This window comes from Rattus rattus, chromosome 1, assembly GCF_011064425.1.
Source record: "Rattus rattus isolate New Zealand chromosome 1, Rrattus_CSIRO_v1, whole genome shotgun sequence".
NCBI lineage: Eukaryota > Metazoa > Chordata > Mammalia > Rodentia > Muridae > Rattus > Rattus rattus.
In genome coordinates, this window is record NC_046154.1 from 144270071 (window position 1) to 144338958 (window position 68888).

General features: G+C 44.0%; 2 protein-coding genes across 2 annotated transcripts; both read left to right on the forward strand.

Annotated features, from left to right (window-relative positions):
* Positions 1–20910: 20910 nt before the first annotated feature.
* On the forward strand, positions 20911–22788 carry Rrs1 (ribosome biogenesis regulator 1 homolog). The gene has a single exon (XM_032906516.1). It carries the CDS (start codon positions 21021–21023, stop codon positions 22116–22118), a length of 1098 nt encoding a protein of 365 aa, XP_032762407.1. The 5' UTR covers positions 20911–21020; the 3' UTR covers positions 22119–22788.
* Positions 22789–23311: 523 nt separating this feature from the next.
* Positions 23312–49617, forward strand: Adhfe1 (alcohol dehydrogenase iron containing 1). The gene is made up of 14 exons (XM_032906528.1): positions 23312–23440; positions 25289–25326; positions 27343–27389; positions 28587–28640; positions 28991–29145; positions 29299–29495; positions 31192–31269; positions 32858–32963; positions 33967–34119; positions 35896–35994; positions 38964–39042; positions 39246–39342; positions 41786–41943; positions 49093–49617. Exons 1-14 carry the CDS (start codon positions 23382–23384, stop codon positions 49174–49176), a joined length of 1404 nt encoding a protein of 467 aa, XP_032762419.1. The 5' UTR covers positions 23312–23381; the 3' UTR covers positions 49177–49617.
* The last annotated feature ends 19271 nt before the right edge of the window (positions 49618–68888 follow it).

Sequence of the window (68888 nt, forward strand, 5' to 3'; positions counted from 1 at the left end):
GCCTTTAATCCTAGCACTTGGGAGGCAGAGGCAAGTGCATCTATGTGAGTTCAAGCCCCGTCTGGTCTACAAAGCAAGTTCCAGGACAGCCAGGGCTGTTATACGGAGAAACCCTGTCTCAAAAAAATTAAAGATGAACAAACAGACAAGCAAAAATCTCTACTGCTAAAAACCCAATAGTAACTATAACCAGTGAACTAAACAGGACCCATAAGATCAAAGAGAGAGAAGCTACCACAGGAAGAAACCCAAACAAAGAGGCACCACAAGAAAGAGATAAGGAAACCATTCTGTGGAACACACATACAAACAAAAGTAAGGTTTTCCAAAGAGAAGAAAAGACAAGACGCCACTGTAAAAGTAGATTTTCTTCTTTTCTAAGCTAAAAGTTGCAGGAGGCCAGGCAGGACTAATGAAAACTTTAGGCACTTTCCATTGAAATGTTTGAGCTTCAAAGATGGGACAGGGAGGGGCAAACAAACATATAAACTTTTAGAAATGGATCAATTATCTTAAAGGAAAAGCAAGGACTAAGGCAATGCTCAGTCAGTAAAGAGCTGGCCACCCAAGCATGAAGTCTAAGTTCTGACCCTAGATGCACATAGTGCATATTAGCCAGAGCTGGAACATGGAGTCAGGAGTCCTGGGATACACTGGCCGGTCAGCCCAGCCAAAGCAGCAAGTTTCAAATCCACTGAGAGATGTAATTGAGAGTTTCTGGAAAGAAGCTGCCTCTGCAAAAACTGACTGATCAGAACTGCAGTGGTGGACAAAGTATAGCACCTGTACCCTATAGCTGAGATTCCCCCATCTTGCTGTAGCCATAGAAGAGAAACAAGATCCAAGGTGTGGAGGTCCCCATCTCTCTCTCTCTCTGTCTCCCTCTGTCTTGCTCTCTGTCTCTCTGTCTCTTCCCCCTCCTTGTACACACACACACACACACACACACACACACACACACACACACGCCCTGCACATACATACATTACTGCACGCACACACAAACATATACACACATAAAATAGTCAGAAATATGCTCTCACATGTCTCACTGGTAGCATTAGGATCCAGAGGGAGGAAAGGGAATAATACTGAGGCCAGAGGATTGGGTAGAGAGTGCACAGAGGCACTGCAGTGCCTGAAGGTGACCTATGACTCCTGATACTAAGTCACTCACCTTAGGGAAGACGTAAGGTGTAACAATACACACAGCACACACGGAACATATCCATACATGTACAAGTAAGCCTGTACTATGCAAATGGCTCAGGAAGTGTGATCCTTTGCACAGTTTTGCTCTGTAAACTGCTGACCCCTCCCATGCCCCTTTATTTTATGTATGAGTACACTGTCACTGTCCTCAGACACACCAGAAGAGGGCATCGGATCCCATTACAGATGGTTGTGAGCCACCATGTGGTTACTGGGAATTGAACTCAGGACCTCTGGAAGAGCAGTCTTAACTGCTGATCCATCTCTCCAGCCCACGTGAATCTTGCACTAATAATATGTTCCTGCTTCCACTATCATCCACCCATCTCTATCCAATTTTTTACTCCAGGACACAAGAAGCTGGGACCCCTCCAGAGAAGCCCACTGAACTCACATATCAGTATTTAGAGACATTTGAAAGAACAGAATTACCATTCAAGAATTCTCTCTTTGATCAAAATAGTATTATGTGGATGTTGAGGATACCTGTCATAGGTGTTCCCTCCCCCTAGATTTACCGCCACTCTGTGGTCCAGCCAGGGATAAATCAGATTGTCTTGTCTTATGGCTCAGGCCACAAAAGAAGTCAAAGATAATATTAAGATTTTAAATTTTTTTATTTATGTGTGCCTATGTGAGTATATGACACTTCTATGCAGATACCTTTGATGGCCAGAAGAAGCCAGAAAAGAAGAGACTAGAGAACTGGAGTTACAGGAAGTTGTGAAGTATCCAACCCGGACGCTTAGAACAGAATTTGAGATGTCTATGAGAGTAGTACACACTTACTACTAACCCTTCTCTCCAGCCTCAAGAAAGGCTTTATAAACATAAAAAAATGTAATGATTTACCATCCATACATTCTCCACCTCTGGAAATAACTTGAGATGGAATCACTTCAGTCATAAGTAAAAGTAATCTAAACACCCACGGACGAGATGAAGTATGTAAGGAATAATGGAGATCTGTGATTCTATTAAAATACTTATAAGTAAGTCCACAGTGATGTTATTTTATAGAATTAAATTTAAAAGGAGTGTATTTCACAAGAACAGGAATGGAAACAAATGACAAAACAAATACAGTCTTCAAAGAGCGAGAACTGTTAATATCTAACTAACCTGATGATGTGAATTATCTATAATGATAAGTATGTCTAATTTGGGTCACATTGCTTTGTTTTATTTTTGAAACAGATTCTCACTATGTAACCCAGACTGACCTAGAACTCACATTTGCCTCACCCCCTAAATTTTGGGATAACAGATTGTACAACCAGGCTCAGCCTTAATTTGTAAGTCTTTTAAAAGATAAAAGTAAAATGCTAGCTAATAATAGTAAATAGCTTGATGACAGGATGACATTCTGTAGAGCACATTAAATGACTAACCTTATATATCCCTAAATGGAACACGTATAAAAGAAAACTTGAGGCCTGCACCTGGAGCTGACCCTGTGCCACAGCTCTCTATATGCAGATGCCAAAAGGAAAGAGAGCTGGATTCTCAGAAGTGTGGACAATCCAGAGAGCAGGGATGAAACCACCACTTCTGCTCACATTCTCAGCCCAAGAGGAATGCACCTGGAGCCCTCTGGACACAGGAACCGAGGAGCAATCTAGGATAGGATCCTTCTGGTTTTAGACTGCACCCAGAGCTGACCCTGTAACTCAGCTCCCTGTAACCAGATCCTGCTGAGAGAAAGCTGGTCTCCAGGAATGCTGATACACAGGTTTACAAGAGGGTCAAGCCACCATAAGAGACAGCAAGACCAGCTAACACCAGAAATAAACATATGGTGAGAGGCAAAGGCAAGAACCTGAGCAACAGAAACCAAGGCCACTTGGCATCATCAGAACCCAGTTCCCCCACCACAACAAGCCCTGGATACTCCAACACACCAGAAAAGCAAAATTTTGATTTAAAATCACAACTCATGATGATGTTAGAGGACTTTAAGCAGAATATAAATCACTTTCTTAAAGAATACAGGACAACACGGGTAAACAGTTAGAATCCCTTAAAGAGGAAACACAAAAATCCCTTAAAGAATTACAGGAAAACACAACCAAACAGGTGAAGGAATTGAACAAAACCATCCAGGAACTAAAAATGGAAATTGAACCAATGAAGAATTCACAAAGGGCTACAACCCTGAAGATAGAAAACCTAGGAAAGAGATCGGGAGTTATAGATGCAAGTATTACGAACACAATACAAGAGATAGAAGAGAGGATCTCAGGGGCAGAAGATACCATAGAAAACATTGACACAACCATCAAAAAAAATGCAAAACACAAAAGCTCCTAACCCAAAACATCCAAGAAATCCAAGGCACAATGAGAAAATCAAACCTAAGAATAATAGGTATAGAAGAGAGTGAAGATTTCTATCTTAAAGAGTCAGTAAATACCTTCAACAAAATTATAGAAGAAAACTTCTCTAACCCATAAGCATATGCCCATGAGCATACAAGAAGCCTACAGAACTCCAAACAGATTGGATCAGAAAAGTAATTCATCCCATCACATAATAGTCAAAACACCAAATGCACAAAACAAAGAAAGAATATGAAAAGCAGTAAGGGGAAAACGTTAAGCAACATATAAAGACAGACCTGAGACTCGCTGATCCAGGCCCACAGCTCACGGCTCCCAAACCCCATGGGAGAGGGAGCTCGTCACCCAGACAGGTGGGGACTCCTGAGACTGCAGAGCGGAGAGACCACCAATACTGCCCACCCCTGCCCACATCCCTGGCCCAAGAGGAAACTGTATACGGCCTCTGGGAACCAGAAGATAGGAGCACTCTTACGGCAGACCCCCTGCAGTCCAGACACCGCCTGGACCTGAAGGGAATCGGTCAACAGTTCTCTGCACCAAATCCAGTGGGAGGGAGGGCTAAACCTTCAGAGGGGCAAACACGCCTGGGAAGCCAGTAGAGACTACACTCTGCCCACATTTCTGAATCCAGAGGAAAACACCTAACGCCATTTGGGATCCCAGTGCAAATACCCAAATGTTTGAATTACCCTAGATGCACAGAACACATGAAACTCAAGAAGGATGACCAAAATGAGAATGCTTTACTCCTTCTTTAAAAGGGGAACAAGAAAACCCTTGGCAGGGAATAGGGAGCCAAAGTTTAGAACAGAGGCAGAAGGAACACCCATTCAGAGCCTGCCCCACATGTGGCCCATACATATACAGCCACCCAATTAGATAAGATGGATGAAGCAAAGAAGTGCAGGCTGACAGGAACCAGATATAGATCTCTCCCTGAGAGACACAGCCAGAATACAGCAAATACAGAGGCGAATGCCAGCAGCAATCCACTGAACTGAGATCGGGACCCCCGTTAAAGGAATCAGAGAAAGGTCTGGAAGAATTTGAAGGGGCTGGAGACCTCATATGAACAACAATGCCAACCAACCAGAGCTTCCAGGGACTAAGCCACTACCCAAAGACTATACATGGACTGACCCTGGGCTCCAACCACTTAGGTAGCAATGACTAGCCTAGTAAGAGCACCAGTGGAAGGGGAAGACCTTGGTCCTGCCAAGACTGAATCCCCCAGTGAACTTGACTGTTGGGGGAGGGCCGTAATTTGGAAAGGATGGGGAGGGGAAGCCCATAGTAGAAGGGGAGAGGGAGGGGTTAGGGGGATGTTGGCCCAGAAACCAGGAAAGGGAATAATAATCGAAATGTAAATAAGAAACACCCAAGTTAATAAAGATTAAAAAGAAAAAGACAGACCTATCAGAACTCTCACCAGAGACTATGAAAGCCAGAAGATCCTAGGCAGATATCATACAGACCCTAAGAGAACACAAATGCCAGCCCAGGCTACTATATCCAGCAAAACTCTCAGTTAACATAGATCGAGAAACCAAGATATTCCAAGACAAAACCAAATTTATATAATATATTTCCACAAATCCAGCCCTACAAAGGACAATACATGGAAAACTCCAACACAAGGAGGGGAACTACACACTAGAAAAAGCAAGAAAGTAATCTTCTTGCAACAAACCCAAAAGAAGATAGCCACGTAAACATAATTCTACCTCTAACAAAAAAAAAAAAAAAAATAGGAAACAAAAATCATTGGTCCTTAGTATCTCTCAACGTCAATGGACTCAATTCCCCAATAAAAAGACGTAGACTAATAGACTGACTAACATATGTAACAGGACCCAGCATTTTGCTGCATACAGGAAACACATCTCAGTAACAAAGACTAACACTACCTCAGAGTAAAAAGCTGGAAAACATTTTTTCCAAGCAAATGCTCCCAGGAAATGAGATGGAGTAGCCATTCTAATATCAAATAAAATCAACTTGCAACCAAAAGTTATCAAAAAAGATAAGAAAGGATACTTCCCAGACACACCTGGGAAGCCAGAAGAGACTACACTCTACCCACATTTCTGACTCCAGAGGAAAACACCTGGGATCCCAGTGCACAGGGGCTCAGGGAAAAGGTGGTGCAGGCCCTCCTGGTTGCCCCCCTCACAGAGAGCTCAAAAGCAGCCCCCACGAGCAACTTCAGACGCGGGACCACAGATAAGACCAACTTTTCTGCTCCAAGTGACCTGACTGGAGGACTCAGGACACAAGCCCACAGGAATAGCTGAAGACAAGTAGACAGGAAAGACTACATCCCAAAAACAGAACACTCTGTTCCCATAACTGGCTGAAAGAAAACAGGAAAACAGGCCTTCAGCACTCCTTAAACAGAGGCCTGTAGGACAGTCTAACCACTGTCAGAAATAGCAGAACAAGGTAACACCAGAGATAACTTGATGGCAAGAGGCAAGTGCAGGAACCCAAGCAACAGAAACCAAGACTACATGGCACCATCAGAGCACATTTCTCCCAACAAAGCAAATGCTGAATACCCAAACACACCTGAAAAGCAAGATCTAGATGTAAAATCACATTTGATCATGATGCTGGAGGACTTCAAGAAAGACATGAAGAACTCCCTTAGAGAAACACAGGAAAACATAAATAAACAAGTAGAAGCCTATAGAGAGGAATCACAAAAATCCCTGAAAGAATTCCAGGAAAACACAATCAAACAGGTGAAGGAATTAAAAATGGAAATAGAAGTAATAAAGAAAGCACAAAGGGAAACAACCCTGGATATAGAAAACTGAAGGAAGAGACAAGGAGCCGTAGATACAAGCATCACCAACAGAATACAAGAGATAGAAGAGAGAATCTCAGGAGCAGAAGATTCCATAGAAATCATCGACACAACTGTCAAAGATAATGTAAAATGGAAAAAACTACTGGTCCAAAACATACAGGAAATCCGGGACTCAATGAGAAGATCAAACCTAAGGATAATAGGTATAGAAGAGAGTGAAGACTCCCAACTCAAAGGACCAGTAAATATCTTCAACAAAATCATAGAAGAAAACTTCCCTAACCTAAAGAAAGAGATGCACATAAATATAAAAGAAGCCTACAGAACTCCAAATAGATTGGACCAGAAAAGAAACACCTCCCGTCACATAATAGTCAAAACACCAAATGCACAAAATAAAGAAAGAATATTAAAAGCAGTAAGGGAAAAAGGTCAAGTAACATATAAAGGCAGACCTATCAGAATCACACCAGACTTCTCACCAGAGACTATGAAAGCCAGAAGATCCTGGACAGATGTCATACAGACCCAAAGAGATCACAAATGCCAGCCCAGGTTACTGTATCCAGCAAAACTCTCAATTAACATAGATGGAGAAACCAAGATATTCCATGACAAAACCAAATTTACACAACATCTTCCTACAAATCCAGCACTACAAAGGATAATAAATGGTATAGCCCAACATAAGGAGTTAAGCTACATCCTACAAAAAGCAAGAAACTAATCATCTTGGCAACAAAACAAAGAGAATAAAATCACACAAACATAATCTCACATCGAAATATGAATATAACAGGAAGCAATAATCACTATTCCTTAATATCTCTCAACATCAATGGTCTCAACTCCCCAATAAAAAGACATAGATTAACAAGCTGGATATGCAATGAGGACCCTGCATTCTGCTGCCTACAGGAAACACACCTCAGAGACAAAGACAGACACTACCTCAGAGTGAAAGGCTGGGAAACAACTTTCCAAGCAAATGGTCGGAAGAAGCAAGCTGGAGTAGCCATTCTAATATTGAATAAAATCAATTTTCAACTAAAAGTCATCAAAAAAGATAAGGAAGGACACTTCATATTCATCAAAGGAAAAATCCACTAAGATGAACTCTCAATCCTAAATATCTATGCTCCAAATACAAGGGCACCTACATACATAAAAGAAACCTTAAGAAAGCTCAAAACACACATTGCACCTCACACAATAATAGTAGGAGATTTCAACACCCCACTCTCATCAACGGACAGATCATAGAAACAGAAATTAAACAGAGACATAGACTAAGAGACGTCATGAACCAAATGGACTTAACAGATGTTTATAGAACATTCTATCCTAAAACAAAAGGATATACCTTCTTCTCAGTACCTCATGGTACTTTCTCCAAAATTGACCATATAATTGGTCATAAAACAGGCCTCAACAGATACAGAAAGGTAGAAATAATCCCATGCGTCCTATCAGACCACCATGGGCTAAAGCTGGTCTTCAATAACAATAAGGGAAGAACGCCCACATATACATGGAAGTTGAACAATGCTCTACTCAATGATAACCTGGCCAAGGAAGAAATAAAGAAAGAAATTAAAGACTTCTTAGAATTTAATGAAAATGAGGACACAACATACCCAAATTTACGGGACACAATGAAAGCAGTGCTAATAGGAAAATTCATAGCTGAGCGCCTCCAAAAAGAAAAAGGAGAGAGCATACACTAGCAACATGATAGCACACCTAGAAGCTCTAGACTAAAAAGAAGCAAATAAACTTCAGAAAATAATCAAACTCAGGGCTGAAATCAAGTAGAAACAAAGAGAACTATACAAAGAACCTCTGACTTTGGCTTCTATTTGTTCTCTAGCCAGAGGGACATTGAAGCCACAGCACAATTTCTGTCCTTAGCCAAAGCCAAGGGAATCTGAGAGGTACCTGGGTTGCTCGGCTGTCTTCTTCATATAATGAGTCCATCCTACTGGTCCTAGGAAATTGTATTAAAAGGCACACTGTTACCAGGCATGATGGTACACACTTGGAATCTAGCATTTTGAAGGTAGAGGAAAAAAGACTGACAAGTCCATCTTGGTCTACATGAGTTCTGGAACAGTCTAGTCTATAAAGCAAGTTTATATGTCAGCAGTTTAATAGCACACTTAAAAGCTCTAGAACAAAAAGAAATAAATAAACCCAAGAGTAGTAGAAGGCAGGAAATAATCAAACTCAGGGCTGAAATGAACCAAGTAGAAACAAAAAGGACTATATAAAGAATCAACAAAACCAGGAGCTGGTTCTTTGAGAAAATCAACAAGATAGATAAACTCTTAGCCAGACTAACCAGAGGGCACAGAGAGTATATCCAAATTAACAAAATCAGAAATGAAAAGGGAGGCATAACAACAGAATCTGAGGAAATTCAAAAACCTATCAGATCCTACTACAAAAGCCTATACTCAGTAAAACTGGAAAATCTGGAGGAAATGGACAATTTTCTAGACAGATACCAGGTACCAAAGTGAAATCAAGATCAGATAAACCATCTAAACACTCCCATAACTCCTAAAGAAGTAGAAGCAGTCATTAGACATCTCACAACCAAACAAAAACAAAAACAAAAAAAAGCATAGAACCAGTTGGGTTTAGTGCAGAAGTCTATCAAACCTTCATAGAAGACCTAATACCAACATTGTCCAAACTGTTCCACTTAATAGAAACAAAAGGAACACTACCCAATTGCTTCTAAGAAGCCACAATTATGCTTATACCTAAACTACACAAAGACCCAACAAAGAAAGAGAACTTCAGACCAATTTCCCTTATAACTGTCAATGCAAAAATACTCAGTAATAATTCTCATAAATCAAGTCCAAGAACATATCAAAAGGATCATCCATTCTGATCAAGTAGGCTTCATCCCAGGGATGCAGGGATGGTTCAATATGTGGAAATCCATCAATGGAATCCACTATAGAAACAAACTCAAAGAAAAAGAAAAAAAAAAAACATGATCATCTCATTAGATGATGAGTAAGCATTTAGCAAAATTCAACACCCCTTCATGATAAAAGTCTTAAAAATATCAGGAATTCAAGGCCCATACCTAAGCAAAGTAAAAGCAATATACAGCAAACCAGTAGCCAACATCAAACTAAATGGAGAGAAACTTGAAACAATTCCACTAAAATAAGGGACTAGACAAGGCTGCCTACTCTCATCCTACCTATTCAATATAGTACTCAAAGTCTTAGCCCAAGCAATCAGACAACAAAAGGAGGTCAAAGGGATACAAATTGGAAAGGAAGAAGCCAAAATATCACTATTTGCAGATGATATGATAGTATATTTAAGTGACCCCAAAAATTCCACCAGAGAACTCCTAAACCTGATAAACAACTTCAGCAAAGTGGCTGAGTGTAAAATTAATTCAAACAAATCAGTAGCCTTTCTCTACTCAAAAGATAAACTGGCTGAGAAAGGCATTAGGGAAATGACACTCTTCACAATAGTCACAAATAACATAAAATACCTCCGTGTGACTCTAACTAAGCAAGTGAAAGATCTGTATGACAAGAACTTCAAGTCTCTGAAGAAAGAAATTGAAGAAGATCTCAGAAGAAGGAAAGATCTCCCATGCTCATGGATTAATACTGTAAAAATGGCCATCTTGTCAAAAGCAATCTACAGATTCAATGCAATCCCCATCAAAATTCCAACTCAATTCTTCATAGAATTAGAAAGAGCAATTTGCAAATTCATTTGGAATAACAAAAAACCCAGGATAGTAAAAATAATCCTCAATGATAAAAGAACTTCTGGGAGAATCACCATCCCTGACCTCAAGCAGTATTACAGAGCAATAGTGATTAAAAAAAAAAACTGTATGGTATTGGTACAGAGACAGGCAGGTAGATCAGTGGAATAGAATTGAAGACTCAGAAATGAACCCACTCACCTATGATCACTTGATCTTTGACAAAGGAGCTAAAACCATCTAGTGTTTAAATAACAGCATATTCAACAAATGATGCTGGTTCAACTTGTAGAAGAATGCAAATTGATCCCTTGTTCAATTGTACAAAGCTCAAGTCCAAGTGAATCAAGGACCTCCACATACACTCAACTTATTAGAAGAAAAGTGGGAAAGAGCCTCAAACACCGGAGAAATTTTCCTGTACAGAACACCAATGTATTATGCTCTAAGATCAAAAATAGACCAATGGGATTTCATAAAATTGCAAAGCTTCTGTAAGGCAAAGGTCATTGTCAACAGTACTAAATGGCTACCAACAAATTGGGAAAAGATCTTTACAAATCCTACATCTGATAGGAAGCTATCAATTGTATATCCAATATATACAAAGAACTCAAGAAGTTAGACTCCAGAGAATCAAATAACCCTGTTAAAAAATGGGGTACAGCCCTGGACTCTGACCTCGTAGGTAGCAAAGAATGTCCTGGGGGGAGACCCAGTGGGAGGGGAGGCCGTGGGTCCTGCTAAGACTGAACCCCCAGGGAACTATACTGTTGGAGAGAGGGCAACAAGGGGGGGAGGGTTGGGAGGGGAACACCCATAAGGAAGGGGAGGGAGGAGGGGGATGTTTGCCCGGAAACCGGGAAAGGGAATAACACTCGAAATGTATATAAGAAATACTCAAGTTAATAATAATAAAAAATAATAATAATAAAAAAAAATGGGGTACAGATCTAAACAAAAATTCTCAACTGAGAACTATCAAATGGCTGAGAAACACCTAAAGAAATGTTCAACATCTTTAGTCACCTTTCAAATACTGATATGTGAGTTTAGTGGGTTTCTCTGGAGTGGTTCCAGTTTCTTGTGTCCTGGAGTAAGAAACTGGATAGAGATGGGTGAATGGTAATGGAAGCAGGACCATGTTATTAGAACGAGATTCATGTGGGCTGGAGCAATGGCTCAGTGGTTAAGAGCACTGACTGCCCTTCCAGAGGTCCTGAGTTCATTTCCCAGCAACCACATGAGAGCTCACAACCATCTGTAATGGGATTCAATGCCTCTTCTGGTGTGTCTGAAGACAGTGACATTGTATTTACCTAATAAAATAATAATTTTTTTTAAAAAAAAGGACAGAGACTGTCAATGGGCATCTCAAAACCTAGCTACCTCAGTGACTAGGAAGCACTAACCAAGTGTATGAAGCCTGCAAAGTTCTCTGTGGATGTGCTGGAAGACACAGCAAGATCTTTATAAAAAGAAATGGTTAGAGAAACAGAAATGCTTTTTTCTTGAGAGAGAGAGAGAGAGAGAGAGAGAGAGAGAGAGAGAGAGATTATTGTAGAGAGTTTTACCTCTATTGGTTGTCTCAGTTAGAGTTTCTATAGCTGAGAAGAGACACCATGACCACAACATTCTATAGCTTAGAAGAGACACCATGACCACAACATTCTATAGCTGAGAAGAGACACCATGACCACAACATTCTATAGCTTAGAAGAGACACCATGACCACAACATTCTATAGCTTAGAAGAGACACCATGACCACAACATTCTATAGCTTAGAAGAGACACCATGACCAAAACATTCTATAGCTTAGAAGAGACACCATGACCAAAACAACTCTTGTAAAGGAAAGCAATTAATTGGAGCTGGCTTACAGGTTCAGAGGCTTGGTCTATTATTGTCATGGCAGGAAGCATGGCAGCATCAGGCAGTAGGAAGAGAATGACACTGGGCCTGGCTTAAGCTTCTGAAACCTCAAAGCCCACCACCAGTGACACATTTTCTCACATGGGACCATGCCTACTCCAAGAAGACAGTATCTCCTAATAGTGCCACTGCCTGGTGGCCTAGCATTCAAATCTATGAGCTTATGGGGGCCATTCCTACTCAAACCACCACTTTCTGATTTCTATAGGCTTATAGTTATATCATAATACATTTAGTCCAACTTCAAAAGTCCCCATAGTCTATAACAGCCTCGATTCTGTTTAAAAGTCTGAAGTTCAAAGTCTCTTCTGAGAATGAGATCACACACTTCCAACATACAATGGCGTAGAACGTACATTACCATTCCAAAGGGGAGAAAAGGGGAACACAGTGAGGAAACACTGGATCAAAGCAAGGCCAAAAATTGGCTGGGCAAACTCCAAGTTCTGCATGTCCATATATGATGGCAATGTGCTCTTTAGATTTCTAACTCCTTTCAGCTTTATTGACTAAACACAGTTGTTTCTGATACCCGATAGCAGCTCTCCTTGGCAGGGATTATATGACTCTCGCATCTCCGACATTTTGGGGTCTCCAAGGCAATCCAGGCTTCACTTTCAGAGCTTCACATGATGGCCTCTCTAGACCTCCATGTAGAGATCACCTGGCCTCAGTGGCTTTCCTTAGTCGTGAAAGGAGATTCCATAACCCCTGTCTTGTATCCTTGACTCTAAAGCTGCCAGGTCCTGCTGCTTGCTGGGCCCTCATCAATTCAAATATATTTTCACCACCTTTCTGGTTGTGATGGTTTCCTTTACAGCCTAAGCTTGGCTGTCCTGGGACTCACTCCGTAAACTTGCTGGACTCAAACTCAGATATTCGCTGCGATTAAAGGCATGCACCACCACAAGTGGCCCTGAGCTTTTAATTCCTTTTCACCAACAGGAAGCTTAGGTGGTTGGGGTCACGCTCTGAGGTCATTAAACTTTTATTCCTTTATCACCAGGCTTTTCTTTACCCTGTTTAGACTTCTCGGTGCTTCCTTTCTTCTCAAACTGTACATTGAGCAAGCTCAGCTTGCTCCTTTTCATTATAGATCTGCATAAGGCTGGTCACTAATGACCATGGGAAACAGTTAACACTGGGCTGTTTTCAAATCTCCTCTACCAATACAATCAATCTAACACTCTTCAATTTAGCCTCAGGCCGACTTCAGACAAAGCAGCCACACTCTTAGACACAATATCGCAAAAACAGTCTGTAGGCCACTTCTCCTCTGAAGCCACTTGAGTCACACCTCCACAATTCAAATCACTCTCAGTACCATTGTTTTTCTCTGTGCCTACCAGTGTGTCCCATTATGGACCACTTAAAGCATTCAACTGCTTTCCAAACCCAAAGTCCCAAAATCGATGTTCCTCCAAACAAAGGCATAGTCAGGCCTATCACAGAAATACTCCAGTTTCTGGTACCACACTGGGTGTGTGTGTGTGTGTGTGTGTGTGTGTGTGTGTGTGTGTGTGTGTTTTACTCTAAAAAGCCTTGTTTCCCATCCTTAGTTTCAATCCTGTGGGTCAATCCATCTGGGGATCCAATGACGCTTTTACAGGGGTCACCTAAGACCATCAGAAAACACAGGTATTTGTATTATGAATTACAGCAATAACAAAATTACTGTTATGATGTAACAGCAAAAATATTTGTATGTTGGGGAGTTGGGGGTCATCGCAACATATGAAAATGTATTAAAGGGTTACAGCATTAGTAAGGTAGAGAACCGCGGCATCAGAGCATGCTGAGTTTAATTTTCGACTTGTTAAAATAAATGTGCTTTCTAGAGGAGAACTATCTCTATTGCTGGTTTGAAGGCAGGGAAAACTTTGCTCTTTTAATGAACAATTCCTTTAGCTGATGGTGTGTTCATTGTCAGACAGTGATGTCGCTAAAACGCTTTAAGTTGTCAGAAATTAATTGCAAAAACAGGACAGTGCTCTCGGATGAACAGCTCCTCTCTTGGAGTTGTGGTGATTTCAGAGCAGAATGTTACAATAATAAACTAACAGGATCCGAGACAAAATCTAGTTACTCATCGTAAGTGCTCACAAAGACATAGAAATTTTAGTTTAAAAGGAGATTAATTCCAGGAAAACACAGGGAAGTGTAGAACATCAAAGTATAAATGCAGGAAGCATAAATGTTGTAGCAGAGAACACATAGGTCTAAATACATACAACCATGTATGTACATGGATGCACACACATATTCAAAGTCTGAAACTGGTGAAATTAAATTGAACATATAAAAGTTTTAATTTTAAAAACAAGCAAGAGTTTCCTCCTTCCTGGCAATGGTCAAAGAGACACCTTGTTAGTAACGTTATCATATCAGTCAGGGGCAGAGAGATGGCAGTCCTTTGTTCGTCCTGGCTTGATTCCTGGCTTGGTGGCTGTCTTAGTCAGGGTCTCTATTCCTGCACAAACATCATGACCAAGAAGCAAGCTGAGGAGGAAAGAGTTTATCCAACTCACACTTACACGTTGCTATTCAGCACTAAATTCAAGACTGCAACTCAAGCAGGTCAGGAAGCAGGAGCTGATGCAGAGGCCATGGAGGGATGTTACTCACTGGCTTGCTTCCCCTGGCTTGCTCAGCTTGCTCTCTTGTAGAACCCAGGACACCCAGCCCAGGGATGGCACCACCCACAATGGGCTGGGTCGTCCCTTCTTGACCACTAGTTGAGAAAATGCCTTACAGCTGGGTCTCATGAAGGCGTTTCCACAACTGAGGCTCCTTTTCTGTGGTAACTTGTGCCAAGTTGACACACAAAACTAACCAGTACAGTGGCCAAAGCTGTTTTATGCCTGGGACACATAAAAAGCAAAGCAAAGCGAATCCAGGCAGCGCAGTACAAGAGGAGGAAGACAGAGAGCTGCACTCAGCCATGCCACGTGGTGCAGACCTGCCCTCCACCCTCCACCCTTCACCCTCCACCATAGACACACAGACCCCTGAGCCCACCCTGCCCCGATGTGGCACAGTGCGGGACAACACAGACATGTCACCTACAGACCTGTTCTCCAGTGCACAGTACGAGAGCACCATAGACACTCACTGCAAAAGGATGTCATCCAGGGTCCCACCAGTCACGAGACCACACTGCAGCGGGAGCCACCACAACGTATGAGTGTGTGGTAGACAGATGGGAGAGGAAGAGAAGTGGGGCAGCTTGAGCATTATGGAGAGAGATAGAACTGGAGACTCCAAGGTGGAAAGGAGTAACCGGCTGTGAGTGGCCAGCCCTGCCCCCTGGGGCCGTGGTGAGGTTCCAGCCCAAGCAGCCGCCCGCTTACGGCCATTATCTGGGTCTGGGGCTACACAGCGGCAGAGGTCAGTGTCGATATCCACGGATTATATTACCACTAGAGAACATGGAGATATCACTGGTTGCTGCAGCCGCCCGGGACCTTGTGGATGTCCAGAGGCCGGGTAGAGCTGGCCCAGTCCCTAACTACCTGCTGGACAGTTGGCCCAACCTCTCACTGGCAACATTACTTAGGAGAACAGGCCCTGTGCCTCACCCACACAGCACAGAGGCCCTGGTGGTGTGGTTGATGTTCTTACCGGACCATAAACTCCTTGAAAAGGCCTGTGTTTTGTCTGTTCATTCAGTAGACATTTACCGAGTGTTAGTAAATACTTTTGCACTATTCTAGAGTAATTTAGGCACTACAACCACTGCAGTGATCATGACTAAGTCCCCATGTTTTAAGTTTACTTTAGAAAGATGAGAGCAAATGAAACAGCCAAATGTTACGAGCATAATAGAACAGTTAACATGATGGAGGTGAGTGGCTTCTAAGACGCTTAGCTAGCACAAGGGAGCCAGTTTTCAAAGCAGAGTGCCATGAACCGGGATCTTACACAGCGCTGGGCTTAAGAAATAACTTCTGTGTTTAAAATTTGTGTTTGTGGACACACGTGGTAGTCAGAGGACAGCATGTGGAAGTCAACTCTCTGCTCAACTCTGTATAGGTTTCAGGAATCGAACTGGGGCCCGCAGGCTTGATGGCCACCACCTTCAGCAGCTGAGCCATTTCAAGAATTCAGGCAAAGAAGTAGCTCATTTTTAAAATGTCTGAAATATTCAGGGAAGTTCCTCCGCCCTTCCTTTCCATATCAGACATGCACCTTATCTCGCAAAAATTAGATGAGCTTTCTAAGACTTCACGGGTCAGGTCACCTCACATAGAAAAATCTATTCATGACCCAGGAGTGCGTTCAGAGAAGAAAGTGCCTTATTAAAAAAATAATATTGGAGCACTTAAAGAATTCAGGATTGTACCAAGAAGAAAAGATCAGAAAGACGAGTCGGAGTGCCTACCTAGTCAAACTCTTCATTTTCCAAATGAATAAGCTAGAGTCTGGGACAAACTGTGCTCCCTAGAAACCCAAAGGAAGAAAACCAGGAGCACCCCTAAATTCGCATACGGTAAATAACGAGACAAAAGGGGTAAAATCTGAAAAATGCCAGTGATACAATTTATACATCTTCTGCTACACCAGACTCTCCCAGGGAGAGGCTGAGGATGCTCAGATGCTAAAAGGATACAGTGACACCTACTGGCCACTAAAGGATACAGTGACACCTACTGGCCACTAAAGGATACAGTGACATTTACTGGCCACTAGGAGGTTCTTGTCCTTGTGTCTCCCTTTGGCAAGTGAAAACACCTAGAAATGAAAAGTGTAGTCTACAACCACTCTATTTATTTTCACTTTTCTAGGTATCCTACAAAACAATGGTTAATCTTTAGAAACGAACCAGTCAGCAGGAGCCATAACCTCCATGTGTTTTTAATGTTGCTGGCACAGGAAATTTAGAAGAAAAATTTGCTTGGCTGGAACTTTGTCAGGATTAATATATACTCACATAGTATATTATACTGTTATACAATATTAATATAATGACAACTGAACATTGTTTTCCTTTAGACTGTTACTGATGACTTAATTACTGGGTCTTAAGTGAATCTACTCTTTAAAAAATTAAAGAGTTGCTTTAATCTTTAATCCCAACATTCAAGAAGCAAAGGCAGGCAGATCTCTTTGAGTTCAAGGTCAGTCTAGTCTACATGGTGAATTTAATCTAGCCAGGGCTACACGAGATCCCTGTGTTCTCTCTCTCTCTCTCTCTCTCTCTCTCTCTCTCTCTCTCTCTCTCTCACACACACACACACACACACACACACACACACACACTTGAAGGTTATCTCTCTCACATACACACACAACTGAAGACTTTCTCACACACATACACACACACACACACACACACACACTCATATGCACACACTCAAGTGAGCACACAATTAAAGGCTATTTGTTTCATTTCAGACAGCTATGTATCCAAAAGTGGTCTCTTGCATGCAGACTGCAAGCATTCACTGATATAACCAGTTAGGATTTCTTGCCCATTGAGATCTTGCTTTCATAAATTTAAATTTAATTAAAAATAATTACTCAAAGTAGACCTAAACTTTCTAGTTAGATACACTGAATACAAATACTTCTAAACTTCCAAAACTACAGCTTTCCTTTAAACATGAATCTTTCATCTATAAATTAATCTTCTTCTAGAAGTAACATCTCAAAGTTAACACAAATCTCATTTTCTTGGATGTTTTATGAATAAAAACGCATCATCTTACAGGTGGTGATAAGATTATGGCAAGTGCAGAATGCTTCATTGATCAATTTTTAGAAAACAAAGCCTTTCCAAACAGCAAAACAAGTAGACTCAGCGTGGTGGTTTGTATCTGCTTGGCCCAGGGGGTGGTACTATTAGAAAGTGTGGCCTTGTTGGAGTAGGTGTGTCACTGTGGGCATGGGCTTTAAGACCCTTATCCCAGCTGCCTGGAAGTCAGATGACGATATAGAACTCTCAGCTCCTCCTGCACCATGCCTGCTTGGACACTGCCATGCTCCTGCTTTGATGATAATGGACTGGACCTCTGAACCTGAAAGCCAGCCCCAATTAAGTATTGTCCTTATAAGAATCCCCTTGGGGGGAAAAAAAGAGTTGCCTTGGTCATGGTGTCTGTTCACAGCAGTAAAACCCTAAGACACTCAGTTTCAGTGTTAAAACCCAAAGTTCCATGTAGACGAAAGTACAATGTTTGGTAGCTACTCTATCTTCTTCTCTACACAAAATTTAATAGCTATACCTGCTCTGTTTCTTTTTAAAATAATGGACTTTTGATAGGTTTCTAACTAAAACTGAAAGAAATGTGGTATGTGATTAAGAAGTTTTTCAAAAGGCTGGAGAGATAGATTAGTGGTAAGAGCATTTGCTATGTAAGCATGAAGACCTGAATCCAAATACTCAGAACTGACTCAGAAAGCCCGTGTGTCTGTGTACTATGTATTCCTGTAATCTCAGGGCCGAGAAGAGACATTAGGAGAATCCCTGTGGTTTGATGGTCACCAGCCTATATCCTGGTTCAGAGCGAGATACTATCTCTGGGAAATAATATGGAAAGTCACAGAGCATGACACCTAGTGTCATCCTATGGAATGGCTCTCAATCTAGGAGTGACGACCCCACTGACAGACACATAACCCTTTCACAGAGGTCACCTAAGACCATCAGAAAACATAGATTACTTACATTATGACCCATAATGGAAGCAAATTTAAGTTATAAAGTAGCTGTTGGGGTCCAGAAGTCCCCTCACAAACCACACAAACACTGATCTCAGTCAGACAGGGATAGTTTATTGAGTATTCACCCCAGGACTGAGCAAACAGGGCCGAAGACCAGACTCAGGACCCTAAGCGGGAATCCTACAGAGCTTTCAAGCCTGAAAGCCATAAACACCCGTGCCGAGTTATTTCACCAATCATGACTTAGAGACAGGGGATTTTTTTAGAAATATGTCTCTGTGGCACACTTACCTTGTTCCCACTGGTTGGGGTATTCAACGCTAGTGGGACACTTGCCTTGATAACGTTCATGTCTTAACTTGCCAGCCAGGATGTCAGTTACCCATGTGCATAACCCTTTCTGCCAAATCAATTCTCAGGGAGGTCTCTGGAACTTTAAACTTTTTTCAATTCCTACCCAAAATGGAAGGCTTATTCTGAATAGCTATATATTGGTACAAACGTCTCTGTTATGTTGGGGTCTATCCCAGCATCAGTTTATAAAGGCAAAAATAAAAAATAAAGAATCTCATACACAGCTGCAGAAAGTTGGTTTAGGTCCAAGTTTACGTTGGTTGACTATACAAAGCAGTTCTAACTGACTTCTATTGCGAGTGGTTTCCAAGAACACCAAAGCACAGAATATACAACCAACTCAGGCATGAGAAAGTTTCCTAGTAACAGTAGTAATAGCACATGAGAAAGGTTCTTTGTAACAATAATAATAGCATAAAATGCCTGGTTAGACAGGCAGCAGTTACCCAAACCTTAACAGTACCAATAAAAATCATTTTATGGTCGAGGGTTACCAGAACATCAGAAAATGTATTCAAAGGTCATCAGGAAGGTTGAGAACCACTGTCCTGTGGCTTACACACACACACACACACACACACACACACACACACCCCTTATACATTTGTGTGAAATGTGTTAAAAACTCCTCATTGAAATACTTTCAACAGAAAATCACAAATCAGTAAAATTGAACCATGTGAAGGTGAGTTAAGTGGTTTAAGTGCCCCTAGCTAATATTTTATCAAATTAACTGGTGTTCTGAATTTCTTGAACAAAAATATTGAAAGTGAAAATAAAATGTTAACTGCAGATCTAAAACGTGTCTGAATCATCCTTAATAATTCCCACCATAATTCCCAGGAGAGGAAATTGAGCACCATTGAGAAAGCAAGGGCCAACAAGGAGGCTCACTGGGTAAAAGCATTTGCTCCCAATCCTGACAACCTGAGTTCAATTCGCAGAACTTTAAGAAATTTCTCCTCTGACAGCCATATAATGTGTGACAGCACAACAAATAAATTATTTAGTTTCATGTTTTAAAAAGTAAATCTAAGTTAATGTGATTTTTAAAGACTGATGAAATTCCTTTAAGTACTAGTTGCACTGATCAAAGTAACCTTGTGTAGTGGGCTGGGCGAGGGCTGGGCGAGGGCTGGGCGAGGGCTGGGCGAGGGCTGGGCGAGGGCTGGGCGAGGGCTGGGCGAGGGCTGGGCGAGGGCTGGGCGAGGGCTGGGCGAGGGCTGGGGCTGCTGTGCCCTGCCCCCTGCCACCTGCCCTGCCCCCTGCCCCCTGCGCCCTGCCCCGCGCCCTGCCCTCTGCCCTGCCCTGCCCTCTGCCCTGTCCTGCCCCCTTCCCTGCTCCCTGCCCTGCCCCTGCCCCCTGCCTTGCCCCCTACCCTGTGCCCTGCGCCCTGCGCTCTGCCCAATTTTCTATTCCTGTGGATCTGTGTGGGATCTCTCTCCGCTTACACCTAGGGCACAGAAAACGGACTATATAACTCTGGGGAAATAATTTGTGTCGTTCATACACCTCTGTAATAGATTTACCCACAAGTACTGTTGTGTAAACTCCATCTGGAAACTACAACGCCCGCCCACAGTTCCAAGAGTTTGAGCAGCCCGCTTCCTACCGCGACCGCCCCCCCCCGCCCCGCGGCATGCTGGGAAACGTAGTCCCAACCAGGCCCTGCGCTTGTTAGTCTTCATTCAGCCAATCCTCAGCGCCAGTCTAGCCAACATCCGGTTACGAGTTCAAGTCCCGCCTCTAAGCCCATCTGCTCTCCAATGCCGCCCTCTGCCGGTCCTTCGCTCACCGCCCAGTTGCGAGCAGGTTCCCGGAAGTGAGCTTTTCTCTTCCGGATTACGAGTCCGGACGTCCGCACGTGGTGGCTGGTTTTTGGGTTCTGCTGTAGTAGCAAAGCATTCCGCTGCAGCCCCAAAGTGAGGGAACGGAGCCGGCGAGAACCATGGAGGGGCAGAGCGTGGAGGAGCTGCTGGCCAAGGCGAAGCAGGAGGAGGCGGAGAAGCTGCAGCGCATCACGGTGCACAAGGAGCTGGAGCTGGAGTTCGACCTGGGCAACCTGCTGGCTTCGGACCGCAACCCCCCGACGGTGCTGCGCCAGGCCGGACCCTCGCCGGAGGCCGAGCTGCGGGCCCTGGCGCGGGACAACACGCAGCTTCTTGTCAACCAACTATGGCAGCTGCCAACCGAGCGCGTGGAGGAGGCGGTGGTAGCGCGCTTGCCTGAGCCCGCCACACGCCTGCCCCGCGAGAAGCCGCTGCCCCGGCCACGACCGCTCACCCGCTGGCAGCAGTTCGCGCGCCTTAAGGGCATCCGTCCCAAGAAGAAGACCAACCTCGTGTGGGACGAGGTGAGTGGCCAGTGGCGACGCCGTTGGGGCTACAAACGTGCCCGAGATGACACTAAGGAGTGGCTGATCGAGGTGCCTGGAAGCGCAGACCCCATGGAAGACCAGTTCGCCAAGAGGATCCGGGCTAAGAAAGAACGCGTGGCCAAGAACGAGCTGAACCGTCTGCGGAACCTGGCCCGCGCGCACAAGATGCAGATGCCCAGCTCAGCCGGCCTGCACCCTACGGGACACCAGAGTAAGGAGGAGCTGGGCCGCGCCATGCAAGTGGCCAAGGTCTCCACCGCTTCTGTGGGACGCTTCCAGGAGCGCCTCCCCAAGGAGAAAGCGCCCCGGGGCTCCGGCAAGAAGAGGAAGTTTCAGCCCCTCTTTGGGGACTTTGCAGCCGAGAAAAAAAACCAACTGGAGCTGCTTCGAGTCATGAACAGCAAGAAACCTCAGCTGGACGTGACGAGGGCCACCAACAAGCAGATGAGGGAAGAGGACCAAGAGGAGGCTGCCAAGAGGAGGAAAATGAGCCAGAAAGGCAAGAAAAAAGGGGGCCGGCAAGGACCTTCGGGCAAGAGAAAGGGCGGTCCACCGAGTCAGGGAGAGAAGAGGAAAGGAGTCTTGGGAGGCAAGAAGCATTCCAGGCCACCTGCCTTAGGTGGCAAGAAGAAAGGAGTGCCGCACCATGGGGGGAAGAGGAGAAAGTAGTGCTCTCCCCTCTGGACCTCTTCTGAAAAGCTAGAACCGTACTTGCTGTAGGCTGGGTCAGGAGGTGGCCGCTGTCCTCAGTGAGCTTGACATTGAACGGACAGGTTTGCCTCCCCTCGAGTCAGTGCTGGACTGCGAATTAATGGGAGACACTGACTGGTTGGTGTGTTTTGAGATTATGAGAATTACAGAAATACTGGGGTCAGAACCAGGAATAAGTTAAGGCCTGCCTTTTTTATCCTGACTTTGGATGCTGGGTAAAGGTTGATCAAATTTCTAGGTTATAGTAGACTGGTTTCAACATTTTTGCATTATTTTGGTAATAAAGCTTGTATATTTATCAAAGCAGGAAGTATGGTGCTTCTTGATGTTGGTTCAGGTGGTGCATTTGGCCAATAATTTGGAACCACACTAAATGATGGTAATTAACCTTGTTACTCCAGAAAATGGTTGTCATTTTGTTTGTAGCCGATGGCTTTTGTTTAATTGGCTTGGGTTTTAGTTTTTAGCAAATGCTGGGCTGGAATTCGCTATGGAGCCAAGGCTGCCTGGAACTCACTCAGGCCAAGTGCTGAGATTATAAAGGAGAGGCTACACCCAGCAGATTCCATGGTTATTTCTGGATGTTATTTTTTTAATCTTAATAAACTTATCTTTGCACAAGTATTAATACTTGCATTATTTTTTGTAAATTATGAGTTGGAAATCTAGATTTGAGGGAGGGGTGTTTTCTGTTAACCAAGTTGGTCTGTCGGGGCGGAGGTTACTTTTAGGAAAATGCAAGAAAAGCTCAACTTGTTTCATAGCAACTAATGGAAATACCGATTGTTAATGACTTTGGGTAGAAGTTCTAATTAGTTTCATAGGCCTTGGCCATCTTTACTGAACCTTTCCACTGGGGAGCCCTGCCAGTTCATAGTTCTAAGTATCCATGAGAACGTTATCAAAACCAACCCGTTGGCAGCTAGAAGTAACCTCCAACCCAATTTCCAACAGCTAGTACTTTGGGGGTTGGTCGGTTTGGGGCTTCCCGCCCCCTCCTCTCCCCTCCCCACCCTCCACCCCCAAGTTTATGAAAGACCCTGTGGAGTTCTTGCCATTGAGGCAGTTTCAGAGTTACCTGGAAAAAAGAAAAATGACCTAAGGCCGGGTCACGTGACCTTACCGAGTGCCTTGGAGGCAGATGTTTTCCTCCTGAAGACCAGCCGCAACCGGATTGGCTGGCAGTGGGGGTGGAGTAGCGGGTGGACAAGGAGGACTGCCATGGCCGCAGCTGCACGCGCTCGAGTGACACACTTGCTGAGGCACCTGCAAAGCACAGCGTGAGTACAGGCTGCACCAAGGATCCCTCAGTACGTGGGAACCCCTGCGTGCACCCAGCTGGGCAGGCAGTCACTGTCGGATACTTACAGGTTCTGAAAAGCAGGCCCCACAGTGATGCACCGGGCTGTGCATGGTAGGATTGCGTGGTGCAATGTGGCCCAACTACCATTAAGGAGATATTCTCAGAAAAGCTGGCCTTGCTCCCACAGTGAGAAAAGTAACGTAGACCTTGGTGTTCTTGCTAAGACAACATATCGAAGTGACACATATGGGTCCATGTGCAGAAACCGCTCTTTTCCGAGATATAACAGTGAAGGCTGAAGATGAAGGGCTGCCTAAGGATTCCAGTAAGGGGATAGACACCTGCCGAAGGTCTCAGCAGATGGGTTGTAAAGGAGAAAAGACCGAGTTGCCCTCCTTGACCTGATTCCTTCCAGAAAGACTGAGTGCATGAGTAAGTCAGTGCGAAGGGCCAGAGTCAGCCAGGGAAATGGAAGCTGCCATGAGCTAGGGAAAGGAGAGGGAGAGTTGTAGCTCCTGAACCCAGCATAGAGTCTGGGCCTGCCTTCCAGGAGGTAGTAAGGACTGTGAAGTGAAGGAAAAACTGTCGATGCATAGTAGTCTGAACTGTAGGTAACAGTAAATGTAGACCAAGGGGAGAACCCAAGGATGAGCAAAGTGATTCAGACATGAATGACTTATAGGAAGGAGAGTGAGGAGGGAGCTGAGGAAATTAACCCAGATGGCCTCGGAAGGCAAGGGAGGGCCAGGCAGGAACCTCAGCTAAGGGCTAGAAATGGGTTAGTTAGCCTTAGAATTTACAGTAACATGAATGGGTGGGGAGAGGCAGCCGTATTCCCGACAATAATTTCAGATGTCTGTCTTCCCTTTGCTTCTCTTGTCCTTAGAAGTTTAGTGCAGGGCAGGTTCTAGAAAGAAAACCCTAACCTGGGCCTTGCCTGCTTCCTGGCAGAAGTGGACGGCCGCTAGGTGGCAGCCTTGCTTTATGTTTTTCCTTGATCTCAGGACGTTCTAAGATTCCCCAGAGCCACTGAGTAAACCACCTTCTTTTCTCCTGTTACCTTTTCCCTCCCCGGGTGTTTTAATTCCAGATTTGAATTTTGGCGCGGTCGGGATGAGACTTTGCAGTCAAGTATTTGCCGACATCCCGATATGGCAAGGTCCTCTGAGCCATGAAGAGAAACAAATGAAAAGGAGAAACTGAAGCCAGAAGGAGGGACTGTCCAAAAAAATAACAGATGTGGCGGGAAAGGGGGGGAAGTTTCCAGGGGAAAAAAATTTACAAAAACAAAAACATGGAGAATGCATAAGTGACGAGATTCAGGAAGGAGATTGTGCGAGGCCTCCCTGCTGTAGAGACAGGACCAGCTCGGAGCCTGGGGTGGTAGAGGATGTAGTGGTGGGACGTGAGTAGCTGACCTAGAAGGCCAGCGGTCTGAGAACTTCTGGAGGCTCAAGTGCAGAACCAGTCTGAAGATAAACCTTGAAGATGTGGGAGAATACATTATAAAGAGTATTCTCGGCTTCAAGCTGAGTAGAAGAGCCACATGGTCGAGTCAGAGCTCCCCATCAGTGTGTGCCCTGAGCACGCTCCTCAACTGTCCGCAGGCCTTGGCTCAGTGAGTAGACGTGAATAAACAACCCCGCAGAAAGGAGCGTCTGAAGTGTCGAAAAGTCAGCAGTGGGCTGGCCTTTGTCTTTGGCGTTACCCTGGGTTTGGCTTCCGCCCAGGTTAGTCTCAGGAGAACGTCCTGTAAGAGTTACTTTGAGGCTTCTCGCTTTTGGTTTCCTGATTCTGTTTCTATTTTCCTTTCTCTCTCCCCTAGATGCCAGTGTCCAACTCATTCTCATACCTACTCCCAAGGTAACCCATGTTGAATTTTACGTCAGCTTCAGCTTCCATTGTACCGCTGGCATTTGGGTAAAGTGTGGAAAAGGGAAATCAGGGTTTGCTTGGGGCAGGCTGATGAAAATAGCCCCTCTCACTGGGAAACTGGTAAAATGGCTCCAGCTGTGACAGTTAGTTGAGTCCAGGATATTTAATGCTATTTATCCGTTCAATTTTCCTTTTTTATATATATTTTTATTTTATGTACATTCTGCCTGCATATGTGCCTGTGAGTGTGTCAGATCCCCTGGAACTGGAATTACAGACACTTGGGAGCTACCGTGCAGGTGCTGTGAATTGAACCCAGGTCCTCTGGAGGAATAGCAAGTGCTCTTAACCATGAGCCATCTTTTTCAGCCCCATAATATTTTCCAAAACTGAAAACACACATGATATTTTAAGAATGTTTAGGTCCTTCAGGAACAAATCTTTTGGGGTTAAAAAAAAAACAAAACTAAAAGCTAAAGTAAGGTGATCGCTAGAAAAAAGTCTTGTCCATATCCAATTTTAAAATACTCTATTTCTTTATAATTAAAAGTAACAAAAGTCTTCAGCTCCTACCATCTTGATCCTTGCCAGACTCTGAGGTCCATAAAGTTCAATGTAGCTTCAGTAGTTCTCAGGATGTCACATGGTTGACAGGAAAACCGATTCTCTTCTTGGAGAGAGGTAAGGTATAAACAGATAGGTGGGCAAGGCAAGGTCAGCAGTGCTGCTCCAGAGCAGTGGCCTGAGGAGGAGGAGTTAGAAGAGAGGTCCGAGGGAAGGAGGAGGAGTTAGAAGAGAGGTCCCAGGAAAGGAGGAGGAGTTAGAAGAGAGGTCCCAGGAAAGGAGGAGGAGTTAGAAGAGAGGTCCAAGGAAAGGAGGAGGAGTTAGAAGAGAAGTCCGAGGAAAGGAGGAGGAGTTGGAAGAGAGGTCCGAGGAAAGGAGGAGGAGTTGGAAGAGAGGTCTGAGGAAGCTGGTGATGTGGTCTCTGACCACCAGCTCTGAGGTGCAGCCAGCCTTTGCGGCTTGGGGAAGCAGGCACAGTTCTGTTTCACCCATTTGCTCTAATTTTTGGGGGCTTTTTTTTTTTTTTTTTTTTTCGTTTTTTGGGGGAATGCCAGAAAGATAACTCCAACTTCTGTTTAACTTTTAGCAGCAGAAGCAACAGCAGAAGCAGCAGCAGAAGGAGCAGGAGTTTCTATAGAGCCTTAGAGAAATCAGAAATGTGGATTTTTGATAAGATGCCTTTACCTTTAGAGAGCTTGTTGCTGTTGTTGTTGTTGTTGTTGTTGTTGTTGTTGTTGTTGTTGTTTTGGTGTCTAGTTCTGGTCTCTTTTTTCTTTAAGAGCACAAAAATTGGTGGTGCAAATTATTCTGTTGACTTTCCTTTATCTTGTGGCTGACCAGAACTGGTTATAGAAAAGTAGATTAAAAAGAAAGATGGGGGGTTGCGGGGAGCCCCATGGCAACTCACAACTGTCTGTGATTCCAGTTTCAGAGGATCTGACACCCTCACAGGCCAATGTACATAAATTAAAATTTTTTAAAAAATTACTTTTTTAAGGAAAGATAAGGAGGGTCCAGGAGGTGGTTCACCAGGTAAGGACCCTTAACTGTGAAAGCCTGGGGACCTCAGTTGGATCCCAGAATTTGCATGAAAGTGAACCAACTCCTTAAAGTTGTCTTCTGATTGCCGTGTGCATACTGTGGTACACACAGCCACCAGGCACACACAACAGTATTAACCTTTTTAAATATGAAATTCATTGGTGGTCTCCTATTGCCCCAACATAACAATAGAAAGAAAAAAATATCAGGTTTTAGTACTTTTTTTTTTTTTAAAGATTGACCTATATGTAGTAGACAACCATAAAAGGGCAAAAACATATACTTTTAGGTAAGATTTCAAGGAAGATATTTATGCTCACTGTTGGATTTTATTTTCAAAGACAATATTTAGGCTTATATTTTGATACATGATCTGATGGTACTCTCTTGTGCTTCTAGCCCCTGGACTCTCACCTTCAGGAAAAACAACGGATTATGCATTTGAGGTAGATTTCAATAATTCATTCTTTCTTTTATGGATGACATGAAAAAAAAAAAACCCTGCAGTATTTGCTGAAGCTTAAGTGTTCCATTTGAAATCTGTTGTTAGCTGATGGTGCCGTCTCATTTTGATCCGGCTCTGTGCGGCAATGTGCACTGTGGAGATAGAGGAAGACAGTCAGAAAACAATAATGTTTAAAACACTGTCTTTCATATAGCTATTAAAATATGACAGACTCCCAGATCTACATACTCCCAAATTATATGTGCTATATATCAAGTCTCTGAAAATATCTAACAAAAGAAGCCAAAGTAATGTTTTGAAGCCAGAGTAAATGACCAACCAATTCTGGTGCAATTTGCTATACTAATTACATAATTACTTGTAATTATATGTTTAGCTCCTGCTGCCTCATTTAGGAATCATAAATTAGGTCACCAGGAACCCTCTGCTAGCTCACACCCCATCTGAAGGTACTCAGCCCCACATGATAGCTGACAGTTGCAAACTGTAATCCTGGCGGTTACTAGGTCATTGGAGAGTAACAGAGATCTGGGTGACTCTGTTGGAATTGCTTAAATCCTTATTTAGGGAGCTAGTAACCATTTAAGGAAGAAATAAAGGAAAAGAGAGAACATACGATGAATCAAACACACTGTGATGGCTTTGGTTTGTCCTTTAATTGGAAAGTGGCTGATGTGCGTTCGTGTGAAAGCTCTGTCCTTGTATGTGAACCCCAGAAGGCCATGTGTGTTAGTTACTTGTGTTATCTGAGTCCTGCACAAGGCCTTCGACAGAGCACCCTCCGTGGTCATGGTGGACAGGACACTAGAAGGATGTGTACAGATGTATAGATGCGCACAAGGATTGGATAAATGAAGGGGCAAAACCACAGATGAGACACATGAATTGGAAAGTAGAAAAAAAATGTGTTTAATTTTGATGTCAGAATTAGGGAGAGCAGACACGTGAAGCTGAAGGAACGAGAGGGAGTGTAGTGTCTTTGGGAAAAGACAAATACAACATTTCAATATGACTGGAGCCGGGGTTTGCTTGAAGGAGAGGGGAGGCCAAAGGGTGAGACACACAGAAGGCCTGGTACAGAACTTGCTATTTATTCTCTAGACCGTGAGGAGTCACCTCAGGGCTCTAGGGATACACTGGCCAGCTCTAATACACCTAAATGTGTTTCTTATTTCAGATGGCGGTCTCGAACATTAGATATGGAGCAGGGGTTACAAAGGAAGTGGGCATGGCAAGTATTTGAGATGTCTGCAGCGTCTACAGGTTACATCTTGTAAACACATGTGTCAAAGGATCAATAATCAAGTCCTTTGTTCTTTTTTTAATATGTGTTTATTTAATGTACCAGTGCTCTATCTGCATGTACACCTATGTGCCAGAAGAGGGCATCAGATCCTGTTATAGACAGTTGTGAGCCACCACGTGGATTTGAACTCAGGTCCTCTGGAAGAGCGGCCAGTGCTACTTAACCACTGAGCCATCTCTCCAGCACCAAGTCCTTTGTTCTTAAAGAGCACATTAAACTTGCCCTAAAGGTGCTGCTCTCTTCGAGCCTAACTTATGAGTTAATTTTTATTGTAGGATCTACAGAATATGGGAGCTAAGAATGTCTGCTTGATGACAGACAAGAACCTCTCCCAGCTCCCTCCTGTCCAAATAGTTATGGATTCCCTATCGAAGAATGGCATCAGTTTTCAGGTTTATGACAACGTGAGGGTGGAGCCTACGGACGGAAGGTAACACTGTGTGCTTCTTAGTTACTTAGGCAGAAGCCAACAAAAAATGGCTGCCATTGAAAATGTATCCCCGACCTTGTTTAACAGCCTGACAATGTGGTCTTTGTTTTTTTAATATAGCATAATGCAACCTTTGTTTTCTGTTCTCTTAAGCTTCATGGATGCAATTGAATTTGCCAAAAAGGGAGCCTTTGATGCCTATGTTGCTGTGGGTGGGGGCTCCACCATGGACACCTGTAAAGCCGCTAACCTGTACGCATGCAGCCCTCACTCTGAGTTCCTTGATTATGTCAATGCCCCCATTGGGAAGGGGAAGCCAGTAACTGTGCCTCTTAAACCTCTGATCGCAGGTAAACACTGCTCATTTGCTTTCTTTCACCAGTATCGAAAAAGTCCGTAGGTGCCATGCCAGCTATTAATCCCAAAGTCTTCATTTCCAGAACCTCTAATGTGTTCATTTTAAATCAGTGTGTGTTTACAGACCAACAACAGTTAAAGGTTCTTTAAAAATTCTGACCTTCACCATTACCCAGTCAGTCAGCTTGGGTCAGTTAGAGGAAGCATGAAATTTTAGGCCATTATGTCGCTGTGTGGAGGAGACGAGGATCCTCACTGGCATTCGGTAGGCCACTGTCTACAGTCCTGTCTGCCTTGTCTCATTTCCCAACCACCATGGAGTTTGCAGACATTTTCTGGCTTCTCTCGGTAACTCAATCCTTTCTTTCGTATAATGGCTCGTCAGCTGACCTGGAGTTTTTGTCTTCCCCGGGACATGTGGCCAGCATGGATGTGTTATTTTGGATGTCATCTGTTCCACAGATGCACAAATCTGTATCAAGAAATAGCCTGAATGTCCCACAGAGGCACTGGAGTTTTCCTAGCTCCTCCTTCCCTTTAATTTCTATGGCTGTTAGCACACTACACACTAAGGTTCTGTTGTTAAAATACACTAGGAATAAGGACGCAGTTTAAGTATCGTGCCTGCCCACCCCCTTCTGCTCTATTGTAAACGCCCACAGTAGGGACCTGAAGGAGTCAGCGGCAGATGAACTGCTCTGTCGTGAATGAGGAGGAGTCGGCAGGGGGAAGCATAATTGCAGTCTGGAATGGACCCCGCTGGTGAAACTGTGTCGGCACCACACAGAGAAGCGATTAGTAACGTTTACAGACTTGACAGAGCCACAGAACCACAGGGCCCAGCAAAAGCAGCTCGTTCCTATGCCTGTTGCCAAGGAGAATAAAGATGTCTTTTAGAAACAGGATGTTTAAGCATTCCTACCAGAGGTGCTAGGCAACTTGATCTCTGGCTCTAGAGCCAAGCTTCTCAGAGCCCATCACCACTAATATGGCAGACTTCCCACACTGCTATGATTAACATGTACATAGTAATACTACATAGACATCAATTACGACAGAGTTCATATATTCAACACAGGCTAGTGTTAGTGCAGACACAGACAACATAAGTATAAAACCTGTTTGCAGGCAGCATATGATTAAATATGCGTGTTAACCATGCATGTATATTTATTATGTATTCATTTATCATAAATTCATTAAATGCAATTTACATATATAGATAGCAGGCATATTAAATACTCACACATATTAACCATACATAAATTGTTAATGCAGTCATGTGTAGTATGCAGCCATGTTAATGCACATGTAGGTTATGTTAATACAGATATAGAAACTAGGTAAATGTTAAATAGACCAATAGAACTCATGTTAATACAGATCGATGTGGTATATTTTAAGAATGCATGTGCATTCAAGCATTATAATATATGTTAAACATATATTTATGTATATACTAGCACAGATGTAGATTGCATACATGCATTCTAATGTAGCCACAGACAAAGCATGCTGATGGGAACACTCAAAGCATGTTAACACAAGCATGGACATCACATGAATCCTTCACATGCATGTTACACAGATACAGTTGTCAGACTTTGCTCCTTGTTTCTGAGATGGAATCGAGTATCTCCTTTGACACCTGTTCACATTTCTTCTAATATTAATATTCTTTCGTTCAAGTTCCAACTACCTCGGGGACTGGCAGTGAGACTACCGGGGTCGCCATTTTTGACTATGAACATTTGAAAGTAAAAACTGGTAAGAATTTTATTCCTAACCCTTTTGAAATTCTGTCTCCCACCCTCCACCTCCCTCCCTTGTCCTCGGTGCTGTTATTTAGAAATCAAGGGATGAGACGCACTCAAGCACACATTTTCTCTTCCCGATCGTATGTGAATACACTAATAGGCTGGTAGCTTTCTGGTTGAGAATCACCTGAAAAGTCTATCAGGATGCTGTGAATCTCTTTTTCATACACATCGTTATTTACGAGCGCGTATAAATGTATTTCAAAGCTGTGGGAATGGCTTTGGAGGCCAGGAGCTGTCAGATCCCCTGGAGCTGGAGTTACAGGCAGTAGCGAGCCCCTTGACTCAGGTGCTGGGAACCAAACCTGCGTTCCTGGAACGAACAGTAATGCTGTAAGCCACAGAGCCATCTTCCCACCCCCAACACCCTCCCCCATGCCCTGGATCTTACGTAATAGGCCATTCTCCTGCCCATATCAGTGGTTGGATCAACGACAAACAGATGTTCCCTCTCTTTGACATTAGGCATTTGGGCCTCCCTTCTTAACTGTGGTAGAAATAAGTTTGGTTCAGTAAACTGCTTCCAGCTTTGTTGACAACTACACATTTAGAGTAACTTCTTTACTTTTGTTAAATTATATGATCCCTTGACATGGTTGACTACAGCAATAACAGGCAACTCTTAAGTTCAGCCTTACGGTGTTTAAAAGGCTTATATACATATTATCTCATTTTATCCTTTTAGCACCTGAGACAGACGGATGTTGTTACCTGTGTGTGTGTGTGTGTGTGTGTGTGTGTGTGTGTGTGCGCGCGCGCAGGGCTTAACTCCCAGTGGTTAATCTGTAACATAGCAAGTGTGGTCTACCAGTAAATAACATTTTGAAATTAAATAAGAACTAAGCCCTGGTTTGTAGTTACTGTCAGCTGTGTGGTCAACGCTGCCAGCTGGGCCAGTCACTCCCCCATGCAGCTCAAAGAGCTACATGGGCTGGCTCCTGGGATGGGGAAGCAGCCCAGCACACCACCAAAGCACCAGGTATGGCTGGTTTTGTGTGTCAACTTGTCACAGCTGGAGTTATCCCAGAGGAAGGAGCCTCAGTTGAGGAAATGCCTCCCTGAGACCCAGCTGTAAGGCTTTTTCTCAACTACTGATCAAGGGGGGGGAGGGCCCAGCCCATTGTGGGTGGTGCCGTCCCTGGATTGGTGGTCTTGGGTGCTATAAGAGAGCAAGCTGAGCAAGCCAGCCGAAGCAAGCCAGTCAGTAACATCCCTCCATGGCCTCTGCATCAGCTCCTGCTTCCTGCCCTGCTTGAGTTCCAGTCCTGACTTCCTGTGGTGATGAACAGCAATGTGGAAGTGTAAGCTGAATAAACCCTTTCCTCCCCAGCTTGCTCTTGGTCCTGATGTTTGTGCAGGACTAGGAACCCTGACTGAGACACACGGGTTCTGGTCCCAGGTTGCCTCCCACTGCTTCTTGTACCATTACATGAAAATGAATCTTTTCTCAGACTTTTGTTTTTAAGTTTATTGTCCTAAGGTTATTATGTTTTTAATGGCACCCACACATTTAACGTATTAACATTCTTGTGTCTTAGGAATTGCTTCACGGGCCATCAAACCCACCCTGGGGCTGGTTGATCCCCTGCATACTCTCCACATGCCTTGCCAGGTGGTTGCCAACAGTGGCTTCGATGTCCTTTGGTAAGAACTGGTGCCTCCTGGAAGGGTTTTTCAGGACTGATCTGTGGACAGGATTTCGCCGCTGGACTGCCTTCACTGATTAACGCTCTGGAGCACCGCTCCTGTTGGCTGTCATCGTCCCCTTGCTGGGCGAAAATGTGAAGGCGGGAGATGTCGCTGATAGGACGTAGTGGTGTTAGAGCCCACAAGCCTGTCTCTGGACAGAACACCCTAGACAACATCTGTGGCAGAAGAGTTACAGAGAAAGGATCAGTTCAAGATGACTCCAAGCATCTCTGAACCACACCACCTGCCTCTGTGGCCACACAAACTAGGGAAAGCTCAGGGCTGCACCCTGGGGGGATCAGTGAAGGGGGCTAGTGTCTCCAGGATACAGGCCCACCATGTGTACTCCCAGAACCTCACACACATGGCTTCTCTGTAGCCCTGTGCAGCTGACTCTCTCGGAGATTGGGTGTCCAGTGCTTAGTAACGTGACCAGGCTCACGTAGGCTCCTATGGTTTCGGCTGTGATGTGTCTGTCTACTGCAGACCTGCTCCTGAGCCAGGCCATTAGTGCCAACATTTTCACTTTCAGCAAGTCTCAGACCACCACAGTTCGTCCACCGGTACAGCATATTTTGTCACATTTGCGTGAGGCCAGACAAGGCCATCCATCTAGGGGAACATGATCCATAGATAGGCAGGCATCAGGCTCAGGAACGGCCCCCACTGCAGTTGTTGGCATGAGGTCTAAGCCGCTCATCTCCTACATATGTGCCTAGGTCTAACCCATGCTCACCCTTTGGCTGTGGTTCAGTCTCTGCAAGCCCCTACGGGTCCAGGTTAGTTGACTCTGTGGGTCTTCCTGTGGAGTCCCTGTCCTCTTCAGGTCCCTTGGTCCTTCTTTCTGAGGATACGTTTTAGTTGTGAAAATAGTTGTAAGAATAGTTACAAGAGTAAGCTGTGCAAGGGATGGAGAGAAGCAAAGCTCATTCTGCGTATTTTAAACATTTCTCTTCAGCCATGCTCTGGAGTCATACACCGCCATTCCCTACAGCATGAGGAGCCCCTGCCCTTCCAATCCCATCCAACGACCAGCATACCAGGGTAGCAACCCAATCAGTGACATCTGGGCAGTCCATGCACTGCGCATCGTTGCCAAATATCTGAAGAGGTATGTCAGCCTGAGGGCAGGGAGATGGGACATGCTCTCAGGCAAAAGGGCTGCTGACCAGACTAGTCACCTGTGACCTCTGAAGAGATCCGAGACGGGCAGGGGAAAACCGGAGTCCCTCTGTTCAAAAGGCGGCAGTTTCAGAAGCCAACTGAAGCTCCTAATGCATAAAGGATACAGATAAAATTAAAGGTTTTCTCGCCAAAGCCCCCAAATTAGCCACATGGTAGTGAACACCTATAATTCCATAACTTGGGAGTCTGATACAGGAGGGTTTCTATGTATTTGAGGGCCAGTCTGTGCTACATGGTTAGTACTAGACCAGCCAGGACGGCAAAGCAAGACGCTCTCCAGAGCAATAACTCAGCAGTGAATCTGGCATGGGAGGCTGGGCAGGACTGAGAACCACACAGACAGATGCTGGCTGGGTCATCTGTGCCCAGAAGCCACCCCATGAGAAAACCCAGGTGAATTAAAGTCAAGGGAGAAAATGTAGATACTCAGGAAACAGGTAATGTAAAAGGGTTCCTGAGAGGTTTTGAAAGATTCAAAAACACAAATACAGACTGGGTGTAGCAGCACACAAGGAGTTCCGACTATGGGGGGAGGCTGAAGTTTGAGACCAGCCTGGCCACTATAACAGGACCTCAAATCTGAAAGCAAAAATTTTACTTAACTAGTTTATTTTTATTTATTTATTTTTGGTATTCTTGAGACAGGGTTTCTCTGTGTACGCACTGGCTGTCCTGGAACTTACTTTGTAGACCAGGCTGGCCTCAAACTAAGAGAGATCAGCCTACTTTTGCCTCCCAAGTTTCGGGGTTAAAGGGGTGCACCACCACTACCCAGCATAAATTTTTTCCCTTTTTTTAACCTCTCTCTCTCTCTCTCTCTCTCTCTCTCTCTCTCTCTCTGTGTGTGTGTGTGTGTGTGTGTGTGTGTGTGTATATATATATATACATATACATATTGTCTATTTATTTTGGGGTTTTTGAGACAGATTTTTTCCTTTTTCTTTTAATTGACTATTTTTTTATTTTATGTGCATTGGTGTTTTGCTTCCATGTATATCTATGTGAGGGTGTCAAAGCCCCTGAAACTTGAGTTACAGACAGTCTGAGCTACAATGAGGGTGCTAGGAATTGAACCCAGTTCCTCTGGAAGAGCAGCCAGTACTCTTAAGCACTCAGCCATCTCTGTAGTTAAATATTTTAGAAGTTGACTAATCTTTAATTTTTTTAAACAACACAAATATGTAAGTATACATATTTACGGCCATTTTTTATGAAAGACCAAATGGGAACAGGCTCCCGAAACAGCAGAAACGTACAGTTCAGTTTGGATCACAGAGAGGAAGGTGACCTTGCTGGCTTAGCCTGCAGTTGGCCCCAGGTGACAGGGCTCGGGGTGAACTCTGAGAACGTGCTCACCCTGAATCCATTCACAACCATCAGAGCCATTGACAAATGAAGACTGAGGAGCCCCGGGTCACCTCTCCAGAGTGGCGCTCACAGTGCAGGGTCAGGGCCTTGCTTCCCTGGCACCCTCCTATCAGTTAGGCAGCTGACAGAGTGTTTATTATGCCCTCAGTGAAGCCGTTGATGAGAAAAATATGTTTGCCTTCCGTTTTCACTGAGAAGACAAGGGGTTGTTTGAATAGCCTACCTAATTTTTCTTCCTACTAAGGGACGTTCCCCCATCTCACCTTTCCCTAAGGCAACCCTTTATTCAGAAGGAAATGCCAATGTTGTCGCTCCACACTTATCTAATCCACAGGGCTGTCAGAAACCCTGATGATCTGGAAGCAAGGTCTAGCATGCACTTGGCAAGCGCCTTCGCTGGCATTGGCTTCGGAAACGCCGGTGTTCATCTGTGGTAAGCGAATGTGCCGTTCATTTTCCTAACTCAAGCTACTGCTTCTGGGTTTTCATGTACAGAACTCAGGACAAGTGGGAGATTTTAAATATGCTATATAAAGAAGAAATCCTGAATCCCCAAATGTTTCCTTAATTGGAGTCAGCTTATCGGGTCATGGACTACATCCTCAGCCACTGTCACCAACGCCCACATCGCCCTCCGCGCTCAGAGATTATTGAACAACCTTCCCTCTCTTTGGAGTTCTCCGTTTCGGAGTGTCACAGACATGACGTAGCCATGAAGTCACATGATCCTCTGTGCCTGCCTGCTTTATTTAGATACTGTTAGAACCTCAGTTCACTCGTGCAGGAACACCTCAGATCTTTTCATTGCCAAATGGTGTTCCATTGTATGGAGTACCACATTTTACTTGATGTATTATCACGTGGGTGGCTCTAAATAATGTTCTGTAAAAGTATTTGCATGAATATTTTTTATTTCTCTTACTTGATACAAATGAATGGAATTTCTGAATCTATAATTTTGTAGTATTAATTTTTTTTTTTTAGAAACTACCCCTCTTTAGGGTTCACACCAACACTGGATGAGGGTTCCCATCCCTCTGTGTCTTACTATGTATTGTGTTTATAAAATCCCGAGTACAGGGGTAGAGTAAATGGAAACTGTTGAGAATCAAGAGTAGAGCTGTGTTAGGGTGTACGGCAGCAGTGAGCCTCACGTTCTGTGGCATGGGAGGGTGAGTTTATTATACCAAAAACAAGTAAGCAACATGTACTAAAGCCTGAAAATGCCCATCCCCCTGGCCCACTATTTCACGTTTGGAAATCCAGCCTGAGTAATATTTATGGTCTCTGTGATCGGTTTCCATATAAACATGTTCACTTAAGTGTAATCTACAATTGAAAATTATGGACACATGTTTGATTTTCAATAGTTAGTGCTCAACTGCAGTGCTTAAAGAATAAAATAAAGTCACGTTTAAGGCAGATTTATATAGAAAAATGTTTGCAGCACCAGGCACAGTAGCTCATACTTGTAACCCCAGCACTTATGATGTAGAGGCAGGAGGATCACAAGTTCAAGGTCATCCTCAACTACATAGACAGGTTGAGATCATCCTGGCCTACACGAGACTCAGTCTTAAAACGAAGAAAGAATATTAGGCTACAGAAGTAGGGTACAGGGGCAGGAGAGATGGCTCCGCAGTTTGGAGATCAACAACTGCTCTTCCAAATGACCCAGGTTCAATTTTCAGCACCCGTGTGGTGTCTACAGCCCCTGTAACTCAAGTTCCAGGTGATCAGATGCCCTCTTCTCACCTCCCTTGGCACTGCAGGCCTGGAGCACAGACATACATGAGGCAAAACACACACAAACACATAAAATAAAAAAGGAAAAACAAAATCTCGAAACTATGTTCAATATGATCATTAAATATATGCATAAAGTGGCCAGAAGGAAAGAGACTATGAGTAATTTTTATTTTGTACAAAAAACATAGACAACTATTAAAAAACAATCAAAATTTTGGGGGCTGGAGAGGTGGCTCAACACTTAAGAGCACTGGCAACTCTTCCAAAGGTCATGAGGTCAATTCCCAGCAACCACATGGTGGCTGACAGCCACTTATAATGGGATCTATATACACATATACAGACAGATTTTTAAAATTCAAAAGAATGAAAATTTAAGTATTGTTATCGAGTTGCCTTTGAAAGTTATGTGAATCCCAGTACTTCTTGAAAGCATACTAATCAATAACTTTCTGATTTCAAGAGAGATAAAGTACATTCTAAAGTACCCAATAACTCAGGGAAGCAGTAGCTTCCAGTTTATCTCATGCGAGATAATCTGAAAACCTTTGGATAAATATTCGTGTAATTCATTGAAATAGTTCCTTTCATGAGATCCTTGCTGAACAAGCATGCAGTCTTCCAATAGTCCATATCATAAGAATGAGACCATTTTTTTAAAAGATTTATTTATTTATTTTATATATATGCATACACTGTCTCTGTCTTCAGACATTACCAGAAGAGGGCATCAGATTACATTACAGATGGTTGTGAGCCACCATGTGGTTGCTGGGAATTGAACTCAGGACCTCTGAAAGAGCAGTCATGCTCTTAACCACTAAGCCATCTCTCCAGCCCCAGAATGATACAATTTTGCTCACTTCATTTCTACAAAATCAATTGTGAATATTATATATTAACTTGTTACAATATTCTGAATTCCTTCACTGAAAGTTCAAAAGGATACAAGGTTTCTATTTTCTGGTGAAAGCAAAGCCCACTGTGAGCTGGAGAATGGTTCAATGGGTAGAGTGTTTCTGTGCAAGCATGAGGGCCTGAGTTTGAATCCCAGCACTCACTTCAAAATCTGAAGCTGGGCGTGGATGGCCACAATTACCTATAGCCCCAGCACTATGAGATGCAGAGTCTCTGGGGCTTGATGCTGCCAGCCTAGCTCTAGATTCGAACCTCTGACCTGAGGAAATAAAGCAAAGAAAGAACAATATGGCAGGACACCAATATCCTCTCCTGCCCTGTGTTACACACAGACTTGCAAAGGTAAAAAACGGGCAAATAAAAGTCAATTAAATAGGACTGGTTTACCTAGCTTCTTAGAGTAGACTAGTCCTTTATAATTCAGCACCATTAATATACAACATCTGAAACAATCTGTCGGTTATTTGCAGAATGGATCCCTAGTAGGTCCAGCTTACATATTACCCAGTGCATACAACCTGTTGATCATTGGAGTCTGGTCATGTCAGAGGTTTTGTTAGCGAATCCAGTAACTTGGGGTGTGACACAGTACATTATCTGCATCCAAGAAGCACATCATGTAGAACCTTGTGAGCAACAATACAGTCCAGAGACAGGAGGGGCGCTCTGCAGCAGTGCCCATGTTGCTGAATTCTACATCTGTGTGTCAACAAAAGATTTTTTTTTCTTTTCCAGCCATGGCATGTCTTACCCAATTTCAGGTTTAGTGAAGACATACAAAGCCAAGGAGTACAATGTGGATCACCCTCTGGTGGTAAAAACATTTAGTAATAAATCACTTGACTAGCTCTTATAATTGACCCTGAGTTCTGTAAGTGGGTGTGGGGATGGAACCCTGGCAAGGCCTCTGCCACCAAGCTGCACCGCAGCCCATACGGCGAGCTCTTGACTGCTCGCCGCAGTACTAATCATGCCGGAGCGTTGAGGAAGGGCAGCTGTGTGTGCATCTCTCCCCAGCCCCATGGCCTCTCTGTGGTGCTCACCTCTCCCGCAGTGTTCACCTTCACAGCCCAGATGTTTCCAGAGCGGCACCTGGAGACGGCAGAAATATTAGGTACGAACCTTTTCTCACAACTCTGTGGCCCTCCGAGGTTGGAGTGTTTCCCGGGGATAAGAACAAAAGCTTTCACATTGGAGTAGCGAAATGAGAAGATGACGGTGGCTTGCCTGAAGCCCCGGACAGCTCTTAAATCCATAATTTTAGCCTGCTAAGGATCCATAAAGAAATGGAACCTAAAATTGACCTTATTAAGTATGGCCTGCTGCTCTTGGCTCTGCTCTCGCCTCTTGAGAAAGTACGGCTGAGCACACAACTAATGTCCTCTCTGACTTCTGCCATGCGGTCACTGATAAAATGAATCGAGAAAGCAACAGCGACCTCTCAGTCACAGAGAAGCCAAGCAATAAACTAAAGCAATGGCGAGTGAGTAATCTGTGCGGCCTACTGTGGAATAAGCAATCTCTCTGAAAGGATGCCCAGTGTGCCTTTTGACTCTTACAGAAATAAAATTATATTCTGGATAGCCATGGCAGGAGGTTAAGGAAAAAAACAATCTGAGTGTTTTTCTGAAACTAGGACTCTTTTTCAGGTGACTTGGAGAGCTTGATTTACTTGTAGAACATCTTATTCCCCTACTTGTGCTTAGGGTGGGAAGAGAAAGGCAGTAAGGCAAACGCTTCGTTATGCTCTTGTAGTTTGAGCCGTTAGAAAGATTATTCCCAAGGAGGCAGGACTGACCGCAGGCATCCTCCCGCGGGGCTACTGCCCCAGCCCTCCCTCACACACCAGCCCTTTGTGTGCCCTAGGGCTCCAGGGTGCTGTGTGGGGAATGTTAATGTCAGAAGCATGGGACTTGGAGCCAAGCCCTGGCTTCAGTTTGCAGTGTGTTCTGTATGGACACATTGGCAGTGACACCAGGGGCCTGTATCCCTTCTCCCTCTAGGGAGGGGACGTAGCTCTGGCCTTTGTAAAAATACGAATGGTAAAAATTAGGGGAAGGGGTCCTAAACGGTAGGCTAGATCTACTGTAGATGGGAAAAATCTTAGTGAATTTTCAGGCCATGTTCCAGGAAGCACAGACATTACAAGAAGGCAGATCCCCTGTAAAACTGGGAGAAGGACCCAGCAGTCCTTCCTAACTGCTTAGAAATTCCAGTAGTATCCTGTATTGCCAGTTAAATATGTTAATTCTCCATGAAATCTTGGCTTTTTCTTAGCTATACCAGTTTATTTTCTTTCATCTCACCTCCTTTTTGTTATTGTTTCTAAAAATGCTTCCTAGGAAAGCCTAGATGTCTGTACTGTGTGTTCAACGGCCGCCATCCCAGGATCATAAAACTGTAACCCCATATCCTGTCACGCCTCTCACCTAATCCACTCTTAGGGGCTGCTGGGTACCGCAGACGGATCTGCCAGGTCTGGTGTACCTTTCATCCTGTTGCTCTCCATCTGGCCTGTATCTGGTTCTGTTTACCTTTTCCTGGAACTAAAGCTCACAGAAGGAAGAGGGGTAGACCTGACTTACCGTGTGCTGCAGCGAGGAGGGGCTTCCCCTCCCTCCTAGGCATTTTGTTTATACCTCGTCCAACACTAGCTACCTTCGTTTACGGAATGCTAGCCCTGTGGGCAGCACAGGTACTCCACTTAGGTGATCGATTGACAGGCCATGTGCTGGGCAAGAAAGTTTTTCTCTCCCTCTGGGTATTTGCACACTAGCCTGCCTAAGAACAGAACTCCAGGCCCCTTCTAGATCTAGATCTGACATCTCTGCTCCTGCTTGTGCTGTGAGTCACTAAACTTCTGTCTTTACAAATCTCCAAACCTTGGCAACCTTCTTCACATGGTTATCTTCCCAGGAATCGCTATTCCCTGGGTCCGTGGTCTTTGTTGTGCCCCTGTACCCAGCTGCCACCGAGACATTTATTAAGAAGGTCATCCCCTGTCCTTTGGCAACATAGACCGATTTTTTTTAGGTATAAAGAGGAAACCTGTCCTTCCCTAGTCACATGTAACAGAGTTTTGTCACTTTCTTCCCCTTTGGTGGTCGATGTGTGATATCTGTAGTTCCATATCCTTGCCTCGAGCTGTTTGCTTTGTGTTTTTGTTCTATTACATGCACACACCTCTAGGGGTCAGTAAGTGCCAAGCTTTGAAAGCCATATAAGCTATGCCTCCTACAATGTGCCATCCCTGCATCCCAGTGCCAGCACCTTCGCCACCCTCTCCTCAGCACCTCCTTTCTTGGCTCTGTCATTCTGCTCCCCCCACCACACAAAGGGTGAACAGGGAGGAATCAGAAGTCCCCAGCCAGCTTGTCCTAAAGAGCTGTTAGCTATTGAGCCTGTCATCCATGGGCCACTGACCACAGAGACATCTCAGGAAACCTCAGTGTTTGGAGGTGGCATTGGGTACAAATTACATGTTCAGCTGATATTGTGACCGAGCTGTATCTGAAAGCTGCTTCCCGCGCCTCCTATGGTCTGAACTTCTTTTCTAGGAGCCAACATTCGCACCGCCAAGATCCAAGATGCCGGGCCTGTGTTGGCAGATGCCCTCCGAAAATTCCTATTTGACCTAAATGTTGATGACGGTCTCGCTGCCCTTGGTTATTCTAAGGATGACATTCCTTCACTGGTGAAAGGAACACTGCCCCAGGTAAGAGTCCCAGTATGGCCTCCATGCCTGCTAAACACAGAGCCAGAGGGGACCAACACCCGGTCTGCTAGTGACCTGGCAGGACCCCTCACTGCCTCGAGAGAACCCACAGTACAGAAGCAGCCTGGCCCGCTGTGCCTTTGTGTCCATCCATAAAACTGCGGCAAAACTGAAAGGACCCTTTATGAAAACTTCAAGATGCAAACTGCCAAGCTGACTTGAGCTATGGAAACCCCACCCTTTTCCCACATTTCTGCTGTTTACAGAGTTCCCCCATCAGACGGGGCAAAGCCATTTCTAAAGGACCACTGATGTTACTTTCCACTATAAAGCATCAGAGATTCACGCTGTTCTGTAGAATGCAGCATAGCGTTTGAGTTGAAACTATCGCAAGTTTGCGTTTGAATCATCTGTGGGGACATTGTACATTTTATCCACATCCGTGTCCTTCCATGCCTTATTTATTTAAACTTTGCTAAAGAACGTGAGCTAAATTTTCCCCCACTTGTAAAGTAGAATCATTCCCGATAGAAAACTCCCTTTCCCGAGAACCTCATGAAGATGTGATCTGTTTGAACCTCCTGGAGTTAGTGCACCAGATGATAACGGGCTAGGACCCTGATATTGCAATTTACCATAAAGTAGGAACCTCAGATCCTTGAGCACTGCATTAGTAGACCACACCACGCCTACTACACCCAGCTCTCCCCAGTCCTCCTAGTCAATATGGAAAAGCCGACAATCAGGGATCACCATGGGGCTCTCTTGTCCAATGTCAAGCATTCACAGCACACACACACACACACACACACACACACACACACACACACACACAGAGAGAGTACTGAGACAGCAAACAGCTAGACTATCCACTCAAGCAGGACCTTGCTTACTACAAACACTAATGCGTTTGGAAAGCAAGGTCTCAAGCTAGCTCCTCCTTCCCCACAGCATCACTGTACAGACGTGATAACCTCACCGTTCACAGAAGATGTTTGCACAGTTTGAGCTCAGAGCTTCATATGTCCACAGAAGCAAATGAGAATAGCAGTGAACCAAGTCCTCTGAAGTAACAGAGTAGAAAGCAGTGACCCATGGGGTGGGCGAGCAGCCTTCATGTAATCACTAACTATCATTAACTATAAACTTGGGTTCCTCTGTGGGTAGGATTTCCAACTTCTAAGAAAATCATCAGCTGGGTGCTCCTTGCACCCAGTTCAACACCTTCTCAGTATGCTGGTGAAATATGGCCCTAACTTAGATTCGAGCCCAGTAAATCCAGTTTTATCTAATGGTGTAAATGAGCGAGAAACACAAGTGTTTTGAGAGGTAACGTAAGAGCTGAGCCCACCCACAGATCATAGTTCTAACGCGTTGAGCCAAAAGCTATGACCTCGTAAGACTTTGTCCCAGCCGCCTGAGGAAGGCAGGAAGTGGCTTTGCCCCTCTGTCCTCTGCCCTGCCCAGCACAGGCTGGTAGACATGTTGAGTGACCTCATGCCTGCAGTTTCTCCCTCTAAAACGTCTGTCCTGGTAAGTGAGTGACTTGGTGGCAGAAACTGTAGGTGTTTGCTAAGACTGGATAAAACAAAGGCAGCCACGAAAGTCTGGCCACGAACTCCACAGACCTAGTGGCCACCATGATCTCAGAGTAGTTTTTGGTTTCATAGCATTTTCTCACGGACACTCCCTTTTCTAAAGTTTATCCTAGGATTGTGTTTAAGAGCACAAATTTTTTAGGCCAATAAGGCGATTCATCAGGTAAAGAAAGGTACTTGCTGCTAAACCAGTTCAACTCCTGGGACCCACACGGTAGAGAAAACTGAATCTCACAATTGTCCTCTGACCACGCCCCTTGTACCATGGTGCATGCGTGTGTGTGTGTGTGTGTGTGTGTGTGTGTGTGTGTGTGTGTGTGTGATATATAATATTGTAACCTCTTAACTTCTTAAAAATTAAAAGAATATGAATTTACTTCCAAGAACTAATTATGGTAGTTAGTTTTTGTAACTTGACACAAACTCGAATGACTAGCTGAAGAGCTGCCCCCATCAGAGCCTGCGCTTGTTTTATAAGGCGTTTGAGGGTTAATGATGTGGGAGAGCCCATCCCACTATGAGCTAGCCTGGGCAGGTGGTCCTCATTGTATAAGAAAGTAGGCTAAGGAAGGAAGCCATGGAGAACAAGCCAGGAAGCAGCACTCCACTGTTCAGTGCTTCAGCTCCTGCCTTGACTTCGTTTGATGATAAACTGTAACTTGTAAACCAATTTTTAAGAAAAAGCCCAATTGCCATGTGCAGGCCTTTAATCCCGGCACTCAGGAGGCAGAGGCAGGCAGATCTCTGTGCGACCACAGAAACCGAAATAGGACAGAAATTGGTACCAGAGAGTGTGATTGTGGTGATGGATGTGACCATAGTGTTTTGGGAGTTTGGGGCTTGAAGAAGCCACTCGAATCCAAAGATCTTACTGAGCTGTTATGGGGGCTTGGGAGAAAGCAGTGTTAAAGAGAGAAGCAGATGGTGGAGGCCCAGCTTGTGAGGGGTCACAGGGAAGATTGAGAGTCCCTCAAAGATGATATATTTATGAGTCTTATGTAAATACACTGTCACTGTCTTCAGACATACCAGAAAAGGGCATCGGATTCCATTACAGATGCTACCATGTGCTTGCTGGGAATTGAACTCTGGACCTCTGGAAGTGCTCTTAACCACTGAGCCATCTCTCCAGCCCCTGGTTGATATTTCAAATTCAGACTCCGGTTTCTGGTCAGCTGGGATTGAATGATCAGCGGTGATTAACAATAGACCAGCAGTGTTGAAGTGAACCTTGACTTTACTGAGATAATGGATTCTGGTTAGCTGGGGCTGAAAAATCAACTGTGCTTAATCAGAGACCAGCACCACCAACAGAGTTTCTGGGGAGTATTTTCTGAGGGCTACTACACAGAAGCTGTGATCTAGAGAGGACCAAGGCTACATCTCAGGCTGGTAGCCAAACTTGGTTATGGTAAGAGCCTTCCCCAAGGTACTGGTTTTGGCAGTATGACAGCAAGCCAGTAAGCAATGCCTCCATGGCCCCTGCTTCAGATCCTGCCTCCAGTGTCCTGCCTTGAGCTCCTGCCCTGACTTCCCTCAGTGTTAGACTGTGACCTGGAGAACTGTCACAGTGAAATTAGCCTTTCATCCCCAAGGTGGGTTTTAGTCTGTGTCTTGTCACAGCAACAGAGAGCCCTCAGTAGAACAGATGTAACCTGCAGATGAAAAACTGGTCTGGGAGGTTTGGTTTTGATTTGGTTTGGTTTGGGTTTTGGCAGCAACAAACACTTTACGGAGATGCCATGACAACCTCCGAATTTACACGTACAGTGGGCCAACCTTCACTCATTAATAACTACCAGGTTTAATGTAGTAGGATTCGGATGTACTAGTCCCTGCAAAAAGCCTTGGCAGAAAGTTAGTCCTATACAGTTCTTCTCTGATAAAGGCTCTTTTATACTCAGCAGTCAGGGGTTGGCTTTCTCTAGAAGGACCAGCAGGCCAGTGCCCCTAACCAAACCCCACAGCCTACCCTAGCGGCAGACAACGGCAGCCCTGCTCACAGAGGCTTCCAACTCAAGGCCCAGCTGCAAAGGGAGTGGGCAAGAACAAACTCACCCTCAGAGCTGGATTTCTGAAACCTCTGGAAAGAACCATTTTACATTTCAAATCAAAACATTTCATCACCGGGGAGAGCTGTCTGCCCAAGTGAGCACTCCCACGCTTGGTAGACGGACCAGCTTGAAATAGTGTTATTTTATGAATGTGCTAAAAGTAGAAGTATTTGTTTCAGTCCCCATATTAATCAGTTGTTCTCTGGTCTTCCCGTCCGTAAATAATAGCACATTGCCCAACACGTCTTCATTCTGAAATCGTTTGGCTTTTACACAGTGTGGGATCAGATACTTTGTCCCCGACTGTGTTTGCCCAATCACTGGGGTTGAAAATGTCAAAAGGACAGGTAGGAAAAGTGTGGGCTTAGCTGCTCCTGAGAATCCAGGACTGGCTGCCTCTCCAAGATGAACAGATCATGGTCAAAGGCTCTGAGCTCATCAGAGGACTCCTACTCGTTATTTCCTCCCACTCTCTCTCATTTTTATTTTCTAATTATAGTAAAGTCATGTTAATTTGTCATTTTAATAACGTTCATGTGTACATTACGATGCTACTTGACAAATGCATGGCACTATACACTAACCGTTACCCACTGTAGAACTTTTTGTTTAGTACCCCAGCTAGCTCTGCATCCACCAAACAATGCCTGCCCTGTTGTCTTTCTCACCCGTAGTGACTTAAGCCCTCTGGAAGTGCCTAGGCTGGGCACCCCATGTCCATGGACCCATGCACTGTCAGGGCTCTGGGACCGGCTTATTTTACCTTAATGTGCTGACCAGTTCGTAGCATGTGTCAGCCCTGGTCCTGTCTGAGGATAAGTTACATTTCTCTGTGTGAACAGACCACATTTTGTTTACCCATTTCATGCATGTGTTAGAAGACATGCGGGTTGTTTCCACCTCTGGCTCTTCTGGACACTGGTGTACACGCACGTGCTTACACACCCCTTCTGTTTCTTGGAGGAAGTACGAGTAGAGCAGTTAATTCGCATGGTAATCGTTTTATTTGTTTGGCTTTGTTTGAGACAGGATCTCACTTTGTAGCCCAGGCTTGCCTTGATGTAGCCCAGGCTTGCCTTGATGATCCCAACTTTGACTCCTCAGGTGATGGGATTTCCAGCATGTACTACCAATCTCAGCCCAGTTTTTCACTTCCTAATGCACTAGCAAACTTTTCCATGGTGCCCACACCATTCACGCTTCTATTAACAACATGAAGGATTCCAGTTTTCCAACCCCCTTATCTTCTCAAACACTTGTTAGTTTCCATTATTTTTATAATGGCCCCAGTGGTGTGGGATGGATTAAATTTTTACATACACGCACACACACACACACACACACACACACACACACACACACACACACACACACACCCCAAAAAGCTAAAAAATACCAACCATCTTGTCCTGTGCTTATTGGCCATTTATGTATTTTTCTTGAGAGAAATTTTTTCAAGTCTTTTGCTGATTTCTGGGTTGATCATTTGGTATTTTGCCATTGTGCTCTAAGAATGATCTGTATATTTCAGGCATTATCACATATACTGTTTACATGTTCCTTCAAGGCTTTCGGGGCTTACGCCTGGAGCGTGACTTCCTTCTGAGGAGAAGCAGGCAATAGACGTCTGCAAGTGAGACATAAGTTCAGATGTGGTCACTGATGAGATAGGGAGACTGAGGAGATGGAGTGAAATCCTGTGCGGACGATGTGGACGGAACTCCAGTGAGGGCAGTCAGGTGGCTGGGTGACATTCCCAACCCAGACATGGTAACTAGACAAGTTTAAGAGATTGGCTAAAACTTAGAAGGGATGGTGGATCTGGGTATGGTGCTGTGACCCTGCACCCGGCACTTGGGAAGCAGGGGCAGAAGCATCAGTAGTAAACGGCTGTGCTGAACAGTCAGTTGGAGACATAGACTCTGTCTCGACGGAACTAATAGGGAGAGTGAACCAGTGGGAGAGGGGTGCTGAGAAACAGAGCCAAAGGAGGGAGACATCAGATGCCATGATATTTGGGGGGAAGGATATTGGTGGAGGACTGAATCTCATGTATCCCAAGATGGCCTCAAATGTGATACGTAAGTGAGGCTGGCCTTGAATTGCTCACCCGCCTCCCTCCATCTTCTGTGCTATGGGAGCCGCTGTTCCTAGTTCTGTTGTATTGGAGTTAGAAGCTGGGATTCTTGCATGCCAGGCAAGTTCTCTACCAACTGATTTACATGGCAGCTCCGTGACTTTGTCCTTATCACAAAGGGAGGTTATCCAGCGCTTATAAACCCAGGTCACGGCTGTGGGAAAAGATCTGGCTGCTGTCAAGAGAATAGCCACTAGGGGGAGATAGTGGAGCAAAAATGGAAACAGCTCATTGCAGCGCTCTGGTGCCTCAGAGATTGTGGTGCAAAGGGATGTAATTCATCTTGAAGGTGGGTCTGACAGACTGAACTGGAAGATCAAGGGGATCTGTATGCAAAGATATCCTTGAGATATTTTTTGTCTGAACTTCCGGGTGTCCTTTCTGAAATGAGGAAAATGGGAAGGCCGGGCAGTCAGCAGTCGGTCCCGTATATTTCAGATGCCATTATCCGTTCTCCCCACCACCTTCATTAACTCAACAGCCAACTGTTGACAATGCACTTACCGTATGTTACACGCTACGATGAACCGGACCACAGCACTAGGCACAGTAGGGCCTCTCTCCACCCGTGCTCCTATCACAAGAAACTAGTCCAAATGGCCATGAAAATGGAACCCACAGGCTGTCATGTTTCTTCCTTTCATCTGGGTGGCAGATACATCATCTCTTAGTCCCTTGTCCCAGAAGGATCATGGAGCCTCTGACAGAACATATAGCCACAGGATATTGGCATCACCAACTCCACCCATAAAGATCACTGGGGAAATTAAATAAGCCTCTAAACTAGTTTGGAAAAGTAAATATAAAACTTTGGTCAACAATGGGGGGGATGGGGGGATGGGGGGGACAGATTCCTTGCTTCCTAAAGCCTAAACAGTTATGTCCTACAGAAAGTCCTTTTGGATGAATCTAAAGATCAAGCTGTGAAGAACACGGTCTTGAGTCACTTTTCTTAGCAGCGCTGTCCTTACTGGGGACAAGACTCTCTGTACAGGGACAACTGGCAGAGGCTGTTGACTGGGCAGGTTTGATAAGTGTATGGGATGGTTTGTTTCTGTACATCTGAGCAGAAGGCCAGAGCTGATGGCTTTCCAGAGCCTCATGAGGAAGAAGTAGTTCTTGATAAACCTGAGTTGGAAGTTAGGGACCTGGGGGTGGAAACGTTCCTCGCTCATCTGTTTTTTGAGCCTTGAGTTCATGGCCCTGCCTCTCAAGTGCTGGGTTGTAGGAATGTGCCAAGACACAGAGCTGTTTCTATAGGATATTTAACTATCCGCCATTGTTACTAATTCACATAACCACGTAGCATTGGCAAACTCGCGGCCAAGCCGCGGATAACTCCTCTTATTTGCTGTTTCAGGAAAGGGTCACGAAGCTTGCGCCGCGTGCCCAGTCAGAGGAAGATTTGTCAGCTTTGTTCGAAGCATCAATGAAACTGTACTAATTAACAGATTAATGAAAAGAATCGCCATCGGCCCTTACAACGGAAGCTACGAGAGCAGAAGTTGGTCAGGGCTGGCCTTTGCCATCCTATCTCCACACTTAATTCCATTGTTACTGACTTGAACGTGACGTGATTTTATCCTTCGGGGGATTCCTTGGTGCTCATTATGTAAGACCCATGGGCCATACCCCAGGAGTCAGTGTCCCTGCACCAAACCCCATCAAATACAGAAATATGCCTCTGTCCAGACACTGCATGTCTAGAAATTCACCCTGAAGAAATATTAGCATTAGTATGCAAAAAACATGACAAGGGTGTATCTGACAGTATGGGTAGCAAAAATTAAAACAATCTAAATGTTCTTTCCTAAATGAATCCTAATATAGTCATTAATAGAATACTGTGGTGTTGTTAATAAAGATGAAGCCAAACTCTTGAAAATGTGTCTATTTCATAAAAGATGGTGGCAGGAAACAAGCGGCAGAAACATAGCCAAAGCAGGTCTTGAATTTGGTCCTTCTGCCTCTATCTTCTTAGCGCTGGGATTAGCAATGGGCACCGTACCTGGCCTGTCCTCTCACTTCGTGTCTTATACATATTTACTGTCTGGGTTTGTTAAAGAAAGCGACTTTCTAGTCTTAAGAGAAAAGGCAGGCTGGGAAGGTGGCTTGGTAGGTAAAGTGCTTGTCACCCATCCACGAAGACTTGAGTTCAGATTCTCCCTCACGTCCATGTAGATGCCAGACACAGGTTCAGACATCGATGAGCTTGGCAGTGTGGTAGCAGGCCAGCCAGTCCAGATTCATCAAGAGAGTCTGTCTCACAATAGAAGGTAGAAAGTGACAGGAAGACACCTGATGCCTGCCTCTGACCTCTACACATGCACACATGAAACAATCAAACAACACACACACACACACACACACACACACACACACACACACACACACACACACACACACCAGCAGCAGCAGCAGCAGCTCCCTGGCCAGCCACCTAGCCAATTGGTGAGCTCTAGGTTTACTGAGAGACTCTTTCTCAAAAAATAAGGTGAAGACCAAAACAAAGACACCAAATGTTGACCTTTGTCTTCAGAGTACACATGCACAAATGCACAATGTGCAGCTACCCACACATGTGCACACACATACACCACACCTATAGGAGGGGGGCTGAGGATATAACCCAGTGGCGGAGTGCATGCTAACCACATGACACACACACTCAAATGTGTGTGCGCGCACACAAAGATAATTCCTGTAAAATACTCCTGTTGGTCATACCCAATACCCAAAGACAAGCATCAGGTGATACCAACAGTGTGCTAGCTAAAACTGACTATATCTACTTAAAGTTACTTCCTGCTCTCTATAAATGATACATGAATAGAAGCTAATGTGAATAAGGCAGAGAATGGACCAGTTTTGCTGACCCCTGTAACATTCGGTGAAATTTGTCAACTAATGAGAGCACATTCGGCATAGCAAAATGGGATTCTCCCATTGCCAACACCGCTCTATAAAAAAAGTCCAAATAAAACTCTCATGATACACCATTCTTCTGTGTCCTTAGACAGTTGGTTCTAGGATTCCCCGAAGATACTGAAATCTGAGAGTGCCTTCCTTCCTACACATAAAATGGTGTAAATGGTGCCCCGGACCCAACAAACGCTCATCTGTGAGCCATGTCGCCATGTAACCTATGAACAGCCTTCTAGTTCCTTAAACTGTCTCTTTCTCCTTCTATCCAACACAGAATAACACCGTGTAATCGCTTGCTGTGCTGAGTTGTAAGGGAAGGACAATGAAGCCTGTATGTGCTATTGTAGGTCTAAGTTCACAAGACTCAGGGCAAGCAATGCCACCTTGAGCAGGAGAGCTATGCAGGGCAGGAGACCCCAGCAGTCCATGGCTGCACACTTACCCCCTGCACACAGCGACGTCATCAGGGCACAGCAAACTCGGGTTTGCTCGTGGGAAAGTTGTGAAAACTTTTTCTTTAATATTTCCACTTTGGAATTGGTTGGCTTGCCGATATGGAGCCCACAGGTAATGTCTTTTCTCTGCTGCCCCATGGTGTTATTTAAAGACTCTGGGGTACTGGATTTTTGTTCCTGTTGTCTGAATCCTACTTCATTTAGCCAAGGCCTCTTTAGCTTGAAAATGTTATGAATATATTTTATATATCATTGACTCTTGAATGCGAAATTATTTTTAATTCAAGAAATCTAATGAAAAACAATTTGAGATATAAAAAACGAATTCTTTATCCTTCATACGTGCTGCTTTTCCTAGCAGTAGCCAGATGTCTAGATGTGACTCACCAGAAATGTCTGGCATTCGTCTTAACAATGGCTCTGCAGAGGGAAACTGTAAAGGCCATGCACTAAGTAACAGATTTTGGAAGCCTTCTCTTTTTTTAATCTTGAAACTCACCATTTTGCTCTTTACAATTTGAAAGCATGGAAAAAGAAATGTTTTGTAAATTGTCCACTAGTTAAGCATGAGAGAGAAAACAAGGCCAGTGTCTGTAAATCATGTCAGAGGGAACAAGTGCGTTTTTCTCATTTCAGAACCTATTTTTTTTTCTATTGATTTTCTTTTAAAAACCATTTCTAGAGTTACAGATTCATTTACTTGGTTTCCTTAGCAAGGGAGGGAGAATTAAAAGAATGACATCCAAGAGTTTGTATAATGTCATCACATATGACGACGTTTTCACACACCTCTGGTTTACTTATGAGGTAAACACTAATTCACTCTAAGTTAGGCCATGTCACCGTGATTTATCGTCACATGCCACAATAAACAGCTTTTGCTCTCTTGTCCCTTCTCCAGGAAGGGCCGTGTTGAGCTGCGCATTGTTGGTATAGGTCAGGACACAGCTGCGGGGTGTTTTGACATGTTCAACGAAGTAATTCTTCTCTCGTAAAACTCAGACAAGTACAGTATCAAAACAGAAAGCGTGTGCACAAAAACTGCTTTTCTGGCCCCTTTAACCCTGAGAGAAGATTAATGGTTGTTTAGATTAGAAGCTGTACCCTAATGAGGCATGTTACCCCTGGGGAAAGGGGTCTGAGTAGGATAACTGTTCACCTCCAGGTCAACACTGCACAGGCTGATTCCTCATGCAGGCAACCCCAAGCCAGACAGCTGCCATTAAGTGCCTAGTCCTCTGGGAACCATTGGCACACAAGGCCATTCCCATCAAAATGGCCGGGGGAGGTAGGTCCGCTAAGCACAGCCACAGTGAAAGGATGCGAATTAGTTCTTGAGGACCCCACTGAATTGATGGCAGCTGCTTTGGGAGGGCCTGGTTTCTTCTGCTATTATTCCTCTGCTTTTCAACTCCACTCACTCTCAGATTAAATGCAACGTCCTTTCAAATAGCACCGAGGGCCTGAGGCATCCCATGTGGTGTCCCTCATGGGGCTACACCCAGAACAACTAACTCCAAGCCTCTGTTCTTTATGGCTTTAAATATTGGATTTTTCACTGGGTGGTTTTAATCACTTTTCCAATCTGTAGATTGTTTTTTATACCTTGGAAACTAATGAAAATACTCAAGAGAAAAGAAAAACGGCCTAGAATCCCATTACCCAAATGTGGCCTTAGTCGTGTGATCTCTTACCCTGGCTTTCCCCATATAGAATGTATACTCTGCATCCCTTTTCTCAGGAGATATGACGTTTTAAGTTTCCCTGTGCTTCTGCATCATCTGCGTGATTGCTTCTTTAAATGGCACACAATAGTTCACAGGGTGGAATTTTAATAATTCATCCAGAAGATGGGCAATTGGGATTTTCACTGTCACCAGAGCAGCAGCAGGGCATGAACGACGGGTGTGTGTGTGTGTGTGTGTGTGTGTGTGTGTGTGTGTGTGTGTGTGTGTGTGTGTCTGTGTGTGTGTGTGTCTGTATGTGTGTGTGTCTGTGTGTGTGTCTGTATGTGTGTCTGTGTGTCTTTGTGTGTGTGTGTGTCTGTATGTGTGTCTGTGTGTCTTTGTGTGTGTATGTTGTGTGTGTGTCTTTGTGTGTGTGTATGTGTATGTATGTGTGTGCGTGTGTCTGTGTGTGTATCTGTATGTGTGTCTGTCCATGTGTGTGTGTGTGTGTGTGTGTGTAGTTCCCAAGTTTTCAGTTACTTTCTCCCCACATTGAATTTTTACATTTTAAGCATGAACTTTTGAAATGTACACAGTAATTCACCTTAGCATTACTTTCTCACCCCTTTCACAATTAATGCAGCTGGGCTCATTCACATGGATGGACCCACAAAACCTGAGATTTTTCTTTTGTCAGGACAGTCTAACCCTGGAATCCATGGAGTTTCCAGAACACTCCTTGGATACCAAACAGCTTAAGATATCCAAGTCCTTTGTATAAAATTATATAAACATTACTTATAACTCCACATAATTGAAATCACCTGGAGATGACTTACATTGTCTGAAAAGTTATTTCCGTGTTGTTTACAGAATGTCAAGGATGAGGAAAGTCTGTATATGTCCAATACAGATGGGGGGGGGACAGTGTGTCTGAGGCCCTCTTGGGCCAATTTAATTTGCCTTTCTGCTGCAGAACACCAATGACTACTCTAAAGCTCGAAAACAAAAACAAAACCCTCTATATTTTGTTTCACACCAGGCATCTAAGGAGTCCTCTGCAAAGTAAGGCTCCCGTGGACTTCTGACCATGTCTTTTCTCCAGCAGGCCTGTCATACTCACGCTTTTCTCACCCCGTTGACTGATTTGCAGGCAGCCGTCTTGGAACAAGCCACAGCATAGAAGAGGTCTCCCTTGCCACCGCTTCTGCCTTGAGCTGGCATTCAGTGAGCTTGAAGCAGCGCCAAGCCGAGATGGCAGAAGCAGAGTTCTGGAGAGGCAGGGACTAGGGCTATATCTGGTGACGGTCTTCATGCGGGTAGAGGCCTGCTGGGGCACAAGACACTACACAGCAAGAACAGAAGTGCATGTGGGTGTCAGGTGTGATCTTCCCCTTGACGCATGCTTACTTGAATCTATAGGATGAATAGAGATGGGGAGATGGCTATATAGCCTGACAGAGTGGTCTGCATAGGGCAGATGAGCTCAAGCCAATTTATACAATATACTTGAGTGAAGGGAAAGGGAATCTGTAAATCACAAAGTCTTTCGTGCCTTATTTACTTACTTACTACGTATTCATCACGTGGTCTTCTTGCCCTCTTTGAGAGTGTGGTTCCCTAGCCAGTAGACCCGTTTTATCAAAGTTGTGGGCCATAGTTTTCCTGGCTGAGAACGATATCCAAATGTTCTATTCTGTAAATAATACAGGCTTGTTAGTGCAAGGGTTGCTGCCCTGTGAGGTCTGAGTAGCACAGAGAAGCATCCCAAGATGCATCCCAAGGGTCCAAGTTGCTTCTCTCATCAGAACCTTCTGGAAGCGGTGTGTGCACATTCTCCCTCGATGGCTTGGACAGCAACTATGGGGCAACCAGTGTGAGCTTTATACCATGTACTAAACATAAGCGAAAATGTTTGTAAGACAAACCATTGTTCTATTTAGTTATTTAGAAGCAGAAGCTCATGGATCCCAAACTGGCCTCAAATGTGCTGGGCTACCAAGCATGGTGTGCACTGTCACACCTGGATTTATGTGATAATGGGGACTGAACCTAGGGCTTCATACATTCTAGACTAAGCTACATCCCAAGGCCTAAACTTTTGTGTTTCTCCCCAGTTATTCTATCAAGCTTATAGGGAGCCATTGTCACAGATTTGATTCACATCGTGATGGTGAACATCTTGTCAAGTGTTGACTGTCCTTTTGGGTGAAGGGTCTCTTGAAATATTCACCTTGTGAATTCCTAACAAGCTGTGCACGCAGGACCAGTGACCAAAGGCAGCCTTGGGAATTAGTTATAAAACTTTTAGATACTAATACCTCTTCCTGGCTTGATAAATGAAGATGGTAATTTAAAAAAGAAAAGAAAAGAAAAGAAAAGAAGAGAAAATAGAGGATCCCAAAGGTAAAATGCCAAATTTTACCCCCAAATCAGCCTTGTCAGACCAGGCCCCCGGATATTAGCTCAGTAATGTTAACTGTAAGCCTAATGCTGGTCATTCTTGTATTCTTACACATTGGGCACGAGTCATACATTGTATGTATTATATTGTTTGCTGATTAAAACAATAAAGAATAATTAATAAGGAGGCGCTTACAATTATCTCCATCTTATGAATGATAAGATTAGGCCTCAGAGAAGTCACATTATTTGACCAAGGTCACACTGCCTGCAAATATAAAGAAAGAAGGAGATTGCTATACCACAGGTTACCAAGACAAAAGAGGTGACAGAACCCTGTCACCCATAAAGAGGAACAAACTTTTTCTTCCACAGAATGCCTAGGCCTAGTGCCAGACACTAAATAGACAAACTTTCTCTCCAGCACCTTGGGCCTCTCTGTCCCATACTCCGACCATCTCATTTGGCCTCCAACAGCAAGGAAGGTTTAGGGCAGACTCCTTGAGATGGTACGAAGGATGCTGTCCCTCCCTCCCTGTCACATCCTTCTTCCCTCACAGCCCATAACAATCCACCTCCTTTCATTATCCCTGGTTTTCCACTCTGTCCTGCTGTGTTTACCAGGATCTCCTGTGGACTCTGTACTTGTATTTTCCCCGGTTCTCAATGCCGAAGCCAGGCCTCTAAGTGTTTTGAGATCTTTGGGTAAGGATGAAGTTTAATTGAAGTCATGAGAGTGTGGTCTCCTTAAAATAATAGGAAGAGGCCAGTGCTCTTCGCCTCTGCACACAAACACACAGTAAGAAGCACAACACCTTCCATTCAAAAATACTTCTCTCACCAGAATAATGTCTTCACATAATACATATTCATCTAAATCTTTCAGTAGACGGTGGGGGCTTAGCTCAACGGCAGAGCATCTGAGTAGCCTATGTGAGTCCCTGGGTTTGGTCATCCACACTGCCAACAGCAAAAGAAGGGAGAAGATAAAAGAAAAAAGAAAGGAAAGAAGGAGCAAGGGATGGAAAAACGGAAGAAGGAAGAAAGGAGAAAAATCAAATCTCATTGACTAGCTTTCACCCCAGACAAATCAAGGAACACTGATTTAAAATGCCCTCTGAGCATCCTCTGTGTGTCTGCGTGTCTGTGTGTCTGTGTCTATCACTTACTATCTGCTCTATTTCTCCTAGTATGTTACCTAGGGGTAAAGGGCGTGGTCTTTATCAAAGATCTCCATCTTCTTCCATCATAGCCAGCAACCATAGCAGTGAATTGGCAATATGTATTTCAAGAAGAGAATAGAATAGAATGAAAAAGACTATTTTCTCAGACTATTTTTGGTTGGGCAAAGTCTCACATCCTGAGTGAGAAAGGCTTCATGCCCAGATCCCCAGCTGCTGTAGACGGGCACTAGAAGCAGCACCTCTGTCCTGTAACACTGTGTTAGAATGAACGGCAGGAAGTGTTGTAGAATTCACATCCTTAGAGCCAAGGCTCCATCGCCCACTTCAGATGCTAGGAGGTCAGCCAGAAAGATCCAGAGAACAACCAGACAGATGTGCAGACAGATGTGCAGGGAGATGTGCCCAGAGCCTGCAAGCTAAGCCAGGGTAAGAAGTGTCTAAAGAGTGAAGTTACTGACATAAAGTCTCACAACAGTCCTGATGAGCGTCCATCTCAGCAGGCCTCCTGTTACAAAACTGACCTTCCTCCTCCTCCTCCTCCTCCTCCTCCTCCTCCTCCTCTTCCTCCTCCTCCTCTTCCTCCTCCTCCTCTCTTCCTCCTCCTCCTCCTCTTCCTCCTCCTCCTCCTCTTCCTCCTCCTCTCCTTCCCCCCCTTTCTCTCCTCTTCCTCCTCCTCCTCTTCCTCCTCCTCCTCCTTCTCCTCTTCCTCCTTCCCCCCTTCCTCCTCCTTCCTCCCTCTTTCTCCTCCTCTTCCTCCTCCTCCTCTCCTCCTCCTCCTCTTCCTCTTCCTCTCCTCCTCCTCTTCCTCCTCTTCCTCTTCCTCTCCTCCTCTCTCCTCCTCCTCCTCCTCTTCCTCCTCCTCCTCCTTCTCCTCCTCCTTCCCCCTCCTCCTCCTCCTCCTCCTCCTCCTCCTCTTTCTTCAGAGCACAGTTTGCGTGTTTATTTATTTAAGCATTTCTATGGTGCTTTATTCATACGAATTGCTCTCTAACTCATTTCATTATGAAAGTTCACAAGTGCATTGAAGTATATAGCATATTTATAGGTTTGGATATATTTGCATTGATGGTACTTATACAGAGGAAAAGTCATGGGTAGTTCCTTAGACCCAGTAGCTAACGTAACTGAGATTTTTTTCCCTCATTGAACCTGACCAATAAAGCATGCTTACTTTCCTTGACAAAAACAGAACATCCTGGCATTCTAACCACAGGTAAAATGGGGGAAATACAGTAGCCAAGTAATCCATATGTGAATATTAATTGATAGAAATGCAAAAGAAATTAAATTTAATGCTGAGTAGACTCTATATGATATTTGACATGTTAATTATTCCATTATAAGAAGCTTTCTGGGGGCTGGAGAGATGGCTCAGCCATTAAAAGCACTGACTGTTCTTCCAGAGGTCCTGAGTTCAATTCCCAGCAACCACATGGTGGCTCACAACCATCTGTGATGGTATCCAATGCCCTCTTCCCATGTTTTAAGTCATCAACAGTGTACTCACAGAAATAAATAAATGAATCTTTTAGAAGAAGGAGAAGGAGGAGGAGGAGGAGAAGGCGGCGGCAGAGGCAGCAACAGCCATCTGTTTGGATATTTTCAGTATTTCCTTTGCTCAAACCCCCTGTTCACCACTAGTCATGCAGACACTTGAAAATATCAGCCATGAATGAACAGGTGTCTGAATAGGAATCTCACATTCCCTTTGGCTCTACACGGTCCCAAGGCCAGGTCAGGTGGCTGTCTTTCATTCTTTCCAAGGGCAGATAGTGTGCTGACCTTGTAGTGTCGTTAAGCAAAGGGCTTCAACATGAAAATTTCTTCTGGTGTCTGGAGATTGACATTTAGCAACTCAGTTCCTAAAGCCATTTACAGCAGACACACCAAAGGAAAGAAAACTTTGTCTTTCTTAGAACACAGAGCAGCCAAGATTACGCAGAGAAACCCTGTGAAAAACCAAGCCAACGAACCAAAGCAACAACAAAAATAAACAGAAAAGGTTTGAGTGTTTATGAATTTAAAATGACATAATAGAGCTGTCAGCACAGAGTGGGTGCTTTGCCGTGTTCACAGTTAAAGGGGGCTCTAGAGTATGTATGGTAAAGAAACCCGAGACTTACTGGGTCTTCTCGTTTAAATCCCTTAATCCTTTGGGTTTAGATTGAGAGACTCAAGTTTTTCTCTGGGGTCTTAATTTTTATGTGGCTTCTTATTGCATCTTTTATCTCTTCTAAAACTCTAAATCCCTTCAACATAGCTTGCCTCCTTCCACGGCTGAACTAGCAGCAGGCTGATCTTTTTATTGGTGGGTAATGGATTTTGTCTGATTGCTGACATGGGAACAATGAGAGGGTAAACAATTCCATTTGTGACCATGAAATCCCCCATCTGTTGAGCGCATTCAAGACTGAAGAGTTCTGGGCAGAGACAGATGAGTGAACCTGCCACATCGATGTTAATGACATCCGTCATACAACGGAACATGTGACTTCATAAATCAAGGGCTGATGGTAATACTGATTGCTCATGTCATGAACAAGCATTCCGATTAAACGCCCAAGCATTTACCTTGACATTGGGACTGGTGACCTGACATGTTTCTGATCTCACTAAGAATCTCAAAGAAACAGAAAAAGACTATTTTTCTGATAACACATTCAAACTTTTTTTTTTTTTAAGAAGGAAACATGCACCTTGTTTCCTTTTTCTTTTTTTTTTTTCTTTTTTTTTTTTTTTTTTTTTTTTTGGGCTGGGGTCCGAACCCAGGACCTTGCGCTTCTAGGCAAGCTCTACCACTGAGCCAAATCCCCAACCCCACATTCAAACTTTTGTAGCAGTTGCACATACGGGCGGAGCGGTTGTCTGGCATGCACCTGGCTTCGCCCTGCAGGATTGCCACAAGCAAAGTTTCCTGACTTAAAGTGGCTTCAAAATAAAATGTTGGTGAGAGAGAAGGTAGCAATATAAATGAAAACAAAAACTGATCACCATTAAAACTGAGCAACAGGTCCTAAGGGATCATAATAATATAGTCTCCTCTTTGCATACATTTTGAATTAGTATGCGGAAAATAAAATATGTACAAAATGGAGATTACTGAAAAAGTTCTAGCATCTATTGTTTGGTATTTTTATAGTTTTTTTAAAAAAGAGAAAAACTTGCTCACATAACAGTTTAAAGATTTAATAAGGCAAAGAAGTCGCCACTGACTAACGGGAATTTTGCAACGCATTTCACAGGCAAAAGATCAGTTCCACTGGCTGCTGTCTTCCCTGGACCCACTCGCCTTAGAGGCCACATACATGGCCTTTTCCAGCAAGACAAATCAATGAGCCACAGTAGCTAGCATGAGGGCCACAATGAGAAAAACACCAAGCACAATGACTAATCTTGGTTTCTGACTTGATAACTCCTGAGAAGAAAGAAACTCTATCATGGCCATGTCTGTGAGGCATGATCTTGATTGCTACTGATGTACGAGGGTCCAGCCCACTCTAAGTGGTATCATTTCTGGCTAACCCTGGGCTATATAGAAGAAAGGCTACTACAGAAACCAGAGGAGCAGAAAAGGATTGGGGGAAGGAGCTCAGGAAAGGGAACTAGTAGGCTGCAGGTGCTATGAAGGTGGAAACGGGAAAAATGGAGGAGGGGCTTTAACTAAGCATCGAGGAAGGACAGCAAATACAGAGGGAGAGGGAAAAGGAGGGGTAGATAACACTGAGGATATTTAAAAGACAGCCACAAAGAATATTATTTTTTGTTTCCATGACATTACATGTAATATATAAGTGTATGTGTACTCCACATATGTGTATGTATAGTCTAAATGAAGTTGTAGCACTAAGGTTAATAATGCCCTCCCAACAGCCACAGTCTGAAGTACCAGACATGAGAAATTTTCTTCCAAGTTCAGGGAAGTCCAAGAGACTCCCACCAAAATGCAGGTTATTGGCATTGCCTTGGTTACCTATGGAATTTGAAGGTAACTCCTTATTGTCGAAGACACCAAATACTTCAGGGAGATAGGACTCAGAGGAATTTAGCTGGAACTGACTTGTAAGCCTTCTCCGTTGGGACGAGCTCTCACATTACTGAGAGGTGCTACACAAGCTTCCAAGGGAGAAAAGTGACTAATGGTCTTACCCAGCTATAACCCCTGTGGTGCCTATGCCTATGGATGTATACGATACCTAACAACGACCAGTACAGTAACATATCCCCAAACGTGTGATAGTGGCATTTATATCTTGGGGATGATCAAACTTTTTTTTTTTTTTTTTGTTCTTTTTTTTTTTTTTTCGGAGCTGGGGACCGAACCCAGGGCCTTGTGCTTGCTAGGTAAGCGCTCTACCGCTGAGCTAAATCCCCAGCCCGATGATCAAGCTTTTAATTAGACTTAAGGCCCACCCACTAGGAGGGATTCATGCTGAAACTGCAGACCTACCCACGGCTGGTGAGGTTGTGGACTCTAGAGGAGAATCTACTATTGCCATTTTCCTAAATCAGAATGTATTTTAACTGCACTCTAAATACTCATACACAGAGAAAGGGTAGCGCTCATCTCTCATCAGAGAGAGCTTCTTCTTGCAGCAGATGGAGACCATCTCAGAAATTCACAATTGGTCAAAATTCAGAGAACATCTGAGCATGGGGAAGGATCCCAACCCTTACTTTACAGCTAAGGGTCATTGAAGAAGAAGCAGGAAGATTGTAAAAGCCAGTGGACCAAGGTATCTGCTAAGAGACTACGTTTTCTACATTGAATAGGGAAACTGAGCCCATGAAATCTCAACAACATGGAACTCTAAACAAAACCTGAATAATGACAACATCAGGACAACATCCTAAAATGAAAGTGGGAAATTTCACAAGACCCCACCCCTAAATGAAGAGCTGCAAGCAGTTAATGACCACAAGAGAGAATAAGTTTTCCCAGGAATGAGCCCCACCCCCACCCCACCCCCACCACAACTGGTTATCCAATGCTAAGTGGTTCAGCCCTTGCACCTATTGCTAGAAGCAACACTAAATAAACTGAGCAAGTTGTGTTTATATATTTATATGTGTGGACACATGTAACAATAGTAATTAAAGGAAACAGAAATAGAGATAGTATGTGAAAGGAGGGCATAGAAGTAGAGGAGGGGGAAGAGCGCAAGTGACAGGATAATTGTGTATCGAAGATGATCAAAGTATATTATAATGCATGCAGGAAGTATTGTGGTGAAATCCATTATTGTGTACAACTGATAAATGGCAATAGGAACAGAAAACAACTACAAAGGAGACACAGGTGAGCAAGCCAGAGGAACAAGCCAGTAAGCCCAATTCCTCTGTCTTAGGTTGCTGCCTAGAGCTCTTGCCTCAGCTTTCCTTAATAATGGACTACAACCTGTAAGCCAAATAAAACTAACCCTTTCCTTCCCAAGTTGCTTTTGGTCAGTGTTTTATCAGAGCAACAAACTGAAGTGGAATACTTAGCCTGCCTTGAGGACTGATGCTGGCACCAAGAGTGTCAAGTACAAAATCCAGGAACTACTAGAGATCAGCACTGTCCAATATGGTGGCCAACTGCTACATGAGTTATTGAAATGTGTTGTCCATAGGAAATGCATACCAGATTCCAAAGGCAGCATGAAAAATATACAGTGAATCGAAATTAACATTTTTGTTAAAATGTAAAGTAATTCAACTACCTCATTAATGATTACTTATAATGGTTACATGGTTAAGTGATATCTATTTAATTAAATATAATTTTTTAACCATTCTTCCTTCTCTGAACTTGTGGCTTTTTTATTTCTTTTTTCCTTCTCTTCTCAATGCTAGGCAGTTAACTTAGTACCTTGCACATATTAACCTAGCCTTCGAACACTGAACTACATCTCACCTCAAGAACTCGTAGCTTTCTAGTTCGTTCTGAGCTAGCTTGTCACACTACTGAGTTCACCGATTATGTAGTTTGAATAACTTTTGACTAGGCTAGGCATCAACCTAATGCCTGTGCATCTAGGCAGGAGTTCTACCACTGAACTACTTCCCAGCCCTTTTTGTACAATTTAAAAAACGTTATGTGCAATATTTTTAGCTTTGAAGTCTATGTTCCACATATATTTCTATTTTCATCTTTTCCCCCTCTTCGATTAAAATTTATACATTTGGGTTTTTTAATATACGGAGAACATTCATTCTTAATTCACCAAACTTCCTGTCCTAGAGGCAACCATTTTTAACCTCACAATTAGAAATTCATCCCTAGATATCATCCAAAGATCTCCAGCTTGACTTCTAAGAATGTACCGTACTGGCAGGCCTGAATGTGTGTTAGCACTAGAAATGACTACGGTAATATCTCAGCTTCCATTAAATATATTATGATTCGGTCAAAGCAAAGCCCCTGAAGAGAATGAGTAGAAGCTGGGTGTGGCTGTGCACCTCTATTATCCTTCACAGCTGCCTGGGTCATTGGAGGTTGAGAATCAAAGACCAAGCTGGTAGAATAGTAAGACCTTTCCCTTAAAGTTGTAAAAAGATCAGAACAAGGTAGACTTCCTTGGACTGCATCCATGTAAGAGCCCTTATGCAAGTCTAGAAAATCAAACACTAACTGGTTTAAATAGAAAAGAGATGCATACTGGATAACATAAAAATTAATAGAGTTACGCACATGTATCCACATGCAAACACCCCATGATAAACAAATGTTGAAGTTCAGTCTACCTGTTTCTTTAACTATTTATGTGTGCGTACTACAACATTTTAAGTTGGGTGTGTTTAGCATTGGATTTCCCCTGTCCAAGCAGATGCTTTTCCCAGATGTTTGCTGTTTCCCTCATTTGCTTCAGCTGTTTGTCGAGATCATTTTCTTTACTTGCTTTATTTTTGGCTTTGATGTGTGTGTGTGTGTGTGTGTGTGTGTGTGTGTGTGTGTGTGTGTGTGTGTGTGTGTGTGTGTCTGTGTGTCTGTGTCTCTGTGTCTCTGTGTCTGTGACTGTGTCTGTGTCTGTGTGTGTATGTCTCTCTGTCTGCATGTATGGACATCTGTCTGTGTGTGTGTGTATGTGTGTGTGTTTGTGTATCTGTCTGTCTGTGTATCTATGTGTGTCTGTATGTATGCATGTGTGTCTCTGTCTGTGTGTCTGTATGTGTATGTGTGTATATGTCTCTCTGTCTGCATGTATGGACATCTGCCTCTGTGTGTGTGTGTGTGTGTGTGTGTGTGTGTGTGTGTGTGTGTGTCTCTCTGTCTGCATGTATGGACATCTGTCTGTGTGTGTGTGTATGTATGTGTGTGTTTGTGTATCTGTCTGTCTGTGTATGTGTGTCTGTATGTATGCATGTATGTCTCTGTCTGTGTGTCTGTATGTATATGTGTGTGTATGTCTCTCTGTCTGCATGTATGGACATCTGCCTCTGTGTGTGTGTGTGTGTGTGTGTGTGTGTGTGTGTGTGTGTGTGTGTGTGTGTGTGTACACGTCTGTGTTCAGGTGTGTGAGCAGATGGGTATGCCCATGTCCAAGCATGGGCATATGGAAATCAGTGAAGGATAGACAGTGTCTTCCTTTATCGCTCCCAGCTGTACTGGCTAACCAGTGAGTTCCCATGATCTACCTGTCTCTGCTTCCAGTGTGGAGATTAGAGGCACATGGTGTCATGCCTGGGTGGTATGGATTCAAACTCAGTTTCTCATGCTTGCACTCTGACCCACTGAGCCATCTCTCCAACCCAAGAAGATCACTGTTTGGATACGGTTTTCTCCTCGCTTCTATTTAAAATTTCAATTTTCCATTCACATCCTCTCGTCCCTGTTTTTCTCTCTCTTTCCATCCATCACTATCTAATACACCTCACATGCTGCTTATCTCATTGTTTGTCTCACTCGATAGCATCCACAAACTTACATCCTATTATCCCCAAGGCCTGGTTCATAGCCCATTTTCAATGAATATTTGTTGAAAAACATGAATGAAAGGAACATGAATGAAGTTTGAAATATTACACTAGGTAAAAGAAGCTAGACACAAATAGTGCCATTCTTGGGAGTCTAGTTATCTCCAGAAGTCAACCCTTAGAAGCAGAATACAGACTCGTACTTGCCAGACGCCATGGTAAGAATGGGCGGTAATAGTTTGAATACAGGATTTCCTTTTCAGGGGATGTATTAGTTACAGTTTCATTGTTCTAACAAAATACTTGATTAAGCAACTTAAGGAAGGAAGAAGCTGTTTTGGCTTATGGTTTACAAGGACACGATCCTTCAAAGTGGGGAAGGCATGCAGCAGGAGCATGGGGTGCTGGTCACTCTGCCAATGACAGCCAGAAGAGGTGAAGGTGTCCTCATTCTCTTTTTTATTTACTCTGGAACTCTCTTCCATGGGAAAGTGCTACTCAAATTCAGCACATTTGAGTTACACTCCTCTGGAATCATCTTCACGAATACTCCAGAAGTGTGTCTCCTAGGTGATTCCAAGCCCAGTCAAGTTGACAATAAATACCAACTATCACACATGATACGATGTTTTGGAATTAGGTGGTGGAGACTAGCACAATATTGAGATATACTAATTTCCACCAAATGCATAAGTCAAAATGGTTGGTTTGTGTTACGTGAGTCTTATTTCGATGAATAAAAAAATGAAAAACCAAAAACCAAAATTGAAAGGAATCATTCTTACAGAGTGGTAAGCCATGGTTGTCCAAGCTCTGTATACCACAGGCCAATCTGAGTGTAAGGTTAAAACTCATTCTCTTCTTACCAAGCATAGGAATATTCGACTATTGCTGCAGCTGCCTAGGAGGCTGGAGCAGAAGGATCATCTGAGTCCAGGAACTCAAGAGCAGCCTGCATCTCAAAATAACAGTAACAATAACAGTAATAACTCATTCTCTTTAAAAGTCAAGGAGAATACAGCCCCATAGCAAGTAGAATGCCCACTGTAACTGGCTTACTGAGTGTAGCAATTTTGAACACAGCCAGATTTTCCACTAGAAGAAATTCATGCTTCAAACTATAAACCTGGTCAGAAGGCTGTGAATGGATAACCTAGGCCCAGAATACTGTCTGTATTGCTAATGTTACCAGAATGCCTTCTAAATATTTGTCTTTGCTCTTATAGATTAGCGCTCAGTCGTGATCAAAGACTTTTTGCTGTAGGCAACAGACGTCAATAGAGAGATTCACAGATGGTCAAAATGCTAAGAATAAGTGGTTATTGAGTACTCAGCCCTAAATTGGACTTCTATATCAACTGTTCTTCCAGCTCCTCAGGACTCAGGAATCATTGCAGACAGGGGTAGAAAGAATATGAGGACCTGAGTTGGGGAGGAGAGCTGTGAGATGCTGTCCTCCATCACTGCAGTTCTGTTTCACAAGATCAAGCCAGTCAACTCTCTAGTGAGGGTAGGCAGGAGGCTTATGAGGTTCCACCTCTGTCCAAGGCTGGTGAGGGAGGGGGAGCTCTTGGATATGTGGCTACTGCTCTGTTGCTAGTCACACACCTATGCATATTCAGGTATCAATGATTGGACACAGAAGGTTATAAAGTGTATAAAAGAACAGAACAGGACATGAAAGTGGGAAGGAAAAGGGAGGAGGGGGCGGGGGATTCAGGTTGGATTTAACTAAGATACATTGTATACTTTTATGAAATTGTTCAAAAATAAATTTTAAAAGATCCTTTTAAAATAGCCAGTAAATTTAAATTTTAGTAAACAATAAAATAGTTTTTAGTATAAATGTTCTTTGCAGTATTTGGAGGGCATACTTATGATTTTTAAAACCCCATTTGTTGTTTTTGTCTAAAGTGAAATCGACCTGAGTATCCTTTGTCTGACCATGCTACTCTCCAGGGCACCTGCTGTATGAGCATGTCTTCTTTACTCTCCAAGGAGCATCACTTTGCCTAAATTAAAGACCGAAACTATCCCTCTGTCTCTCAGAGAACTATACAGAGAATGTTGCACCTGCTAGCACTGAATGCATTTCCCAGTCAATGACTACATACAGAAGCTTCTGAGGTCCCCACAGTATAGTTATAACTCGCCCAAGTCAGGGTCTCTCTCTCTCTCTCTCTCTCTCTCTCTCTCTCTCTCTCTCTCTCTCTCTCTCTCTCAATGGTGGGTACACTTTGCCAGAATGTGAGCTCATGTTTAAAGTGTCTGGTCACCAGCATATATCTATGTCTAGATGTGATGGAACCTGCTGGTCACCAGCATATATCTATGTCTAGATGTGATGGAACCTGGTGCACGTGAGACAAGTAGATGGCACAATTCAACACAAGCCAGAAAGTTACACACAGGTCACCTCTCAGCCTGGGAGATGTTATCTATGCTCAACCACGGAATCCACACCTTCCACATCTAAAGCCACATATCCATATGGAACTTTGGAATCAGAAAGGAGTCCAGGCATCTGGAGATATACCAAGAGGTACTTGCAGCCCCAGACTGTTCAATCGCAGATCCAAATCTTGGAGGAGGGCTCTGTCAACAATGCTGGGCTTCCCTCTGGATACCAGAGGCTCTCAGACTATGAGAGGAAGAGCATTTCCCTGTAGGGCTCATTCAAGCAGACCAAAGCCTCCACCCAAATGAAGAGTTTCTGCTGGGCAGGCTGAAGGGACCCAAGATATTTGCATGTCTAACAAGTTCCCCAGAGGTGTTGCTGCTTCTGTGTGGGGGTGATCTGAAAACCACTGTGGCATATCCAGGGCTCTCAACCCTACCTAGCGTATGTTAGTAGGCAGAGTGTTTTCAAATGTATCCCTTGGTCATAGATAGTTGGGTTTATTTTTGCAAATGTATTTTTATATAGTTGGTTTTAAATAGACAGAAGATCTGAGCTCCTCTCTATTTTAGTGCCCTTGGGTTACAGACTGTTGTAATGCTGGGTGTGGTGGTGAGCACTTTTAGTCAGCATTTGGGAAACAGAAGCAGGTAGGTTTCTTTGAGCTTGGAGCTAACCTGGTCTACATAGTGAATTCCAGGCTAACCAGGCTCTGCCTCAATAAGTTAGATAGATGGATGGATGGATGGATGGATGGATGGATGGATGGATGGATGGATAGATAGATAGATAGATAGATAGATAGATAGATAGATAGATAGATAGATAGATAGATAGATAGATCTTTCCTTAGGTGATTTCTGCCCTAATTCTAAATGTGCCCTGGGACCCACACTGCCCTACCCAGATCTGGAACCAGGATCTGCCTTATAAGAAGAGCTCCAGGTGGTCCAGACAGCTACTAGCATCTCAGCTCAGCCTAGGTTTCACCCTAAATGCAGTTTCGTCAGAGAAGGTTTCTCGTAGCACTTTTGGTGGATGTGACAGATCTGTGGAGCTCTTGGGTTCATGAGAGAGAGGCAGAGAATATACCATGCAGGTCCTCTCATTCCCCAACAGGTAGCGAGCATTCAGCAGAACGTGAGGGAAAGAAAAACTTCCCCTGATATGGCTGCCCTTGACTACAGAGATGGAATGGAAAGAAAAAAAAAGACAGTAAGTGAGCCCCCCATGTAATGAAGGAAGGAACCCCAGTGGTGATTTCCAAGCCTTTGGAGAAAAGGATGCTACTCGAGTCAGAGCAGGTCTAACTGTGTGTAGATTTACCCTGGGCACCAGTTGATGCTACTAGTCATAGGCATGGCGTTGGCTTACCGTTTCATATCACATACCTCTTGCTTTTCTAACGTGGCTTAGCCATTCACTCCTCCGAGGGTTGTACAATACCAAGTCCAGGAAGATCTTAGCTGCCTAATACGATCAAAATTCTGACCTCTGAGCTCACGGGTCAAACATGGACATCTATAAAAATGCATACGCAAATATAAACTGTGTGTAGTAGTTTCCTTTTAATGTAAGTATATACGTGCACATGGATACCTGTGCAAGCCAATAGACAACCTCAGGCACTGCCCTCTGCGTGTCACCTGCTTCCATTAAGACAAGGCCTCCCTCTTGTCCAGAACTAACCAATTAGGCTAGACGGACAGGTCCAGGAATCCCTCCGTGTGTTCCTCCACAGTGCTGACACTGCAAGTCCTCGACACCTCCGGATTTTTATGTGAACACCGGCGATCAAACTTGGGCCTTGGTGATTGAACAGCGAGCACTGTAACAGGGCCTGCAGCCTTGTTTCTAATTTTCAAAAATAGAAATAAGCTATGGAAAGGGGGTCGCCTCAGTTCTTAGAATTCGTAGGTCTCCTGCTCGAATCGGGAACTGTCTATGTTGACATTGCTGCATGCAATATAACTAGATTTCTGTTTGTAAGAGCTCATAATATAGACTTCGACATAAGCGTTAAACACTGCTGATCTATACAGAAACCACTCTTAGGAAGTGAAACTGTACAGGAAGCAGGTTTTCAGTAGACCCATCTTCCGTTGTTGATATAGCAATCTCGTGTGGCTTTTATTAGTTAAAAATATTTCAAAACGTGAAAATGATTTCTTCAGAACTATGTTTTCTAAATGTGCTTTCCTATACCATCCCACTCAGCTACATGTTTTGGG

What these genes read in the sequence shown, in the direction of transcription:
- Rrs1 (XM_032906516.1), top strand. Translation starts at nt 21,021, where the DNA reads ATGGAGGGGCAGAGCGTGGAGGAGCTGCTGGCCAAGGCGAAGCAGGAG.
- Adhfe1 (XM_032906528.1), top strand. Translation starts at nt 23,382, where the DNA reads ATGGCCGCAGCTGCACGCGCTCGAGTGACACACTTGCTGAGGCACCTG. An exon ending in ACATTTGAAAGTAAAAACTG is followed by an intron (nt 31,270 to 32,857) that starts GTAAGAATTTTA and finishes CTTGTGTCTTAG; the next exon opens with GAATTGCTTCACGGGCCATC. An exon ending in AACGCCGGTGTTCATCTGTG is followed by an intron (nt 35,995 to 38,963) that starts GTAAGCGAATGT and finishes TTTCTTTTCCAG; the next exon opens with CCATGGCATGTCTTACCCAA.